Source organism: Drosophila suzukii, chromosome 2L (genome assembly GCF_043229965.1).
Source record: "Drosophila suzukii chromosome 2L, CBGP_Dsuzu_IsoJpt1.0, whole genome shotgun sequence".
In the NCBI taxonomy this organism is placed as follows: Eukaryota; Metazoa; Arthropoda; class Insecta; order Diptera; family Drosophilidae; genus Drosophila; species Drosophila suzukii.
The window spans coordinates 15371092-15439042 of record NC_092080.1 but is presented as its reverse complement, the minus strand read 5'-3'; the positions used below and the strand labels follow the sequence as shown (position 1 = coordinate 15439042).

Below are 67951 nucleotides of genomic sequence, written 5' to 3'. Positions count from 1 at the left end.
ATAATTTAAATTTGTGATTCTTCATTTAAATAATTAGCTCGGATTGTTCGGATGGCCTGGTTCTCGGGTGGCCAGCGGCAGTGATTCATTTGCGTCCGCCGCCAACGGATATTCCCGCCTGCACTCGACCCTCTGGCGATATGGGGTCTCCCCACTCCTCGCATTTGCCTTTGTTTTAAGGACAAACTTTTCACATGTCCCGAAACACACAAATTATTACAACCGTCGCTGCGGTAAGGACAGCGGACAACGGACAGCGGACAACGGACAACGGACGGCGGACAACGGACAACGGACAGAAAAGCGGACGGACACCCACAGCGGAAAACCTATGAACCGTGAAAACGTAATAATACCAGGACGAGGGCTGGTCCCTGGATTGTATGCATATAATATCCCGCAATTATGTGGTCGGTAAATGACCAAAAAATGTGCTGGTGTTGACAAACAGCTTGTTAAGCTCGCCAGCGAGTGAGTCAGTCTGTGTGCTGGCCGGTGACCACTGGATGGTCATTAAGTGGCCAAGGTTAGCCTGGGAGCGGGAAAATTGCAGCCCTAGAAATTGTTACTGGACTGGTGGTGGTGGTTCTGGGATCTCGAAATCCATTCGGAATGTTTGGAAAACAAGTCGGGTCCCTGGTAAGTGAAACCCGCGTTGTTGGTCTACTTTAAGATGGTATGCTCGATTTGAATGGTTTAACTTTCAGTTGAAAAAGACTGAAATTTGTGGATATTGAGTTATGAATATTTCATCTGCTTAAATGCCCCAAAAGCCAGTCCTATGTGCACATCCTGAATGCGTGCACGTGGATGTGTGGAAAGAATACGGTAGACAAGAGGGGAGCCATTGGAAAATCCAAAAAGGTGAGAGCTGTGCCGCTTCCGCCTCGGTTTGTCGTCGACTATTTAACTGCACTCGGTCACGAAAATCATCAGCGACCACCGTCCACAATCCACCCTCCACTTGTTCGAAACTCGAACGTTTCCGTGGCCGATTTCCCGGCTCCTCTGGATTTTCCCTCGCAACCATTTCAAGCGGGTTACAGTGGTATCAGTATTTTCAGGGCCTATAAACAAATTCCTGATCTAATTAAACACTATAAAAGAACAAAACAGTATCACTTTGTAGATCTTAGAAAACCCTAATTCTATTTATGTATATTTTAAAATTATACTTCCTTAAAATATTAGTTTTTTTGGCAAAGATTTTGAAAAGTAAAAAATGGGCTTATGACTAGATTTTATTTATTTTATTTTTATTATTTGTTTTTTTTTTACCAACAGACTGGATTTATTTAAAAAACCTCTAAAGCTTAATTTTGCAAGGATTATAAACTACAAAAAAAAATGGTGACCCTTGACTATGTCCGGATTAATTTTTAATAACATTATTAAGATAGGTTATGGCCGTATGACACTAGCTTAAATTTCCATTAATAGACTGCATTAAAAACCTATAAAGTTTCATTTTGCAAGGATTTTTAAAACAATAAAAAAGTGGTGACCCTTAAATATGTCCGGATTTACTTTTACTAATATTATTAAGTTAGGTTATCGCCATAGCTAGTGTCAGCTTAAGTTTCTATAAACTGACTGGATTTATTTTAAGAGCCTATAGCAACCTATAGCAAATGTTTAAAAATGTATGTTCTGATTAAATGTATAAATTCCCCTATTTTCTGTAGCCTGCATGACATTTTTAAGTAAATCCGTTCATATAGTCGAAACTTAAGTGTCATATTGCCAAAGGGACCTGAATACTTATTTGAAAATGATGCCAATCTCGATTTCTTAGATTGCCAATTTTATTTTTCCTTTTTATTATACTACTTCTGAAATTATATTTCTTTAATTTGGTTGTTAAACTTTTCACTATTCAATGCACTTTGGCCCACTGTACACCGCCCGCTGATTATCCAGTGCAAATACACACAGTTGATTATACTTTTTCGTGTTTGCCGGTGAATGCCGCGCCGACTGCAATGGTGGCTAAAATATTTAGCGCTTTGATTTAGATTTGCCAGCGAGAGGTATTTAGGCAGTTGAGTGGGTTTGGCTGCTATAGGGGGCTACGTCGGAATGGGGGCAAACCCGACCGCAAATGGACAGTCCAAATGTGCCCGGTGAACACTTCATAGGCCGGGAGTATTTCTTACGATGCCTCTCGCCGCTGCGTTGCCGTTTTAATTCAAAATCAACAATTTCTGCGGTTCAGTGGACGGTTAAACATGTTTAAGCACTCGCAATGGAAAGTCGCCTATGGGGAACTCTGTTTGCAGAGTTGCTGGGTCCCCGAGTTCCCGGTTTCCCGGTTTCCTGGTTCTCTGATTCCCTGGGTTCTCGCATATTAGCCGGCGGTACTTAATAAGCCTCGGACTCCCATACTCGGCCAAGTGCTATTCTCTCTTTTTGCGCACGGTAGAAACGTTTTGTTCTGCTTATTTCTTCTTTTTGCATTTAATTTTTTAATATTTCTGTTTCGCGAAATACGGTTCGAACAATGGAAGAGCCAGGCAACCCGGCAACGAGGCGTATGATTGTTTGGCCACCGAAACGTAATGAGCAAAAAATAAACCTCTGGCAATTTGGCCCCCCTTCACCAACTTACCCACAACATCAAGGTAGCCCATTTGGCTTTTCATCGGGTCCGTGTTGATTTGGCACATGTACCTGAAATATTCCCAATTATCATGACGAATCGGTGAATTCACTTAATGTACGTACCATCCTTTGTCCGACTCTTTAATGTCCTTAATGCGCATTGTCCAGGTTTTGTGTTCAGAGTTGGCAATGCCAATGCGTTGATTTTTCGTTATAACATGATTTTGTATAGTGAGGATTGTCTGGGTGTCGACCCGCAGCCACGCTACCTGTTATAAAGAAGATTGGGTAATTTAAGAACTGAAAACTGTTCTCGAAAAGTTATAAGTTGCATCTACAAATACAACATCTCTAATCCAGTGCTTTTCCCTACAGAGTTTTGCTATAAAATAAATGTTTATTGAACACAAAACTTGCTTGTATTCATATCATTTTAATACTATTAATACAAAATAGCTTGATAATTCAAGTTATAAGATTATTATATCAAGTTGATTCTATTAAGTATTGATTTTATATATCCTTTTTGACTCACTTAAGAAAAATAACATATATATTTTTTTAAGAAAAACTAACATTTTTGGGTGTTAAAAATTGAAATGTGAAGATTAAATCGTAATATTAAATTGATATTGATCTTATATTTTGTGTCTGTGTAAAAAATCATTCTTTCGGTAAATTAGTAAATTCATTTTTAAAGTTTGGAGGCTCTTTGAGGCAGATCAGAGCTCATATAAAACATATTATTTCATAATTTTTTAATAAAACATTTCTGTATAATGTCTGTTTATTGAAAAATAAATAACAGAAATTCCCGACTGTTATCACATTCCTGGATTTTCCTCATCATCAGTCCCACTACCAAATTGAACATAACGAGCATGCAACGCTGTTCAATTATACACAAAAAATCTATTCCCAGAACTATTCAAGAAATTTTAGCCCACACGCACACACTGGCCAAACAGTTCCCATGGAGGAGCTCGTAATTGTACAATTACCCAGGTAAATTATTATGCGATAAAGCACGCAGCTTGTAAGCTAAAAAGCTGAAATATTTTGAATATGGGTGAGGAGGTCCAACCCTTTACTCCGTCGACCTTTGCATGTGAAAATGAGGAATCACAACTGGGCCCTTTTCATTCCATTTGACCGACGACGACATGTCAACACGTGAAGCTATTTGACTTATTTGTGAAACCGCATATTTAAGTATGCTCACATAAATAAATAAAATACTGGCTAATATTCAGACGTCTCAATCGAAGGCTAATGAATTATTTTCGTATAAATTGAATTTGGGTTTGTTTTGGGGTCCCAGCAGGCTGTCAGCATAAAGTAAGTAATTACACCCAAGTGCCTGCTCAATTATCTTTGAGCGGAACATTGCTTAATTGTGCACGGCACTGAATTGGGGGGTGTGCAACCCCTCCTATACCATAGCTCTCCCCCCTAACAGACCCGGATCCGGAACTGGGTTTGCCAACCCCGACAAAGCATTTCACTTCAATGGAGATCTACCTGCCGGAGAGCCCTGGATACAAGGATACAGGGATACACAGATACAGATACAGATACACTTGCTCCCCCAACGAGACAAACGAATGCAAATGCAAACACAAATAAAAGCAGAGAATACTGGGGGAAGGACGAGTAGCAGGACTCGCTTAACACGTCCTCATTCATATTTCAATTACTTTTTATGTGATTTTCGCTTTTGTCATCCAGTAAGCCCCGGCATATCCCTATTTATGTTTTTATTTTCACTTTCATTCCGACTGCCATTCAACTCTTGTTGCCCGCTTTTGGGTGTCGAGATTTGGTCTTTGAGATTACACGCCCGTGTCCGGGGATGGTGAAATGTTAATGAATATTAATGCGGCCGGTTTCGGTTTTGTGGCTGCTTATTGAGTGTGTAATTGAGCCCACGGCTGGCAGCGAAGAGGATGTTGGGGTAGATTTGTATGATATGTATGGCGGAAGCACTGCCAAGCTGATTTGCTAATTTAAGTTCGGTTATCAACGGATTGCTGGTCTCCCATCCCCAAACTCACCTTGTAAGGACCCAGATCCTGAACGACGCATGTGAGGAAGGCATCACGTCCCACGGGCGCTGTCATATTCACAATTGGAGAACTAAATTTGGGATCAACTGCAATAAAGTCAAGGGATATATGCGTGGTGAGAGGGTGTGGCCATGCTTGATTGGCAAATAATTGGAATATAATGCAAATTGATAGCTTAAATAGTGATTTGGTAGACCAAACATTTGGGTTGGGTGTTCCATATAACTATTTTCTGGTTATCCCAAAATGTCGGTCAGCGCGGTTTGGTGAAATTAAGCCTTTGTGACTATTCTACGAACAATTATTAGCGAGCTAGTAAATTTGACTAATTTAAAAGGTTTATTTAACATACAATAATGTAAAGTTTCTACATACATTATCTAGTGAAAAATTCAATTAATTTTAAAAACAACTTCACAATTTAATTTAATTTAAATAATGTAAGTAGAAATTTTACATTTTTATAAATAAATCAGTATATTTACAATTTAATTTCCGGCAGTTTACCATGTTACCAAAACTCCTGTTATAATAATTATTATTGTAAATGGCTACCTTTTTTCAAAACACAGAAAAAACAATTTAATAAAAAAATGGTCAACAAATTTATTACGTATAAAACCCTTTGACTTGTTAAGGACATCTTTGAAAAGTCAACGTCTTGAAATGCGATTACTATATCATAAATGTCAAAAATATATTATAAATAAATGGAAATTTATTTTTAATTTAACCGAATTAGGACTTTCTCTTAGGGAATTATCAAAACACAAATATCTCTCCGTTTACACATAAGAAGCTGCTGTTATCGACTATTTTAATATGGCTTGAGTTCCCCAATCGCTCTTCATTCAAGCTCCATTAAATTGACTTACCGATTACTTCAGCTGGCACCTCCACTCTCTGGGGATTGCATTGCTGACTCATCAGGATTAGGAGCAGTATTACATTTATCGCACAGGCTTGGGCACGGTATTGAGTAGAGTTTGTTTGCATTTTGGATATGTTTGTTTCACTTTCTTTGATTGAGTTGGTTAGTGACCGGAAACCATTGAGTTATCTTAAAGGATAATCACTTGTAGAGCTGTTTGTAAGAAAGCAGGTTAAATAGGACCAGAGTTTTCCTAGCAATTTTGCTGGGGCTATCTTTAATAATATAAACTCTGTAGTACAAAGTTTAAACTACGCCTACAGACCAAATATTTAAATATTTAATCAATTATTGATTGATGAAGGGACTTAAATTGTATTTCCATTTATAGTACACTATTGAAGCTTAAGAAATATTAATACTATCTTATTATCTCAGGTAGGGACAACTCATAAAGAACTACGCTTGCGTAAATGAGGTGTAAAAACACCGACAAGGACCCCAATTTCTGCTCTTCCACTTCCAGATAATCCCCATCAGCACCTGTAACCCCTGGAAATTATGGCGATGGGTTGAGTGGGCAATATCCGCGCACCTCGTAATTGGCAGTCATTAGCGCGCCTCTAATGGCATCAACTTCTGACTATTGCCGCTGCTATTTATGCGTGTAAACAGGCAACAGGGCAAAGTTCAACAAAAAGTACTTGAAAACAGAATCAAAACTACGAAACAATGGCAAACAATAATCGCGATGCCGGTCGAAAAATACGCCAAATTAAAAAGTTTCAAGTTTAAAGCATAGAGCCGTAGGGCCAACAGCCTTCCTCTCCGGACATATCCTTCCGTATCCTTCTGTATCCTTGTGTATCCTTCAGTACTTTTTCGGCACTCGAATCGAGGCGAACTCAACATATATTTCCCTTCTCCACGCTCTCGGCTTATTTTGCGTGTTCTGGCTGTGTAAATTCTGCAGGCGAACAGCTGCCAGAAATTAACTACCAAGCGGCAACTATCTTCTGGCAAAAGGTGTTGCATGCTCTGCCTCTCTGCTCATTTCATTTTGGCCCGGCTCACATCGTTTTGTTTCACGGCTTTTAAACGTGGCCGGTGGGCCAAAACTGTTTACGGAACGGAAATGAAATGTTTCGCTGGCAGCCGCATCGCAGTGAGCTCGTAAATAAAGCATCAAATCGGGCATGTGCATCCTTGCGAACCTCTGAAGGGTCCGAAATAGTTGTGTTTTATGCCGGCGTTGAGTTAAGTTCACCTCCTGAGTGACATGGGCGACAAAACTTGTGCGGGCCAAGGCTCGCCAATGCAGTTGTAATCAGCATTTGGCGATCAGGGTTTATTGGGTCATGAATGGCAGGGTTTTTTCCTCAACAAATTTGTCTGGACATTTACTATAATTCTTATTCATTTTTAATGGAACAATATCTATTACCTAGGCAAATAGTCTCTAAAATAAGTTCAATCGAAAGGTGTTTTAATATAGTTGAAGTAAATTCAAACAATTTGCATTCCACTCATTCACATGAAATGACTCGGCTGTTAGTTGGGTTCAATAAAATACATCCATGAATGCAAATAAAATTGCAAAAGAAACTTATTTTTATTTAACCATCACAAATACAATACGATTTACAAATCTACTGGGAACAAACAATTTTTATTAGAATTTATATTTTTAGAATGCTGATCTACTTTCAATTTTGCATCAGTGGCAGACACCATTTAAAAACTGGGCAGTTCAGGAAAAAATGTAGAAAAATGGAGAAGATAAGTTTTATAAATTTCAAATTTTCAGTCTTATTTACTATAATTCTTATAAATTTTTAATATAACAATATTTATTGCCTAGGCAAATAATCTCTAAAATAAGTTCAATCGAAAGGTGTTTTAATATAGTTGAAGTAAATTCAAACAATTTGCATTCCACTCACTCACATGAAATGACTCGGCTGTTAGTTGGGTTCAATAAAATACATCCATGAATGCAAATAAAATTGCAAAAGAAACTTATTTTTATTTAACCATCACAAATACAATACGATTTACAAATCTACTGGGAACAAACAATTTTTATTAGAATTTATATTTTTAGAATGCTGATCTACTTTTTATTTTACAGAATATTGTACTTTATGCAGGCACACCAGTAGCAGACACCATTTAAAAACTGGGCAGTTCAGGAAAAAAATCAGAAAAATGGAGAAGATAAGTTTTTATAAATTCCAAATCTTAAGTCTTCTTTTCATTATTTAAAATAATCCCGTTTTGCTTTATTATTTGTACTTAAATTTTTCTTCTTTTTTTGTATTCTCTTCACAAACTCAATAGTTTTTAGAACTTATATATAGCTGCAGCTATAAATGTACCGATTACAATAAAAATATACTTTTAAGAACTATCTATTTATTTATTTATTTCGCATAAAAAGAAAACTTTCTATGTCGTCAGTTAATATTGATCGACTGATGAACCTAAACTTTGCATACAAACTATTTTTGTATAAAACATAAAACGAGTGCTGGTCCCAAAATAAAAAAGGAGTAAAACTCCGATATCAAAATCGTTCAAATTCCGCCCTTATGATTGGGGAACCTTGATTAACTTTCCAGCTGTCTCGGCCATGAGGCTCTGGCTCTACATGCAAACGAACTTTGGCTTGGAAAAATAAAAGCCTACTTTCTGGCGCCCGCAAACTGACAGGAACCATTTTAAACTGACATTTCATTAAAATTCCTTGTCCCCTCCCTTTGAGTTCGTATTGATTTTTTCATAATTTAGCGCAATTGAAAGCAAAGTTGCCGGCATGTGTGGTATGTGTCCTTTGTCATACATACGGACACACAAAGCCATTTAAATCCGCATTGCATGCCCAGAAAAGTAGACTACAAAAGACAACAGGCAAGCGACAGCACTGCAAATGGTTAAGGGAGGGGGAGGGTTCGGGCCAAGAACGGCGGTAGGCACTAAAAATGTCTAGCAAATGGGCATGGCAATATTATTAATAATTTAGAGCATGCGGGCCACGTCAGGAGTCGGAGTCAGGGGCAGGGGCAGAGATACGGACAGGGATACGGACAAGTATACGGACAGGTGATGGCTGGGCCTTCAGACCCATAGCCTGACCACAAACCGAAGCCATATCGAGGCGAGTGTCGAAAGTCGCTCTTTGCATTGATTATGATCATTACTAGTCAACCATTGATAATTAAAAACGATCATAGGGTAAAGTGCCAACCAAAGTTGAGGGAAGTAAGATTGTTTTTTAAGGGGAGTACATTTATAATAAACCGCAATAATGATAGACTTCATCTGTTTTAATAATAGTTTTTGTTTGTGTAAGGAATAAATCATAAAAATTTCAATCAAATTCCAACCGATGAGATTACTGTGTAACCCCCTATTGAGTGCAATTGTCTCTAATGCAAAATTCAAAAGTTCGTCCTCACTAGCATTTTAAACCTTGCTCAGACTTTCTACATATAACAACAATTTACTTACGTCCAGTTCTTAAAATTTAAAATATTAAAAAAGTGTCGAAACATTTTGTAAAAGCACTTTTTGCTAAAAATCACCATAAAAAAATGTTTAAATATAAAAAAATTTTTTATTTATCTTTGACCAACACATAAAATCTTTTTTACTTTCGATAATTTTTCGACAGATTTAAATGGGCCATTCTTAATGCCCTAAATTTATTAATTTGGCATTTTCCCAAGCTGAATAAAAGTTTTCTTTCTTTTTTCTGTTTACAAACTTGTATATGTTTTAATAGACAAATTTCCAGGCAAACTAATATTAGGGTTACCTAAAACTGCCATGGAGCATTGAATTTCTAATAGCCTGGTAATTAGTTTCTAAAGTTAATTATTACAAATTACATATTTTACCAAAAACATTATGGGCTATTTTAGTAGCATTGTATTTCATCTTTTGGAAAATGTTAAAATTTTTATTATGGCTCAGGCGATTTGTTTTTCTGTTCCTTAAGGTAACACTTGTCAGACAAAAAAGAACTGACGTTTAGTGTTTACTAGACCATTTGTAAAGAAATGTTTATCCGAAAATCTTGCACAGATCGTTTAAGTGCTTAAATTTATAGAAAACTTTATTATGTACTTAAACTCCTACTTGCTTTACATAATCAAAGTCTTCCTAGCTCAACTTTATTTATGACAAATAATAAGAGGTACTCATGGCAACTTTGTGGCGTCCGAGTCATATATTATTTTTATGGTTTCGGTCATGCACAGGGCCCTTCTCCCCCAAGCTCCAATGTGTATAATCAGCTGCTGAATTATAGCAAATTTTCAGCACCCAAACTGCCCCAGCTATTTGTATTGTGTGTCGTAATAGATTTGTTTTATAAAATAACAATGATAAAAAAGTATGACCGTAAAAATTGAAATGCAAGCGCCAAGACTCTTAAGCTATACACTACAGACTTTAAGTTCACTTTCCAAGGCAAATATTAATTAACACGTTTTAATCAGCTGCTGAATAATAGCAAAATTTGATCACCCAAACTACCCCAGCTATTTCTATTGTGTGTTTTTTCTTTAAAGTAACAATGATGAAAAAAGTGTGCCCATATAAAAGTACAACGCATACGCCAAACCTCTTAAGATATACACTATACCAAATATTAAATAATCAGCTGCTGAAATATAACAAGTTTTTGCACCTGATTTGCCGCGGCTTTTTGTTTTATGTAAGGTTTTGTTTTTTCTTTAAAATAACAACGATGAAAAGTGTGCCCATATAAAAGTAAAATGCATACGCTAATCGTCTTAGGCAACACACTAACAACCTAAATTCAATTTCCAAGGCAAATATTAATTAACACGTGATAAATTTCCACCTCTATCGCGATGCCACTTCGACATTTTTCAAACTTATTTGCCGTCTAGCTTACCAGTTTTTAATCCAGCCGAGATGGGGGAAGCCCAGTTAACGGACCCTGCATAAAATTTGCATAACTCAACTGTTCAGCTGACGGCGCCTTGAGGTAAGCAGAATTTCGCCCGGATTTTCAGAATTTTCTCCTCCTTTTTCCAGCACGGAAGTTGATTATTATCGCTTGTTATTAACAACAGCAACAACAATGGCTCCTCACATGCTGCCCATTATGTCAAGCTGACGAGGAAGGGTTTCGCAAACAATTTGGATATCGCTTTGGGGGCAATTGGAATCCCTAAAGAAGAACTATTTTTATGGGCAATTTGCAAGTGATATTTGGGAGGGGGTAGTGTTTTTGGATTAAGGGATTTAAGTCGAGCAGACTTGAGTCAACATGTTTTAATTTCCATAATATATTTTCGACCATCACCTGCACACACCATTTGGTTTTTGGCACACAACTGAAATCACAATCAAGCAGATAACAACTGATCAGAAATTATATGTAAAATGCAAATGATAGAGAAACGCCATAAATCGAAAACAGACCGTCCTGCGGGAAATTACTGGGTGATGGTAGGGGTTGTATTATATATCCGGGGCACGGGCGAAATCGCTGCAACATATTTGCAACAAATGGGCAACAGACAGCGGATTTGCATGGCGTGGCATAAGGGGCATGGGGCAAAAGGACAGGCGTTTGCCCTGGGCTTTATGGATATCAATGAACTTTAAATTACAGCCGGGCAGCCGTGAAACATAAAATATGCAATTGTTTGGCGGGCCTAAAACCGTGCACTCCTGTTCCGACCACTCGAACCCGTAATAAACAGCATGGAGTGCCGGGCCAGACACATTTGTAGGCAAATTTCAGTCTATACATTCGGCAACATCAACCACACGCATTGCAGTTAGCAAAAGCAAAAAGCAAAAGCAGGAAAGCACAAAAGCGGGAAAGCATGGGCAAAAAGCAAATCATGTGACGACCATTGACCGCCGAGGGTGGCTCGATTGTTGTTGCTTCATAAATAACTCGGCTTTTGTTTTTATTTTAAATATAATTACAGTAAACACGCAGCTAACGTCAAATGTCGCCAAAGTCGCGGCTAAATTGCCAACAAGCGGCTAAAAACGCGCGCGACTTGGCACGCGAGCGATTTCAACTTGTTGTTGATCTAACCGAAAATTCTATCAAATTGTTTTTGAATTCCTTTGAAGGATATTATCAAAACGAGAGATTAAAAAAGGATTTAGAAAACTCCTTGTCAAAAACAGATATTAAAATACACTGAGATTTTTTTGATATTTAAACTGATAACCATTGTTTTCTAGATATCTCTACATTAATTTGAAAAGTAATTCTCAGCCCTATACAAAGAATTTTTAGGGTTATTTAGTCTAAAGTAAATTTTCTTAATTTTTTGGAAATCGGCCTAGAGCAATAACCAACTTTTATAGAGAATTTAGTTCAGCACTCAAAACACTCATGTTTTAGCATCATTTTAATTCACTTGCAGCACGAATGCAACACTTGGCGGCAAAACACTCGCGATTCAGTTCAGGTTTCAGGATATTCAGGTTGATTTTTTTCGTCCAGGATCAAAGGACCCAAAGTGAACCGCACGAACCGAAAGTCGTCGAAGTACTGAGGCCACCGAAAACGATGGCGACTAAAGTCGCGTGCGATTGCCGAGCGATTCCGAAGATGCTCCTTTGGCGAATCGTCGTCGTTTTCGGTGGGCGGGGGTGGGCGCCTGTGTGTGTGTGTGTGGGTGGGTGGTTGGTGTTTTTTAGTGGGCGGCCGGGGGGTGGGCTGCGGCCTCGCGAACGAATCAGACAACTGTGATTTTTGTTGTTGCTGGGCCACATTTTATTTTGCTTTTTGTTGGCGGGCGCTTTTCACTTCGTTGTGCTTCTTTTTTTCTAACTTCCACGGCGTGTCTGTGTGTGTGTGGGCTGCCCAATGGGGGGTGTGCTTGGGAAACTCACCACGGTTGAAGCGCTCTCAGCGCTCGGTTGAAAGCGCCGATTGAAACGGATTGAAAGCGATTGAAGCACTGGGAAATTCTCTCTGCATACTTTTGGCATTTATGAATGAATTCTGTGGCGTAGAAAAGGGTCAACTTCATGGGGGGGTAATGAAGGGGTGGGTTAATAGAGGGGGTGGGGCTGTGGGTCGTAATAGTAAGTAAATGCGTGCGTTGGAAAAACGAATTGTCATTGGTCGTGGCCTTCGATTATCGCAGATGGGATAATCACATAGTTTAATCCGATAAAGATTCTTTGAAATGTTTACATTCTTGGTTTCAGGTAAGGGAAAAAGGAGCAGAGGTTAAACAATTATTTTACTCCTAAAAATCTCTTCAAAGCTAATTAAAACTTGCAAGTTAGTTAGCTTTCAAACCTGGAGACCTATGACAAACGATTCGATTTAATTTTTCAGCATAACACAATCATTTTAGATAAAGTTATTTTGACACAAATGTGCATCCTTAGTAAAATAAAATAATATTTGAAAAGACTAACTATTTTCCATTGTCCAAAAACAAACAATGGTTATTATTAACAACCAAAAATTTAATTCTAGAGCTAATTTATATTGAAATGGTTATTATTAACAACAAAACATTTAATTCTAAGCCAATTTTTTTAACAAAATTGGTTCTTATTAATTCCTATTAAATTTAAGATTACAAAAAAATTTAAATTCTGAGATCATAAAAGTTTGATTGAATATTAGGAATACTATTTTTAAAATAATTTGATGTCCAGTTATTAACATTGCTAGAAAAATCGTTTTCATTTTTGAAAACAATTTTGTTTTTAACAAGTTAATTTTATTAATTTAATATAAAAAAGAATTTAAGACCATAATATTAAAGTCCTTATTCACAAGTTAATTTTGAATTTGGATGCCTACTTTCTAAATTCAAAAGCATTTCTTTAAAATTTCGGAATTATAGTCTTTTCTAATTGAAATAAAATTCATACTAAATTAAAGGGAGCGATCGGTTCAAGAGTGCTTCAAAGTTGTTCGTCAAGATCTATCATTTAATTACATTTTGTGCCCCATGCAACTTTTTCTTTGAGATTTCAATTTTGTGAGGCAAGTGCTTCAAGACCGGAAAAACACCCACCCATAGAACGATCCAGTAGACGCACACTCGCCAAGTTTCTTTTCAATAACCGTGCCACATTGTGTCAGGCACTGATTTGAACTGGCCACCTCCCGGCAACTCCAGATTGCTCATATATATCAGTGGCTTTTCGGGAGCTAATCAACCCCTGTCCCCTCCCTTCATGTCTATATAATAGGCATATAATTTCGCAAAACACACGCACACGACCAATAAATAATAGCGGAGGCAAGAGGCTAGTCATACCAATAACATATTTTATGCAGTATAAAAAGGATTTTTACTAACCGTCCGGACGAAGCCCAGAGCTCTATCTATCCCCTTGCTTTTCCTCATCAGAAACTTTTCATTGCGTGCCAATGCACTGGAGCCACAAATCATTTTCACAAAAAGGGTTAGGGATACACTTTGGATATAAAATATTAGAAATACTGTTTAGGCATTTGAAATAAATAACCCATTTATAAAAATATATAAGCTTACATGAAAAGTACATCTTGGGTTAATTTAGGTATAACTTGGAGTTAAAAAATTCCTTTTTTAACAAACTGTTGAGTACAGGAATTATGATTACCAATTTAAACTAATTGAAGTAGGTTAGCTAATTTTAAAAAGTTAAGGATTTACTGGGGATTTTGAAATGAACGGCTAATTAATTAAGTATTAACCGAAATTATTAAAAATAGATAGTGTATTGCTTATAATTACGATAATATAAAAAAGCAATGTGATTTACTGTTAAATATTCGATTATTTCTACCGTGAAATATTAAAATAAAATTAAGAATAAACAAAAATAAATGAAAACATAATTTATTTTGTGTTCTGTAATTTTTGCCATGTATCAGGACTCATAGGGCTCCCGATATGTTTTCAAGTGAAATAAAAGGTCAGCTAATAATTTTATAAAAATAGTTGGTGTATTGTCTACAATAATATAAAAATGTAATGTGAACTGCTTTTAAATATTGCATATTTATACCGTCAAACTTTAAAATAAATTTAGAAAAAATTAAAATAAATATTAACATATTTATTTTGTGTTCTGTAATTTTTTTCGGTGTATCAGGACTCGTAGGGCTCCCAACTTGTTTTCAAGTTTCTTGTTTTGTTTTTTCTTTTTTACTTCGCTTCCTTGCCGGTATCCTTTTTCCAGCTTGGGACTCCCTAATATAAATTTTGACACCTGATAATTGCTTTTCACTCGCTTCCGCGTTTTGTGCTGGATGCGACGACGACAGCTGCAGTTCTTTCACCTGCCACCCCAACCGACGAATCACCTTTCCCCCCTGAACCCACCACCTCATGGGGTTCCCTACACCCCCTCCCCCGCATCCCCGATGATGGTGGCTGAACATGCAAAGGTCCTGGAGTATCTAAGGGATAAGGGGAGTATCTGCAGGATAGTTTGTTAGCTGCTTAACTGCCATAAATTATGACTATATTTTCGCTTTTACGGCGCCGTTTAACAGACAAAAGTTCTGGCTGAGTTATAGACGGAGCGTCAAGGTTGCCAGCCTGCTTAGGAAATTGCCAATTAAAAGTCCATAAAAGGCTATAATTATATGGAAATAGTTGATAGGATTTGTTCTGATGGTGTGCCTAAAATTAGGACATTAAAAGGCGAGGAAGGGAACTCAAAAGTTTCAAAAATATAATATCAGATTAGCAATGTTCCTCTTGAAAGCTTGAGTAATATGTCTGCAATCAAAACTCCATCATCAATTATAATTCTCAGCCATTGCGAAGGTCCTACATATAATCAAAGATTCAGAGTTCGTTGTAAATTTAAAAAGTGTTAAGCAATGAAATAAGAAAAATAAAGCCCAAGTGCAAATACATTTTGTTAATTTAAAAGCAATTGAAAACTAAATCTAGTTTTCATCAAAGTTTTAATATCTTTAGACTTTACGTAGTGACTTTCAAAAATTATTTTAAACCTAAATGGAATCCAAAAAGTCACTATTTTTATAATTTTTCAGTTCTAAATCGTCTATTCAATCAATAAGTTAGATGTTAAAATACCGAGATTTTAAAAATATTTTTCGAGCCATCTTAAAAAAAGTATATACATATTAAACTGAATAGTCTGCATTTTAAGGTGCATGGACATATTTTAAAATTTGATGTTGCATTTGTTATTAATTATTTCTTATAATATATATTATACCTTTGTATTAGGTATATATAAAGCTTTTTATATTATACGTTTTAGAATGGTATCCCTCAAATACTCTTAAATAGATCGGCGGCTCTTTCCACCTTTCCGCATTTCTCTACAATTCTTTCTTACTCTCTTTGTAGCTTTAGGCTGAATCCGCACTCTCTTTTGATTTTATATAATTTGCCATACGCACTTAGATATCTAAAAGTGCTTCTGAAAATCGTCGATTGGATCAGTTCAATTTTTGGACAGTAATTGTCAAGACAGATATTGCCGGTATCGGAACATTATTGCAAATTATAATTTTAACTGGTGAAAAGGGCTGTGATATATAAGTGAAATAAAAATTATATGGAAACAGTTGCAAGGATTTGTTCTTATGGTTTGCCTAAAAATAAGACAAGGCTTTGATATATAAGTGAAATAAAAGTTCGAATAAACTCAGAACTAGTACACAGATAGTTATGCCTTTAAATTCTACTTTTTCGGTGCTAATATAAAGTGAAAAAAATTTTAAAAAGTAAAACCAACGTTTAAAACAGCCTGAGTAAAAAAAATTGTTTGAAGCATTTTACATTTTAAAACATTTATGCCCTGTCCTTGCACCTCAAACTTTTGCTAGATTTATCTGTGTAAATATAACTGCAAAGTGAGAAAGAATCTCTTTTATTATCATGATTTTTGAGGAGAAAATGGTAACAGCTCGAACTTAAAGTGTTAGAACTAAGTTGTTTTTTTGGTATATTGTGCTTAAATCTATGTGCCTGCTTTCACTCATTTTCCATTTATTGATTTATGCTGCTCATTATGCCGGCAGTGGGGCTCCTGCTGGCCCACAACTAATCACCAAAATGGCCAAAATGTTGAGACTCCTGTCCACTGCTGCCACTTGTCACAGTTTCTCCATCTACCCGAGTGTCTCTTGATTGTGTGGGCAGCTCTAGTCATAAATTTAATATGACACCTGCAGGATGCAGCACTACTCCGCCATCATCCAGCCCCCCTGGTCAAATGCATTATTCACACATATTTTGCTAATTAGCAAAATATTGTAAATGTTTGGATTTATGCAGGCAACTCACACACACTCAATGAAGGTGGTGTTTGGGGGGTGTTTTGGGGGTGCTTTGGGGGACTGGCCATTGGAGAAGTGCATCAAACTGAACCGCAATGGCTTTTGGTCGGCTCACATGGCTGCCCAGGTCCCCTCCCAAACCCTCCTGTTTGTCGCCTGTGTTGATTTAATGCCCATGGTGTCGAATTCTGGGATAACTGAGCAGTAGCCTTGGGTGGCGAATGGATGGCATGAGGGAGGGGGGGCTGGGATTTTGCGGCTGCTATAAATTTTGGTTTGGCTTTCAATCGACCGTCGAACGGGGGAATTTAATTGAATATTCTGCTGACGAAAAGCCAGGCAGTAATGTTTATTCCCACACCGAAAGGTGTTTACATTAGGCGCGACTTCAACCGATCGACTTGCAATCGAACACCCTCGCCGGGCAGCAATATCAAGTTCTTCTTGGTGACTTTCAGTTGCTGAGGGGATCCAAGAGGCAAGCTGAAGCGGAAACGAATGAGCAAGGCGATCAGGCCCATCTTCACCTGCATCCGCCCGAACCGCAGACCGATGCAGTTCCTCGGACCATCGCCGAAGCCCAGAAAGGCAGTGGGATGTCGCTCCTGGCAGGCAGCAGGAGCAAACCTCTCCGGTCGAAACTCATTGGGTTCCGGGTAGATCTCGGGATCGTAGTGGATGGCCAGAACTGGAACGTGGACAATGGTGCCCTTCTGCAGGACGATGGGTTCTCCATCGCAGTCGTCGCGGTTGGGAATCTCGTAATCCTCGGAAGCCTGGCGGGTAAGTGAGGCTAAGGCCGGATACTTGCGGAGGGTTTCTGGAGGAGGTGAGTACAAATTGAAAATAAATAATAGTCTTTTAAGGTATTTTAGTTTTTAAATCAATAACATTATGAACATAATGCAACCTTGCCTAGAACTGATTAAAGAAATTTTAAGACAAACAAATGGGTCCTTTAAAAAAAACCCTCAATCAACTAAGTGTTTACCAACGTTTTCTGTTATGTTTAGTTTTACTAAAACACTCACATTTTGTTTGGTTATTAACCTGCTTCCAATTTTAGTTTTCCCATAAAGATAGGTGTTCTTGAGACTTGCACTCAGAGAAAATGATACGCATAGGCTCTAGATTGTATAATTTATGGTAATAGGAACTTCCTAATAAGAACGATCGGAAAATGAATAAAAATGTCTCAAAAGACAAGATAATTTAAACTGTAGATTGTTGTTATAACTGCAAGATTACTATATAAACTTTCAAAGGCCAAACTTACCTTCTGTTTTGATTCAATTTTACTTCTTTAAAAATATTTGGAATCGTTTTTATACACCAAATATTTTTTTAGACCTTAATTTAAATTTTTGACGCCTTAATAGCTTAGCAAATATTTGAGGATTTAATAAAGATGCGATTTATCAATTTTCATGAAATTAATCTGGTTTCTACAACATTCCGAGATCGTCAACTTGTTCAATGTTGTACCCACATTTCATTCACGAGGTCTTATCTCTGACAGAAGAGGCAAGAAAAACAAAAGCCTGGGTAATCTTGTTTCTAAAAGATCACAAACAATGATCACAACTCATACACACCTGTGATTGTTTGGTCCAAGTAGGGCATGTCCAGCATGGCCTCGTAGGTTAGTTCCCCGAGTTTAGCCATCACCTCGCTGATCTCCAGCCTTAGTTTTTCCTGCACAGCCTGGTTTTTGGCCAACTCGAATAGGGCGTAGCTCATGTTACTAGAGCTGGTTTCAAATCCGGCCACAAAGAACACAAAGGCCTGCGCGGCCAGCTGTTCTACGGTTAGTCCTATTCCATTTTCCTGCCTCTTAAGATCGAGCAGGAGGTCCATAAAATCATTCCGACGGATCTGCTCGCGCTCCCTTGAATCCACTGTTTCGCGAACTATACCGATAAAAAATTTGGTGATATCCGGATGAACGACTCGAACCGGAAGACCAAGCTTGGCCAGCGAGCTAAGGTATGTCATTTTGAAGACCCGCCAACGGATGCTCCTATTGTTGTTTTGGAATAGCCGTCGTCCTACCTCCCGGAACTCTGCTTTCGGATTTTTTAGGCTGTTGCACTCGGTCCCAAAGGCACACCTTCCAATCACATCGGTAGTATAGCGGGCCATCAGATCGTGGAGCTCTAAAATGGTCCCCTTTAATCAGAATGTTATTAACTAATCAGTAAAAGCAAGCAATTTTAATTGAAGTAATACTTGTAATAGATGTACATAATAGTTAGAATAGAAGAATATAATTAATAATTATTGAAAAAAATTTCGAAAGAAAACCTGGAAGAAAGCAATTTGTCATATTTTTAAACAGGTTTTTCTTTTCTTCAACACCCAAAAAAAAAATAAGAAAATTAAGATTTAATACCGGTTTTAAAATTATGCGAGAGGCAGTATTGAAATTAAAGTATATATTCAAGACTAAATAATATAAGGAACATACAAACTTTACAGTTCCATTTCGCAATTATTTTTAAACCAATTAATTTCAATTAATTCAATAGTAATCTTATCGACGTCATTTCGATACTTAATAGTGTGGAATCAATATCAATAGTAGCTTTTCTGAACTATTTTTTTTTTGGTGTAATGAAGTGCATAGTTTGATCAACTATAGGACACCTAAATATTCAATCTCCATTTTATTACCAGTTGTAACATTATAACCCAGTTTTTAACATTACCTGAGATCGAACTAGTTCCTCAAAGGTTTCCCCCAGCTGCTGGGCCACCTTGGTGATAGTTCCGAACATGTATTTCATTTTTCCACTTGTAAATATTGGCGATAGTTTGTTCCGCAGAGCACGCCATTCCCCGCCCTGAAGATTGAAGAGATTGGAGGTCAGCACATCGCCGTGGAAGCTTCGACGGTCCACAAACTGTCCAAAGTCCTTAATGATCACCAACTTGACCAGATCCAGGTCCATAATCACGGCAATGGGTCGCCAATAGACGTAGGTCCCTGCCATTTTAGCGGTCCCCTTAAAGGCATCGTAGGTCTCCTGTAGGAGCTCGCTGAGGTGCACCGACTGGATCTTGAAGAAGTTCCCATAGAGAAAGTGCGTCCTCAGCTGCGGAACTCCCCTCAGTTCCCAGTAGTTAAAGCGGTATCGCAGATAGCCCAGCAGAAAACTCAGCAGGGAGGTTAGAAAAACAAGCATGAAGTCCATTGGGGATACAATGAGCAACTGAGGCTACAGCCGCTTTGTGTGGATCTTATAAACATGACACAATCTGGTCTACCACTATCTGCTTTTATTCTTTGTGTGTTTTGTACAACAAGAAAATACATAAGACAACCTCAAACATTTTTGATGGTTCGTCATTAGAGATTATGAAGATAAATTTATCTGTGTTTTGGTGTTATTCATTTAAAATAACAAAGTCTTTTATTTTTAAACCAGTGAAAACTTGTTGGAAATAATTATATTTCCGTCAATATTGAATTAACCTATTTATTACATGCTAAATTAATTTATGAATGCTGTATATTAATTTTTCAACAATGAATATTAATTTATTTCCCTGTTCAAGAAGTATATTTTTCAATCATTCCTATTATATGGGCTTTTAGAAAAAATTTTAGAATATTAAATTAAAAGTGAAATTTTAAAAATTTCGATACGAATACAGTTAAACATAACTTAACATTCTAGGGCAAGCAGATAAATGCGCGATGCCTCAACATAATATGTTTTAAAACATTAATTAGGTTAATCTTTCCCAAACATTGTTTTTGAAAACCACAATTGATTCCTATTGTTTCACCCGGGAAGGGGGTTTAAACCCCTTAATCACCCCGTGGATTCACGCATGTCTATAACATCAGAACAATAACTTCGAACCTACTTTACCTTACTTTACTTTACACGAACCGAGTTCGAAAAAGTTCTTAAGGGATATGACTTCGCTTATCAAAAGCTTTCGGTGGTTGCGGTCTCGGCTAAGAGAAAGTAGCTTTATTTTTCAAAAATATATTAGTAATATTTTTTGTTTTCTCGTTTGTTTTTAATTTACCAAGAAATTAGCGAGAATTTAGCGAGCACTAAGTCGTACTCTTGATAAAAAATATAAAAAACACGTGCAATTGTAATGTTATGTGTATATTTCAACTAAATCTTTTCTCAGCCCAAGATAATATATTATTCGATTGTGGATACAATTTAAATTCATAAGAAATAAGACCATTACACGAACGGGCCATAATATTGTTCAAATTTTGAGAAAAAAAATTGCATGGTTTCTTGTTAACCTTTATAATAACTTCATTTAAAATTTTTGTAAATTAACATTCAAGACCGCATATTAGTTAAATATTAATGTAAGAACTTTTACGCATTAAAAAAAAGTTGAGATCAAAAGTGTGTTCAAGGTATGAACATTGTACATATCAGATGGTCGAATATTAAAATCACGTAAGCCAATTCTGAAAGATTGATTTATGGCCCAGTTTTTCAAATAAGCCTGGTGGAAATTTAACATAATTTCTAAAAATGACCATATTATAATATTTAGCCGAATATTGAATGGGATTTTTGCCATATTCTACAGTTGGGAAACTAAATAGACCCGCCTTATATTTCAAAAGTAAATACTTATTATTTTATTGGAAAACAGTTATCGAGTCCAGCAGTCCATTGTAATTATGGCCTTTCGACAGTTCCAACCAAACAGTTTGCTGGTCAAAGAAAAAAAGATAGAAGGAAAAAGTGAAGAAAAAATCCACTGCATACGAAAAGGGGCAGGACAAAAGGCATAAAGTATCAAAGCGAAAAAAAGGAGAGCCAAGGCCCACAATAGAAGCAGTTGGCTAAGTGAAACAAAAACTGGCTCACTGCTTTTTATTAAAGGTCAGAGTTGGCTTTAACCTGATGAAAGTTTGGCTGCATGCGTTTTCAATGGCTCAATTTAATATGCTGTCAAATATTAATGCGTTAAAATTTATTGCGGCTTCGCGTCATTAAACCGATCAATGTCACGCGTGCGAAAAAGTTTTTTGACAATAGAAATGCTTTCGCAATAACAACGTTCAATTTCTCTGACCATATTCGATTATTGTGCATATTGCAATTATCACTTATATTAATAACATTACGTAAACTTCCCATTCGCACAGCATAAAATATTAAAACGTGATTTATGATGTCTCACGAATAAAAAATATCAATTTGTCTCTGAAGCTAACCGAAAATGATAAAAAAAATAAAAGTGGCAAGCAAAAAGTTTTACAAGCAATTAAAAAATAAAGACAGAAAACAGCTTAACAAACCTGGGGATTTTCTGTTTGAAACTTTTTGATCCGACAATTTTCTTTTGGTCTTTCTTTGAAAAAAGTTAAAAATGAAATTCCACGTTTATATGCTAAAGTTTTGGCAATCGTAATTTCCATCAGTAAATCAAAAATTAAAAAAAAAGACATTTTGGTTAAATGTTTTTATCGGCAGGGAGGAGTAGTTAAGTTTCGGGCTCGTCAAAGTTAAGCAATTCATTTTTTAGTTTTTAAATAAAAAAAAAAATATATAGTAAGAATCTAAATACTTTGTTTACCCATAAAAAAATTATCCAATTTATTTCCAATTTACATCAAACACGCCAATTGGATTTATGAAGCATATAAAAAGAAAGTCAAAATTGTCAAAAAAAGATTTATACATTCATTTTATTTTAAAACAACGAACTTAGTTAAGCCCACCCATTCCAAAGTATGGAAAAAATATTGTAAAGCAAATTAGCCAACTCAATTTGACCGAAATCCCTTCAATTCGTCACTCGCTGATATCCTGAAAAAATCAGATTTTTTAAGCTTTTTAAATCGCTACCAATTTTGATCAAAAACAATGATTGGATTAAAAAGAAATAACTAACAAAAGCAGACCCAAAAAATCATTACACAGAGAAAACTAGCAAAAGTTTTAGATGCAAACATTTTAAAAAGTAAAAGTTTTGTTTTACCCGCATTCACTTTACACTTTTAAATTGTCTTGACCTTATATTGTCACTCAAATCGTCCTATTTTACCTTATCATTATCTCTTTGAACCAAATGTTGTTCTATTTTTTAATATCCATATATTTGTCCACTATAGTTATAACTGTCAGATTTTGATTAGATGTTAAACGTAGTTCTTAAATAAAGTTATTAAGTAAGTAACTGCTACTTCTCCAGCTCCAATGCAATACTTTATTATTAAAACAATAATTTAAAAATAAAACATAATAATTAAGTAAACTGAGACAATGATTTCCTGAGTTTTTTGTAATAAAGAAATAATTGCTAGGCCCCTGAAAACATGATAATAGCGTTTATTGTGATTTATAATGAGAAAACCCAGCGGGAAGCCGCAAATAGCTGTGCATTATAATGGAGCTCATTTCCGGTAATTTTTTAGTCTGTCTGCATATTTCCGATTGCCGTTCCTTGCCTTGGGCTTACCTTCCCCCTGAACCACCATACCACCATACAAACACATAATTTTATTCGTTTTTTTGACACACAGCACATGCTCTGTTAGCTTTATTAACTGGAGCCTTTATTGCGGCAATGGCCAGGAGGCCGAGCCGAAGGGACAGGAACTGCAATCGTTTCACATGCCAATTTTTTGCCATTTACCATGGCGTTGTGTGAAACTCGAGTCAAAATGCCATGGCAGCAATTTGATTTTTTTTTTCGGTTCGGTTTCGGTTTGTGTGTGTGCGCTTTTTTCGACTGGCGCTTAACTCTTCAACTCCTGAGGAAAAAAACTAGCCACGTACCATTATACCCCCCCATGTCTCACACGCCGGCTCCTTTAATTGCCCACTCGACGAAGTTTATGGGGGCAGCAGCAGACATTTAATTTATTTTAATAATTATTTTTTATGTTTTTGCACTTGCAGTTTGCTTCGCTCCACTCGGCCCTTCGCTTTGGGCGCTGCCCTCCGCTTTTCAAATTAAATTATAAAGTCGCGGGCGGTTTTTTGTTGTGCACACTTTTTTAATGAAAATGAAAAATGTTTTCATGTGGGTCGATGGCGCACAAATTCACTGGCAAAGCAAACAATGGCAAACGGGTGGCGGGGCTTCAGTTGTTTGGGCGTAGTACATTTTGCGGTTCAGTAAATATTCCCCTTTGGGGCTATTGTATAATCGGGACTGCATCTCAAACCAATTTTGACTTATTCTTCATAAGCCGAAATATTTATTGGATTGAATCGCAGCTATGCATAATCAATCTATACAGTTGTTACAGTATTAAAAAGTTTGTAAAACAATCGATGGCACTATCGATACTATCGATTGATTTAAAATTTAGAAAACATCGACGCTTGGACTCAATATCGATAGTATCGATCATCAAAATTTGTGATGACTTTGTTGAAATTTAGATGAATTTTTGTTTTCTAATGGCATCAGCTTTCAATCATAAATTTGTAATTAAATTACATTTAAGTATTCTTATTGTTTTGTAAGTTGGCATTTACTTACTCTGATTTTCGATAGTATCCATAATACCCATAGTGGCAACTATCGATTGCTACAACACTACTATGCATAATCAATCTATTTAAACATATATACCATAAGTATTTGTTACAATACAAAACAATTAAAGCCAAACCTTATAAAAATATAACAAAATGCAACAATGAAGAATAATATTTTCTAAGTAGTCAAAATCGGGTTAATATTACCTGCAGATATTCCTTTATCCCTTTAGAGACTGAAAATAAGTACACATCTTTTGGACTGAAGTTTACACGATTTAAGACGGCATTTTTATTTTCTCTTAAACCAATATGAAATTGTTTATGTAATATATATTATACAGCTTGCAGTGCTTGGAAACTAAGCTAGAACAGGACTAATAGTAAAAAATATTTGTATCGACTGACCCCGGTGACTTAGATCTAATCTCGGTTCGAATCTCATTTGGTAGACACGTACAAATGTTGTTTTCGTTGCTTTAAAACTTAATCTTAATAGTTAAATAGTGATAAAATATCGATGATTTGCTGTGGAATTAATATATAACTATGTCTACCATCAATTTTGCCGTTGAAACGTGGTTGGAGTAATGGATTATATTTAAAATATGAATGGTTAGGCCAGAAATATAAATATCAACTGGAGCACTAAGCCCAAAAACATTTCCTCTTGGTTTAAGCCCTTATGTTTTACATTCTAATACTTTGTATTTCCGTTGCGAATCCCAGTTCCCACAAATTTATACTCGCTCCTTCGAAATGCCACTTAAATTTTAGATTTACCTTAAACATCAACAACTTTTTACAGTAAGCAACTTTCCACATAGCACAAAAATAATAGTTTTGTTGACCAACACGATTTATAAGGGTATTGCTTACGAAGTAGTTTATCTTAGTTAGACTAACATTGGATTTCCATCAACTGTTTTGTACACATTTCCACAAATTAGCTTAGCCCGGCCACGCCCCCAAATGGCCAAAGATACCAAGGATCATCGCAAGAGTTAGGATCGGCGATTCGGGAAGTGGGAGGCGATGGGCCCAGCTCTTGAGGTCCTGCATGCGATCCAGATCGTCGGTCAGGGACTTGGCATCGTGCTTTGTGAGGTGCGGACTTTTGCCATCCGACCGATAGGAGGCGCTGTGATCGGATCCTTAGAAAAGAAAGGAGAAGATAAAAATACGAAGTAAGAAAACGATTTCAATGATTGATTGAAATATTTATGGTTCTTTTGTGGACTCTTGGCTTTTACTATCGCCGACTTAATCAACTGACACATGCCACTTTATGGAGCCGCCCTTCATATTGCCGAGGACTCGAATGTCATCAGCCGAATGTCCTTTTTCAATTATGCGCTTGCCACACGCCAACGAGCATAAACAATAGACCCAGGATGCGTTTATGGCCAGCCATTTGTACCAGGCGACAATGCGAAAGAGATAAAACGACCTCCAGTTATATAGGACCAAGGATGGGTTATCCGGGGGGGAATGGGAATGGGAATCGAAGAGGACAGTGAGCTCGGGATACAGGATACACAAACCCAAACTGTTTGTCAACTGGCAGAGCAGAAAGTATTGCATATAAAAGGGACACAACTTTGCCTGCCCCACTTATTTATAACATTCTCACTTATACAGTTCCCATTTCCCATTCCACCCCTCAATTTCTCTTTCTCTTTGGGAAAAAGCGAAAGTCCTTGCTGGTATTTTGTTTCAATTTCACTTGGCAGCATCGAAAATTGTTTCGATTTTTATTGCTTAAGTGCGTTAAACCCTTGCGCCATGCATTCCAAACAGTGGGGCGAAGGATGAGGACTTGTGGGAGGTATATATACGTACATATGTCCTAAAGGACACATTGGTTTTGGGGAACTGGGGATTGGGGAGTGTGTAGGAGGTGCAAGCGGCTGTGTATTGTTTTTGCCATCAATTTATCGTGCAGTTTGTATTTTTTGCCAGTCTTCTTCCTTTTTCGGCTGTTTGTTTGCCCGGAAATCTGGTTCATTGGACATTTGTTTGCCTGTTGGAAGGGGGCGTTTCGAATCGTTCTTTTTTCGCTGTCCCCTCGATTTGGTTTTGTTTGACTTTGACGTAAGGCCATTGGTCATTAGGTGGATTGAAAACAATTGTTTGCGGAATTATTCGAGATCATGTTTGGCCTGACCCTATCAACCCGAAATATATAAACATTCTGAGGGTTTCAGTTAGCTTGTGGTCTTGTAATTGGTTCGTGCATATTCAACTAGACAGCAAATTGTGCAGAATTAAATTTGTTTCGTCAATTACTTGGAATTGAATAAAAAGATAGACAAAAGAAGGAAATATCTAAGAAATTGTAACAGAAACCTTAAGAAATCTACTTTAAAGCTTTAATTTGATAGGCAGTTTTGTTGCCATTAATACAAAAAGTTGGCTTGTTTTGTATATTTCTGAAAAAGACATTTCTTTATTGAGCTTACAAAAATAAACGCTATGCTAACAATAATCATTGTTAAAAATGAATGGTTGAAAACAAATTTCTGACTCTTAGTAAGCCATTTTAACTGAATTGGATTTGAAAATCACATTTTTATGTGTAAAAGTTTTAAGCCGATTATTGAGACGCCTTAATGGTGTATAAAATATTTTCCAAAAATTCTAAAAAAATTATTTATTCTTAAAAATCTAAGAATCTAGTTTAGATCAAATGCAAAAGATGAAGTATATATAATATTCAAGAAAATGACTTATGATCTTCCTATAATTTTCACTCGAATGATACTAAAACTAATACTTTGAGCAATCTGGATGGTATTGATAGACAGACTGTTTCAAAGTTAAGACCTTTTAAATAATAAGAACACTAAAAAATTAAGCTCTTGTGACAAATAAAATGAAGAGGTCACATATGCCTGCAAAGGTAAAATCGGAATCGAATTGAATGCGTTGATTTGACCCCGTTCGATTGCATTGAACGAACTTTATCATAACTATGAAATACGAACCGACGGCTGGTCCTTCACTTTCGGTCCATCCAGGGACTTTCCGAATTGTTTTTAACGAGAACCCTTTCATTTTTATAACGGAAATGCGCAAATTGCTTTGCACCGGGTTGGCCGTGTATTTGTCTGTCGTCGTGGGTGTTGGTGTGTGTCTGGTTTTCTTTTTCCCTTTATTTTCCATAAGCAGCTTTTCCACAAAACTCCTTTGGCACTGCCATTCCTGGGCGGCGTTGCCTTGGTTGTTTTGCTGGCGTCTGCAAACATTTCCATGTGTGAAAGCCGGCAACACCAACACGCATCGAGGTCCTTGTTTGCTTCCTGCGTGTGTCTGTGTGTGTGTGTGTGGGGGGTGGCTGATTTTTATTGACGTTTGAGCATGTGTTTATGGGGAGGTGGCTGGGAAAGTCCCAACGGTGTCTTTAAAGAGCTTAGGCGTAAACGGGGGCGGGCGTGGAAAGCAAGGATTCCTAAGAAAGCCCTGTTTGCCGAAGCAAAACGCTCGAGGACGCTCTTAAAACTACTCCCAACTTTAAGTTATTTTGCATAATTCCTCTGGCGATCCGCGGGGAGCAATTGACCTAATAGAAATCAACTTCGTCTGCATATGGAATAGGGTTCCACAGTGAAATTGATAGGATATGATCATTTGATCATATCTATCTAAGGGCCGTACCATCTGGCTTTTTTCTCCCCATTTCTATTACGCAGAGAATCGAATACTGCTATCTCGCTCTTACCCAGAGTAGAAATTTATTGTGGTTTTTCGATTTGAGAGTATTCTTAAAAAGAGAAAATTTAAGAATATTATATTCAAGCTCACATTATTTATAGGCAATTATTATAGCCAATCAATTGACCTAAGACTAAAACTAAACTGCGTCAGCTTATGCAACCCTACACAGAGAAATTGATATGATGATCATTTTGATGAAATTCAGTATTAAAGCTATTTAGATCGACTGCTATCTCGCTCTAACCTAGAGTAATTAGGGCTCTTTCTCGCTCTTTGCTCTCTTTCTTTAGACTTGAGAGAGAACTTTCAAAGAGAAAATCTAAGAAATACGATTCTCAATATCAAGTTAATATTGTTTTATGTAACCCTACACAGGCAAATTGATAAGATAATCATTTTGATGAATTTTAGTATTAAATCTATCTAGATTGTCTGCTATCTCGCTCTAACCAAGAGTAGTTTAAGACACTATCTGGCTCTTTGCATTTTTTCTCTCTCTTTCGATTTGAGAGAATTTTCAAAGAGAGGAAATCTAAGAAATACGATTCTCAATATCAAGTTAGCATTGTTAAATGGTGAAAGTGATACCTAACTAATTTACCCTGCGAACATCTCTTTTTTTTCTGTGCAGTATCTTAAACCAAAACGCATGAAAACATGGATAGCTTGAACTCCATTTGGGAGCAGCCTTCACACCTCTATTTCCGAGCCTGTTGCACTTAAGCGGAAAAACGCAACTTGCACTCTGCACTTGAGACTCACTTGGGCCCTGGGCCGTGCGTTATATTTATTGTGCAGTTTTTTCCCACTTTGCCATGACCATTTTCCACTTGGTCGAGGAAAAACCCTCTGCTGCATCCATAAAATGCCCGCGGCACGCGATCGCAATTCGGTCACTGTCTGTTGCTTTTCATTTACTTCATCATTTTTCACTTTTCACATAAAGGATGAGGGGGCTGGGTTGTGCAAATTATAGGCAAATTATTGCCAGACACTGAATGCTGAAGTAATCATTCGTCCAAGGTCCGAATACTACGAGTGCCAGTCCGGTCTTCACCATGCGAACTCCCCGGCCGGAGGAGCAGCACAATCTTCTTTTATTGCATTTCCTTGTAATTTGTGCCATATTGTTTGCCTGTTGGTCGCACAAATTAAATATGACAGCCTGGCAACGGAGGAGCACATGGCACTGGTGAGCAGCAGCAGCAGATCCGGATCCGGCTCCTGTGGTTGATTGCAACATTTTAATGACAGTTTAAGTGGCGAGCCGAATGCATCTGCAGCACTTAATGGGGACACCGGTTTTGTGGCCTCGGGCGAACTAAGCGCTGACCAAACGAACGACCAGGATTCGACTCCGTCGATAATTGGAAATTGAATTTAATTGGCAGACGGACAAGTGTTGGCACATCTGGGCCCACGATAAACCCACCCGACTAACTCAGCCATTATAGTTAAATTGGTTAAATGCAAATTGTAGTCAAATATAAATGCCATGGGATTTTTGTTCGTCCAATTATGCCATTACTATTCCTCTTACAGGTGAGTAAATACTGCTGCCTAGTGATCTGTTTGAGGTTTAACTCCAGCTGCCCTGATGTTTTCAAAACACCCGGTATGCGTATGTAATTGGCTCTTATTGAACAACCCAAAGGCCTTAAATGTGCAATAAACAAAATTGATTGCAATGTGATGAAATGTAAACATAATTTTTTAACACAAAAATTGTCAGTTTATTAACGGTTTAAATTAAACTCAATTGAGTACAAATATTTGAGTGTTTATTTTAAGGGTTTAGCCTGAAGACATAGTTAAGCCGTGGCTATTAAATTAAATGCTTCGTTTGCTTAAAATACCTGTTGATTAAAAAATCCTAGCGAAAACATCACTTCCGTTTGTAAGCCTCAATTTTTTGACCATAAAATTGTCAGTTTAACAATGGTTTAAATTAAACTGAGTTAAAAACATACATTTGGGTTTAGCCTTAAGCTAAAATTAAACCGTAGCTGTTAAATGAAATGTTTCGTTAGCCTAAAATACCTGTTGATGGAAAAACCCCTAGGAATAGTATCACTTCCGTTTGTGAACCCCATATTAACAGTGGTTAAAATTAAACTGAGTTAAAAACAAACATTTCAGTTTGTGGCTGTTAAATTAAATGTTTCGCTACCTGTAGAATTAAAAATATTCCTTAATGATAGCATCACTTTTGTTGGGCGCATTTTCATGTTCCCGCAAATAGAGGGGCGTGGTTTGTGAGGGGGGTTTTTGTTGGGATGTAGGGAAATGTAGCTTTGGTCATGAAAGTTTCGCTTGTCGCTGGCTTGTTCCGCCTTAAAGTGTCAGCGGCCGGGCAAAAACAGTCGCGACATATGCAAAACGCGGCAACGATAAGCGAACAAGCCACACCCACTCGAATTCCCAGACCCGTACTCCCACCACCCAGAATATGGGTGGTTATATGTACCATACGATACCATAGTATACCACCTACTGGCACGATATGTGCAACATCTAGCAGGTAATAAATCTAACTGTAAACGCAGCGCTTACGACGTTGCATGCAGCGCTTGAAAGTTGTCGTCATTGTAGCACCCGCATCCAAGGGGCCCATTTACCACCCACCACCTACTCCCCCCTTCTCTGAAAAAGCACCCCATTTACCAACCCCCCTTTCGACGCCCGTTCTCAAATGGATGGCCATCCTGAGAGGGATGCAACATTTTTGCTTGCGTTTGCCAAAAACGGCGGGATAATTTTGGGTGGGGTGGATGGGAGATGGGGCAACTATACCGCCTTGACGCCTTGTGTGCAATTTGTCTGCTATTTTTATATTGCGCTTTTTGGAGCACTCCCCTTACCGCCCCAACACCCTTTTACACCCCCCCCCCCCTCCCATATTCAATTTGTTCGATTTGATTTTGTCGAGTGCATTTTATTTTTAGTCAAGCGCGTATGCAGAAAATTTCCACATCGCAGCAAAGGGCCTGTAAAGTTTTATGCGTTCGTCCTTGCAGAAAGGACGAAAAAAAATAGAGGGGGGGGGGGAACATTGTCGCCAATTGTGTGATCGGAAAATGCAGGAAATCGGAAAGCAAGTGTAAAACTTTATGCTTATCGATTGGCAGCTGTTCTCCAAGGAGACTTGTGACTTGTACTTTAACCCACCAGTTTGATAGTTCCATCGGCACCTAGGGCTACGTTTTTTACTCCCCCTTTGGCCAAGAACAAATGCCCGGGAAGGTCATTATTATTTATTATGATTGTACATTACGATGGTCCGCATTAGCAGCACATTACGGCAGTCACATTGTCAACTCAGCAACTGGGTGAAGATTGGATCCCAGAAACCTTAGCCATTGCATGCTAGAAAGTCATATTTTTCCACCCAACGCCACAAGAAGTATATATACCAATAGATAGGAAGAGGAGAGATACAAAAGAATACTTTCATATGCTCTGCCCAAATATTTTTACACTCTATAGATAGAGGGGTATATGCGACTATCAGATAAGGTTTTAGACCATTTCTGGTATAACTTTAAAAATAGATTTTCTATCTATAATTTATCAAAGTAATTTATTTTTATTCTTTTTTATAATAAATCTCATTAATAAGTGTAGCTTTAAGCATTCCTAACGATTAAACAACTTTTGACCACTTTTATATGAAATATATCAAACTTTATACCATAAGTAAGGTATCCAGCCGTCAATCCTGCCCAGCACATTGCCAAAGTTCTCTGGCAGCTTGAGCCAAAAGTATCTATATCTAACAAGTGGCGACAACGACATGCCAGAGGCCCTTAAGCCAAGCAGCTAAAGTCGTTATGATTTGTTATAAGCATAAAATAAATGGCGAAATATTTATGGTGTGCTACAGGGCCCCCCAGGAGAAGGATTTCCCATCAATTGCTGAACGAGGAGTGGCTTAGATGGCCGATTCCCCATCCCCGGGGATTTGAAAGGGGGGGTGTGACCCAACTTACCATGGTTTTGTTGCTGCTGCTGGTGGTGATCCCTCCCCCTCGAGGAGGTTGAGGACGAGGAGGAGGAGTGGTGATCCTGCGAGTTCCACAGACTCGATGTGGCACCCACGAAGACATTGTTCAGTCCGGAGGAGGATTGATCCAAGCCCTTGTTGTTGGCCTTGCCACGTTGCAACTTGGTGTTCTGCTGCCCGTTTGTGTTGAAGTTGTACGGATTGCTGTTGCTGTTCTGGTTGCTGTTGCTGCCGTACCTTTGTTCTGCGATTTCGGAGATGTGAGTGGGTGTCGGGGCTTAAGAAAACTGTGTCCTCACCTTTGTTGTACTTCACTAGGACCACGGGCACCGTGTTGATCGATACGGTAGGGGCCATTGTCGTCATCGTAGTGGTCTGGGGAATATCTGGGAAGGGAGTTGGGGTTCAGTTAGCCATTCTTCAGATTGAAACCTAATTTTTTCAAAACCTAGAAATCCAATAGAGTATATCGGCTTCTCTTAATATCATATCATGCCATTGCTCATACAGGTGAAGTTAGGTTTTTATTAAATTATACTTTTATAAATTAAACCCTTCAAGCCCGATTACTTACTGTCATGTTAAGTAGGTTTGCTTATAGTATGTTATCTATCAAAGACAGTTATCATGATGCTAAACTTTTTGGAAAGAAAATATTATTTTCTTAATGTGATGTTAATATCTGATGTTAATCTGTTATTACAAGATTCATTCGAAAATATGTTAAGTGCCGATCAAAATGTATCTGTAACATAGCCGCTAGCTAAGAGTTTTCAGTTTAATAAAACCTAAAATGATGTTGTGACACATTATTTTTCCCAAACAGAAATTAAACTTAACTAAAAGAGTTAACATCACATTGGAAAATTGGCCTTAAAAGCTGGTTATACATTTTATCGTTGGAAAATACCCTTAAATACCCTTCGGTATTCGATTGTTACCAAAATGGGTTATTCAATATGAAATATGAGTCCGGAAATACATATTAACATCCATTTCGAATAGTTAGGGTAGGTATATTTCCGAAACTACCTTATGTTGGATTTCCCATACCCAGGTGGGTATAAAGGATTGTGGTCCGGAATGGCCTGCTGCTCGTAAATCAATCACTGGCACTGGGAAAATGGTCACCTTCGAACTCTAGCCGACCCTTTTGTTTGGGGAATTTATCAGGCAACACACACACATTGCTGTCGGCTCACGCAGAGTCATTGACTTAAATTAATTAAAGGCTCCAGTCGGGCAAATAGTTTGCGCCTAATTGCCGGGGGCACTCTGACTTATGGCCATTGTTATTTCGGGCTTATGGTTACCATTACGGTTACGGTTATTGTATTTGCTATTGGCCCTGTTATGGTATTCATGTGCGAGCATATAGTTATTGTTACTTACGCCAATACTTACGGTACAGTTTAATCGCGCCGTCAGTGTCGCCCAGGGAGTTTTTGGCCACACATCGATAGGCCCCAAAGTCCTGGATGTCCACCTCGTATATGGTCAGGCGCATGGTTATTTTATAGCCCGATTCAAAGGTTTCCGGCACAAAGCGCTCACCTGAAAGGGAAACGTTAGGGTGTGAGTGTGTGGGTAAGGGGTTCTCCAACCGCAGTGCACTTTGACCCCTTTTCGAACTGAACTTCAATGAACTGAGCTCCCTTCTTCCGCCTTCTCAGCCTCTCAGCCGCTCAACCTCTTGTCAAAGTAATTTAACTTGCTGAGAAAAGAACTTTTGCATTCACCCCATCTCAGCTCGGAACGGCTTAGCTCAGCTCAAATGAATCCAACTGGAGCAGACCCAAGTTAGTCGTAGTCCTGAGAAGCTGGCTGGATTTTAGGGACCCCTGTCAAATGGTTCGTTTTAATTTATACAAAAACAAGTCTGCTCTTGTTTCGTGGCATTGTTGCTTGGTCCGTTTTTGTTTGTCATGCAGGTTTTGATTTACGTTTGATGTCGGTTAGATTTAGTAGCACTAAGCCGAGCATTACATTTTGTCCAGGTTCGGTAATTGTTATGCATGCCAGTTGGGCGACTGATTACCCCAGCAAAATGCCATTGTGATGGTCTGAGCAGAGATGTAGATTTCGGTCCTAGACTTGATTAGAAATAATTGGGTTTCGGGGGCAGGGAAATCGGGAAATGCTGGCTATAGTATCTATATTTTCTGACTTTCTTGTTAAGATGGGATTGGTCAATTTCACCGGCTAATCAAGAGCCTCTTTAAATGCCCTCCAAGTAGTACCACCACCAACACTTGTCTACTTCCTGTTACTTTTTTTGCGGTTATGACTATCACAAAACTAAAACAGAAAACTCCATTAAAATCCAACGGCCGTCGGACAGTTTCCGGCAACTGCTTCTGACTTGAGGTCATTTTCAATCACTTTTTTCCATTTTCTCCGCTGGCAAAAAACAACTTGAAAATAACTGGAAAAAAGAAGAGCGCACCGACTGCATGTCCGTGACTTTTTCCGCCGGCCTCTATGCCGATGACGATGCCTTTTCCTGTCCAGTCCATCGGCAGTAGGGGGTTAAGTGGTATGAGGTTGGGGGTCCAGTCCCGTCCAGTCGACCACCGCAGTTATTCAGCGACCGCGGATTCGAGTGTTCGGCTGAAATGTTTATTTTTTCCCATCGCTTTTTTACTACAGCACTTTTTGTCATCGTACTCAGTCCATTTCTCAGCGAAGATGAGTGGGAGAGTTGAAGAGGTTAAATGAAGAGATGGACCCGTCCATCGTTAAAGGCCCTTAGAAAATTAAATTGAACGTACTAGGTAGGGACTTGAGCAAAGAGTAACGGGGGACTATTGAAATTGAACTGGGCACAAGACACCATTAGCGGAGATAGTTATTGAGTTAATAGCCTTATTTAAAGATTTCCGTCCAGCACTTTTACGATTGCACTTGGATTGAAATGCTACACTATCTGCAAGTTTTTGTGCTTTTGATCTTTTCATCTGAGTTTAAAGGGCACTCTGAAAGTAGGAAGAATCAATGAATCCGACCACAAAAAGCATCAAATTTGAAGCCTTTTTAGAAGCGCCGATTGAAGTGTTCGGAAATCACAGGGTTTTGAAATCATTGGTAAATGTGTCTAAAAGTATGTTGCAAAAATCGAAATCGTCTGTAGAAGTTAATTCCTTGGTCTTTCGAGATCATTATATTATATTTGCATACTTTTAGACACCCATAAGTTATTTGAAAAACACCTAGCTTACATGGGAACTTTGTTATATCGAGAGTTTTTATAAAAAAAGATATTTCTTTTACCAACACTTCCCGCGCCGATAGGAAATGAAGTAGAATACTTTTTGGTTTTGTACTATCTATATTTTATGTGGCATTCTTTTAGACACCTATAAGTACATTTAAAAACAGAGATTACCTAAGCACCTTTTTAAATCGATCTTTTTTATATTATATACAAAAAACTATTTGCTTTGCCAACAATTCTCACCCCAAAGAAAATAATATATATACTAGATTCCGATATTTTACTATCTGTATATTATGTTCCATAGTTTTAGACATCTAAAAGTAAATTTAAAAGAAGAGATTACCTAAGCATATCTCTATCTTATTTATGTTATATAATAATGGTGTTTCCTCTAACAACATTTCTCACCCCAAAGAAAATGAAAACAATAGTTTCCGATTTGTTACTATCCCTGATAGACTTACCTGGCACTATTATCGTGTCGTTCTTCATCCAATAGTTGATGGACTTGGGATATGCCTCCGACTGGCATTCCAACGTTATGTTCTGTGTAAGGGCAGCGCCGACTAATTGATTTTGTATCCAAATCATGGGGGGAACTGTAAAACAGCAGAGAAATGCCATAGTCAGGCGTCAGAGGCGGAAATAAAAAATAACAGAGCTGATGGGGAAATATGTGGGCCGGAGTTTTGCGTCAGGTGTGGAATGTTTGAGCGATTGCACGGCAAAGTGGTTGTGTGGATGGGGGAAGAAACAAAGAATTCCCATTTATAGAGAAATTCCGTTCGTTATCGTTATTGTTTTTCTAGTGCTTTATGCTACCGCTTGGCCATTCGCTGCGGTTGCCATTTATTGTTTCCAACTAATTGCTTTTTAATTTTATAGCAAAGCCACAAAAAATGCTTTGCAATCGAAATTGAAGCGATACGAACCGAACCGAATTGTGGTTGGCTAACCAAAAGAGGATATTTTTCTCCACAGCAACTTCTCTTTTGGCCCCAAGCCGGCTTAAATATGTGCCATGAACTTACCTAACAAATTGTTGAGCAATTTTAATTTTTATTTAATTAGCGAGAAGGAGCCCGGGCAAAGTGCCCTGAAAATGCTAACTAGCTGGTGGGAAAAAAGGGGTGGCACCCACTTAATTATTTGCTTTATGCTTGGCACCTAAAAGTATACAGCATTTTCCCAGCCACCCCGCAGTGGGAAAATTAAAATGCAGGGCATATTTAGCATGGAAAGATTTCGAGTGCCGCTTTGTGTGTTAGTGTGTGTGTCGCAGTCTGTGACTGTGTCTGCTGTTTGGTGTTTTCCACTGCGGTCTCGTCTGGAGCACCCTGCTTCCAGAACCCCCCCCCTTAAAAAACACCATGCGGTGACTGGGCCTGGTGCAGAACTATAAATATTTAAATATGCTAAAATTGATGGGACCGACCCGCCCCAAAATACTCATACTCACAGTGCACAATGAGCATCACACGCTTGCTGACTGTTGGCGGTATGCCATTGGAGGCGATGCAGAGATAGGCGCCCATGTTCAGCCGGTTCACTTTGGCGATGGTCAGGAAGGATCCGTTGAAGGCGACGGCTGGGGAGGATGCAGATAGTTAGATAGATAGATAGAACTGGATGGAGTGCGATTAATATCGAGAGGAGCCGATTGGCACATCCGCATATATCTCGGCAATTGCTTTTCCCTGCCATATTCCCACATTCAACTTGAATGTCGGAATGTCCTTGCTTACACCCCAGGGAATCACCCCCCACCCCCAGCCCGAGGAAAATCTACATACTCTATACACGAACAAACACACATGGCAGCTAATCATCGCGTTCTCATTGCTTATGCAAGCTGGGAAATCTCGGAGCACTACGAGAAAATGCTGTCTTCAGGGGAATTTAAAAATGACATTACAAATATTTAGTATGCATTAAAGACTGACTCAACAATGAGATACCCGGTTCTTCTACTCATTGCTTCTGTATTGCATTTCCGACTGCATATTTACATGTAGTTTCATATGCATATTTAGATGCTTGAATAGGAATTTGGAACTCATGTACCTACAACTTTTGTTGGTCACAGCGTTTTATGAGAAATCTAGAGAAAATGACTACCCATTCTGTAACGATCCTTAAACCATTTTTTATTTTTTTAATAATGAACCCAAATAACCTATAATTACTAACGTATATTTACTAAATGTTACAGTTAAGCGTTTAAAAAAATAAAAATGCATGAATCTTAAGTGAAACATGGATGGCTATTCTTTATTGATGTTTTTACAAAATAGTTATATTTAGTCACAGTTTGAATGAAATGGAAAGCTTAAGTTATCGGTTTTAATATCTAAAATTTATTAAGGCACTTTTTTATCTTTAATCAAGTAACCTAACATGTTTTAAAATTCTTTCCGTCAGTGCATGTCTTTCATTTTGGCAGGATTCGGCTGAAGCGAAATCCTTCTGACAGCCAAGCTGAAGAGTTCCTATTGCACATATGTAGAGTTCGACATGTTTGCTAGTTTTGCCACCCTGCCTTCTCTCCTTTAATTTCACCCATCTTGTTTGCCATAAATCTTTGATAGTTGGCAATAAATTTCTGAACCCAATATCTGCTGGTCAAAATAAAACCTCAAACCGATTTTATCATACTTTAATTACAAGTCGCTCTGCAACTATTAAGGGCAACCCATTCTTCGCACAAGTGCGAAACAATCAAACCGTTTTACTTTCATCAACCTCAATAGAGCAAATTAAGGAGCTCAGATTTGTTGCTATTTGAGCAGGTGCCGAACCCCCTTATACACAATAGCATACATGGGTTAATTACCTCGGCGGGGAGAGTTACTTTAAAATGTTTTGTAATGAAATTTAATACTGCAGAAGCACGCGACCCAAAACTCACCCTCGGCCCCATTTGGCAGGGGTATCAGTTCGCCACCTTCGCGTCGCCAGGTTATCGTCGGAGTTGGCGATCCCGTCGCGGCGCACTTGAGGGTTACGTTGGAGCCCTCACGTATTACCATATCGGTGCTGGTCGGATAGTCCAGAATGTCGGGGGGAACTGTGGGTGTAATATGTGTGTGCGGAGCCCCAAAACACGTACGCCCACGTAAGCGGAGATACAAAGTTTTAAAGCGGCATATTATTCATACGCAGCGTGGGACGCAGACCGAATTGTTTGGAGATTCAGACAGTTTGCAGGAGTTTCAGTTTCAGTTCCAGTTAGTTGGCGGTATTCAAGTTGTTAGCATGAAAGTGAGAAATGCAATAATCATTGGGTTATTTCAGGTGATAGTGGGGAATATTTTAAAAATGTTGATTTTGTTCAAGTTGTTAGAGTGAAAGTGAGAAATGCAACAATCATTGAGTTATTTTAGATGATAGTGGGGAATATTTTAAAAATTTTAATATTAGCATGAAAGTGAGAAATGCAATAATCATTGGGTTATTTCTAATAGTAGTGAGGAATATTTTAAAAATTTTGATTTTGTTCAAGTTGTTAGCATGAAAGTGTGAAATGCAATAATCATTGGGTTATTTCAGATGATAATAGAGAATATTTTAAAAATTTTGATGTTAGCATGTAAGTTAGAAATGCAAAAATCATTGGGATATTTCAGATAATAGTGGGGATTATTCTAAAAAATTTCATTTTGTTCAAGTTGTTAGCATGAAAGTGAGAAATGCAATAATCATTGGGTTATTTCAAAGGATAGTTGGGTGTATTTAATATATTTTGACGATTCCATAATTAAATAAAATGTTTCATTTCTGTTTTACGCTTGACAGACCAAGAGGTAGAACGACAATTTCGGCATGCCATAGAAAACTGAAGGGCTTTACGTCTGTATGCACCTTTTGAGGTGCATTGCAATTAATTATAATTTTACGCTCGACTATTTTCCACTTGCCGAAAAAAAGAAATATGCGAGAGATAAAGTGGCAGAAAATTAAAAAGGGACACAGCCAGATGATGGAAAAATATAAATTAAATTCTTTTTCACTTAGATTTACCACTAGCGCAGATCATATCCAAAGAAATTCTACCCATATTACATTATTTTCGCCACAATCCAGTTATTTTTGCCTGCACCTTTTCCCTAACAGCACTTGATTTCTCTTTTTATGTCCTGTGCTTTTTTCGCATTTTACAGGAAAGCACCCCAAAGGCCAAGTTATGACTCACACACAATGTGACTTCAAAGCCTTCATGCCAACAATGATGTGCATGTTTTACAAAATGTACTTTGACTTTTCACCCGGCCCACACACACAGCCGCACACGTCATGTCCTACAAATTGAATGTAGGCTCCGCTCCAGCTGCTTTTCCCCGTGTTGTTGACTTTTCCCCTAATAGCCAGGCTACATAGTAGCTCTACTCATGTCACAAAATCCTAAAGCGGCTATATCGGTGGGCGGTGGGGCTGGCAATTTCTTTTCTTCGTCGCCATTATTGTGCGTTGATAAGTTATGAAATCAGGTGAAGTGATGTGTGATTAAATTGACGTTACAGAAATTAATTTCAATTGGATTGAGATGACGGCAAGTGGCAGATAAGAGTTCGATTGATTTGGGGATTATCGATAGAAGCCTAAAGATCGAACGCTTTACTATTCAATTTGAAAATCTTCCCCAAAAGCTGGCTTAGTATATTTTCGGTCACTGCATAAAAGTGCAAAAAATCCAGTCGCATTTGGAAGTATCACCAATCAGCAATTTAATCGGTTTCTCCCCATTTTTAAGCTCTTTTCAAACTCCTCTATTTCTGCAGCCCAAGTGCAACTCGTCGGAAAGTTGCAGTTAGTCAGCCCAAGCCCATTTAACCATAGGCAAAACGCCAGTGAGGGAACATATTGCTTTATATAAATTATTCAATGCCTGGCTGGCTTCCATACATACGGTCGAAAAAAACAAACAATCATCGCCAAAAACAACAAACTAGCCGACAAACAAGGCAAAACAAGTCTAGAAAAGTTCAGCGCCGAAAATGTGAGAAAAATACGGGAAATTTGTACAAAACTTGCTTTTCTAACCATATTTTTCCGACGCTCGTTTCTTTTTCCATTATGCATTTTAGTGAGATTTTTTTGAAAGAGGATTATTTCGGTAGGCAGCCAACACTAGCTGCCGAATAGCCGTGGCTTAATTCCAATATAAATAAATTGTGTTATCGAAGTGAGGTAAAAAAGGAGTTTTGAATTCTTATAAAGAATAAATCGAATGGATGTAAAAAAGAAGTATAGAACTTTGTATCAGACGATTTATTTAGTATTAAAGTATATTTTTAAAGTTCAATTTTAGTTTTATGATGGACAAAAACACTGGTTTACTAACTAAAATTTAGAAAATGATCCAAGAAGGATAATGGTAGTTTCTGGTAGAGTTGTACCCCTAGATCACAAAAAAAGAAGTCCAAACTATTTTTTTTGGACAAATTATTTTTTAAAAACATTTGCTTTGATAACTGTAAGTTTTTAATAAATTCTTGAGTTGCGTTTAACCAATTAAGGTAATTTTTTTATCATTTTACAACTATAATGTCACTTTTTAATTATGCCGAATAAAAAAAGGCTACATTTAGTATATTGTGAGCTACAACTTGGCAAATACGGAATTTGTTAAAATCTCTTGGTTTAAAAATCTGTTAAGCATTGTTGCAATTAGTTCGCGGGGCACTCAAAATGGAATTACTTATTAGAAGTAATTAATAATGCAATGGTTTTACAAATACATTTAGGCCTATAGATTTTTTAAGCCGCTTAAGGTACACATAATTCAATTACTAGCTTATATTTTAGTTCCGATTGAAATATTCTGATTTATGAATCATTTATTAATGGATGATAATAGCTCTTACCTCTTTTAGATAAGGTCACTACTTATTCACCTGCTATCTATTTTTCCGACCTTTGCTAACCAGACCTTATAAACTTGCCCTTTTCCATTTCCCGGTGGCTGGCTTATAAGTTCTGATCACTTTCACGCCGCCGTTTATTTGCTTATTTCGCGGTGTGGAAAACTACTACTGCGATGACAACAATAATAGTTGGATGCCATTGAGTGGGCTGAATGGGTGATGGGTTGGTTGTGGGTGAAAGTGGATGTGGCAGTGAATGTGCGGCTGGGTGGAGCAGTGGGAACGGGCTGAAAATCGAGCACTTTGTCAGTGGCAGCTGGAAAATCCGCGCTGATTTAAAGCGGCTTGCCATTTTGCTTATGGACTTAGTGCGGTTGTGTGTAAATTATTTTGCTGGCAAGCCGCTGTTGTGCTCAGTGTATCGGGATAAGGACGACTGGGACTGCAGACTGCTGGGGTCCTTAATGAATTTCAACATCAATGAAAACACAATCAACCAGAGTGGTTACTTATGCGGATGGTGCGGGCGGTGGTGCAAACCGGAAACGAGACACAAAAACCCCAGCTCCGAAATGGGGCGGCATATACATTTTAAATTCGCCTACAGGGTGGATTTCCCAGCTCTGAGGTTTTTCGGTGCCGCTCCAACGTCTACGCCGTCTGAATAATTAACGCCAGGACATGGACGACCTGGACATGGACAAGGATGCGGATGTGGATGTGGATGTGGATGGGACAGGTGCACGTAGCATGTAAATTGTTTCATTACCTTTCGCTCTCCGCTGTTTGCGGCCCCCAACTAATGTGTTGGTTAAGTGAAAACTTTTTAACGCAAAAAAAAAGAAACGAGAAAAACCTTTGGCACGGAGCTCGGCTTAAGTCGAGTGCGAGCTGCTTCATTTTGCAATTAGAACCAATCGAGAGTACTATTATAGTTGAAAGTTGCAGAACAGCGGTTCCCTAACCCAGTTTTCAATCGCCACTTGGCTGGGCAATTAGTGCAATTTGAAAAACTATCAACAGCAACTTTTTGTTGAGCGTTTCCACCCAGCCACTCTAGGCAAATTACAATTCATTTGAGCTCGCTTCAGAGTTACATATGTGCATGCCTCAATTTCGTTGCACAAACTATGTTCTATTGGGCTAACTGGAATTGGTATTGGGTGGGCTTTAAGCCTAATACTCACCGACAACGTCTAGGTAGCCAACTTGGCTCTTCATGGGATCCGTGTTTATTTGGCACATGTACCTGAAAACGATGCAAATTTTGGGTATTAGATGGTTGTAAATATTGGCCAGCAGCAGGTTGAAGAGTGTTGCAATTAGGGTAGAAGATTTTTCATATTTCAAGGAGCATCGAACATGCAACTCGATAGTGGGGATACATTACCAGCCTTTGTCGGACTCCTTTACATCACGTATACGCAAAATCCAGGCACGTTTCTCGGCGTGAGTTATGCTCATGCGATGATTTTTGGTTATGACGTGATTTTGTATCGTTAAAATGGTCTGTGTATCGACACGTAGCCACGCAATCTAGGAGTACAAAAAAAATACGTACATTTGAGTGAGAGAATCCGTTTATATTTGGGTAGATTTAGAGTTGTAAAACTAAAGCGTTCAGCGATTTCCCCCGTCCCAATGCTAATGCCCCATTGGCGTGGTCGGAGCTCATTTATAACACCTAGGGGAAAATGTCGCCAAGAAGGTGGAAAGCTTTTTGGATAATGCGCCTAACCACCGATGCAAAGTAGTGGAAATTGTGCCAGCCTTTGGGCTTATGTAAAATTAATTTCAATTTTGTTCTATATTCTTAGTACTCGGGTTGATAAAGACCTTTGCTTGGGGCGCCTTTGTCATCGGGGGTATTATGAATTATAGCTCAAAGAAACTGCAACGCGAACGACCGTGAGTTTTGTGCCAGATTCTGAGTATTCCTGATTGCATAGCTTTGAGTTTTGATTGCTATACGGTCTGGGACACTTTTAACATGGTATCAAATCTGAATCAACTGGAGGATAATAATGAGGTAGTAGTGATTTCATAATAAGCAATTCAGGGTCGAGTTCTCTTTGATCACCGGTTACTGAGGTTGTTTTTCGGCTCGTCTTCGTTTTCTGGCGATCAAACAAACTCGACTTAAAACCCAACTTACTCGACGGGGCACTCAAGCTATAAGGTAGAGAAATTGTTGTCTTCCTTTCTATTCAGACATCAATTTCACTAGCTTTCAATTTGCCTGCCCCCATGCATCAGTGATAGTGATAACATAGTTGGACATAACAATTCAGTACAAAGGACTCTAGTAACTTGGCTTGATATTATCAAAACGGACTGACAAAAAGGGATAATATACCATTTGCTATTTTAGTTTCGGCAATTCATTGGGATTTATTCTTCGTTTTGTTTACCTTTTAATGTGTCACGAAATCAAAGTAACGCCCATGGGCTCCGGAACGTGCCTAACAAAAGGGTCAGTTCAACCCAAACAAACGACACGCAAAGGTGGAAAACTAGGCCCCAAAACTTTGCCACGTTTCAGCCGATGAAGTGCAAATGGTTTCAACTGACAGCGCACACTGTGACCCGAAAATCCTATTTTATGTCATATACTTCCAAATAAAACTATAAACTTTACAAATCTAATATATTAGCATTATGAGCATTTCATATCATAGATTTTCAGAACAGATTTTTTTACTTTTTAAATACAACTATGCTAAAAATAAACAGTTCCGTGTTTTTCCGCAGTGAGGAACAGTGTGAATCGAAGAAGAACTTAGCTTTTGTTCAAAACTTACCTTGTAAGTCTGCAAATTATCGACTACGCACTGGAGTATAGCCTCCCGACTCACGGGAACCGTCACGTTCTGCAAGAGCTCTCCGAACTTCGGAAGATCTGCAAGAGAGGAGGGAATACTAAGTACTGACTTGTTCTATATCTAATCTAAAACAAGGTACATATCAGATTGTTTCCTATATTCGAGGGTTGAAACATCTGTATCTACCTTTGTTTCGAATGGACATGAGAGCAACTGCTGAATAGTAAAAAACATGCTCTAGTGGCTACAAACTAATAAAACCGAATGTCAAACTTGTCTTAGAATAGGGGAGCTTAACTTATGTGTGCCATTTTTAAGTTAAGAGCCCTTTTTCTAAGATAATCCGACTATTAAAACAACGAATATTGTATATAATCTTGAAATAATAATTATTATAAGATGGATTAAACAGATTTAGGCGAGTTTTGTGGAACTTGGGTAATAAGAATGTTTGTTCTTAGTGGTGAGTACCTAGCACCCACTGTTTACTTTCCGTATAAAATGCAAATTATACATAGGCTTCTAAAATTTAATGGAAATTAATGAATCCCGCCTTTAATTTGATTCAATTGGAGATCCCTGACTTGGATCAGATACCAGTATCAGTGGAGACCATTCTGTCGTGTTTAGCATAACCCACGTCAACATCAACATCAACAATCGTGGCCTAGACTGGCCTGTCAGCCAGTTCTCAACCAGTCAATCAAAGTCCCAGAGTCCCAGCACCCACCCACCCATCCAACCACCCACCCAAACACACCCACCCACACCCACATTCACGCGATTGCTCAGCGAAGCGTTGGAAAAGCGCGTTGACTTTAAAGGCGCGCCCGCAAGTATGCAACAGATTTGTGGTCGTCCTGCTGGCGGAGCGGAAAAGGGGAAAAGCCGAGCGAGGGGCGGCTTAAAACTTAGCCGCCTCACGCCGCCGCTTTATGTTTGTGTTTGCTCTTGTTTGTCGTCGACATGCTCAGAAACCTCAACCAAGTTTTCGCTTCGCATACGCTCTCGAGTAAAATAATAAAATAAAATAAAAACACATTCAAGGATGGTGGGGAAAAACAAGTTGAACCCAGCCAAAAGGAGGCTTTTTCTCATATGCGGGGCACGCATCGGTTAAGGCAAATCAACACATAACAATCTTGTACTTAAAATGCGTAAACAAGGCGATAAGCAAGGGTGATGGCCAAGAAAGTAGCGGATGGGGTGGTGGCGAATTTTTTGATGTTTATTGATGCGGCCGTAAATCTCAATTGCGGCGGGGAAAATGCTCAACTTTCTGCTTGTCGCTTGTGTGTGTCCCCATTCTGCCGTTTATTGTCGCCTAATCTCTTCCTAAACATCACGTTTCGAGTTGTGAAGGATACCCTTACACAAGTTGGGTAATGACCGGTTAGGAGGCGTTATAATTCCGGACAGCAGTTTCATGGGGAATTTAATATGTGTACATATAAAGCAGGTGTTCAAGGATGCGTAAGCAACACTTATATGGTAAGGACCATCAAGAAATATATCATCGTTAACAACGGGCTGTTTAGGACGGGCCTGTTTTGTCCCAGTTTTTTCACAATCTACACGATGCTTAGGCTAACATCTTTTAAAAAAAATTTTTTAAGATTTTTGAAACAACTAAGATCTTTCTATTAAGAAAAATATGCTTTTACGTCCATTTGAATTAATTTATTTTTAAAAAATGTATTTCTTAATAAAATTTATTCTTATAGAATATTTAAAAAGGGTTCTAACATTTTTAATTATATACAGTATCCACTACAAACCACCTTTTTTGAAATGTGATCGGGTACAAGATTTATACTAATATTTGTAATAATATACAGTACCCACTGCAGACCACATTTTTTCAAAAATGTTCGGGTACAAGATTTAATATAAAGTTTTATTATTAAAAACGTTCTCTCTAAGACCTGTTTATGCTTTAAAGAAAATGTTCCGGAATTTTTCTTAAAACGTGTTATACAGCTGTTGCTAATCTTACCAGCGAATTTACTGGAACATACTCTGCGTATCAAGTGTGAAAGAGCATTTCCAGGCTTTCATTTGGTATCTCTTGCGCGCCCCACTTGATAACAATAATGGAACCGAATCCTTAGTAGCCCCCACTAATAAGCTCGATTACACAGGCTCCGATTCGATTCGTCAAAGCCGAACAGTTGGGTCCTGGCAAACTGTTCTGTCATCGTCTGCCGCCTTTTGCCAACTCATTTGATTTGCCTCCGCTTATTGATACATACGTATACGATCCACACAATAACACACAATAAGGATATGCCTGCGTGAGTGGGGTCCTTTATGACACACTTTCTTCGGGGCGGTCGTGTGTGAATATGGGAAATTTGTTACATATTTTGCGCTTCGTCTTCGGGATTGAAAGTGTGATTGTTTAGTGGATTTATGGGCATATGAAATTAGGATTTAATGGGCATTTGCTTTGTATCTGAAGTGGATAAATGCCGTGGAAAGCCCTGGGATCCCATGACACTGGGTGCTTAGCATAATGTTTATGATGTAAGGAAAGAAATTGCAAATCGCCGCTTAGAGCCTGTTCCTTGGAAGCTTAGGGCCAAGAAAGAAAACAGCTAAAGGGATGTTTCTAACTCAACTCAAAATGTTCGCTACCTTTCTATTCGCTGGGGAGAAGTTTAAGTGCCTAGAACAGTTGCAATTGGAAATTCAGCAAAAATTCACATCTCATTTCTAAACAAGACTGCCATTTGATATTATAAACTACTTTGGCTTAGTTGCCAGTGCCTAATGGACCACTTTCTCAAGCTCACTAGGCACAATTTCCCACTTTCCTTCCGCTGCTTAAAGCCAACTTTATTAAGTCAAGTCGACTTGACTGGCATTTCAACTTAATAAGCGCAACGGCAACATCCAGAGGCAGCAACAACAAGTAAATGGCGCTATTTAAATGCTAAACAACTCTATTAAGTTGCACGACACACTAACACACTCGCACGAGATGTGCTCGAGATATACGCACACATTCGCATGCAGGCCGCCTTACTTTCTCCCATATCCCATATCCCACATACATGCATATACATATTTATATATATATAGTATTCCCCATATCCATGCCAAGGGCAAGCTTGACATTTGTCCGCCGTCTTCTCGGCAGAGAAAACTGAACCTCAGCACGTTTCAAATACAATTTACAATAAATAAAATTTAAAAGCGAGCAAAAAGACTGCTACAAGAGCAAGGCAACTCGTATTCAGAGACACTCGAGGGATGGGGAAAAGCTGGGAAAGCCGGGAAAGCGCGGGGAAAAGCAACTGACTTAATGGCGCCGTTTCGAGGGGGACAGGGGAAGGAGAAAAGTGGAGGGGATTCTGCTGGATTCTGACAAGAACTGAGCACGTGACGACACTGGGGATAAGTTTAAGTGATATAAAAACGGCACGGCTGCAAACTCGGGTGAATGTCACCGTCGGGCTTACAATTAATTACACTTAATATTCATAATTAGGGAATCAATCAGCAGGTGCTTAAAAATTAGGTTATTTTAATTTTAATTGTGTGTTAAAGGCTCTCGGGTTTGGGTATTCACCTCCTAAACTAATCCGAAAAATTTGAGACCTAATTTTTATTCCATAAGTGCATGCGGAAAATATATAAACACTTTTTTGTTATACTCGTATATATGTTGTATCATTAACTATTCATTTAGCGAGGAATAAATTCAGGAATTCAAATTATTCAAAATACATTTTCACATTTTTATTATACATTTTTTGTATCATTAATTTTTAAAAAGCTGGGATATTTGTGTGTAATAAATTCATTAAAGTCACCTAGCTTAATATTTAAACCGCACAACAACATCCATAAAAAGCTACAAAAAAAACTTTTTTGGAAAAAATTATTAGATTATAAATAATATGATGTAAATGTTTACAAAGAGTAAATCTAAAATTACTATTTAAAAACCAAATTCGATAATAAGTGAATAATTAATTTGTGCAATATTAGATTTGGGAACTTTAAAATGGCGGCACAAAATAAATTTGTTTATATAAGTTGAATTGTCACAATGCCAAATCACAAAAACTCTTAATAATTGATTAGTGTCAACCTTGAAATCATGCAATGGCAACAGTCCAGAAAATACATAATGCAATATCTTAAATTAGGTATGGAACTTTATAGTACTGTAGTATAGTGTGCATGGGATGGAAAACCCATCTAAAGACCCCTTTCCTCGCCATGTGTATGGAAATTCAAGTCGTGTGACATGGGCAATCGGTGAAAGGGGATGGGGATGAGCTGAAATTGCAACTGACTCACCTTTCTCGGGAATCGCATTGACGACCGTATCCTCGCGTATGTCCTCAAGTAGCTCATCCTTATTTTGCATTTCCGCTGCGAGATTTCATTGCGAGTGCCATCGAGCCATGAAAATTGTTGAGAGTTGAGTTTATCCAGTGCCAGGGAGATGGAGATGGAACGAAGAGACGGAGAGATAGAGTGTACATTTAGAGAGGTAGTTAATATTGGCTTGGTTATCCTTAGTGTAAATTCAATTTGCGGTGAGGAGTGTGTACGGAATATAAACAGATACCCCGGCTCGTCTGCACTCCCTTGCAATTGGCAAGCTAAAAAACCCCAAAAACCGCACCCAACACGCCCAGAGAATGCCAAGGGTTAAGGGGTGGTAAACTTCTCGTTTCGTGAACTTTTCCAATATTTTAAGGTCGACTTTTCAGCGCCTTTCTTTGCAGACGCTCAGCTTGTAATTTTCACAGCCACAAAATGAAGTTGCAATTTGACTTTTGTGCAGCTGCATCAGTGGCGCAGCCGAAATCGATTGAGGGGGGGGGTTCGCAATGGGGATGGGGGTTCGATTCCCCCGGGTAACAGGTAAAATGCATTTCCCGGCACGCGTCATAAAATATTTAGCAAATGCCAGCAAATGGGTAAATAGATTTACGTTTATGAGGTCGCGCTTCGAATGTGGAAACATGAACCGCAGGGCAGAATGCCTTGGGGAAATTTGGCCACTGTAAATAGAAATCGGATAAGTTAATTAACAAGCCAATGTATTTACAAAATTTACGAAAATTTAAATGAAATATAAACTTTACTGAAATAACCAGTGTCACCTGAGGCTGAAATTTACTGAAGAGCTTTCTGTTCGCAACAGAATTGAGTCGTTTTGGCAAAGGAAAATGATATTTTCCCAAGTTGCCGACTATTATGTTATTGATTTCCATTCCCATTCGGCCCAGCACCTTGGCACACATACTTTTGTATCGTATTTTCCGGTTACTTCGCCAGCGCCATAAAATAATGTCATCTATAACCAGGGTAGACCTTGAACGCGGGTCTCCGTGCGTGCAGACAGACGAGTCAATAGCGCAAATGGATTCCCATTCGCCAGGGATGTGGCAAGGGGAACCAAGCCGAATTGAATGCCAGGGCACAGACGTTGAATTTTCAATTAATTTTCGTGTTGCGACTTCTCGAGTCGCAACCGTTTGCATTTTAATAAACGTATAGCACATGCTAACTGGGCGGGAGGCAACTGTTTTCTAGTATTTCCAGCATTTCCCTTATTTTCCGACTTTTCCCACATCTGTCGCAGCTGGCTGGCAATGCAAATACATTTTGTGGTTGCCGCAAACGCACAAGACTATGCAATAAATTCGATTTCTTGTACGTCTATACGAGAAATTGTTGGAAATTCGGTGGGAAACAAGGACTTTAGAGGGGGAGCAAGCAAAAATCAACTGCTGGACTGCCTGCTGCTGCTTGTAATATTTTGTGTTGCATACTTGCCGGCACCCGTCATTTCCCATTTCTATATCTCCAGAACCGAGCATGCCAGTGAGTTCCTCACTCCTTGTGGCTTTCGGTCGATGTGCATACAAGGAAAACGCATCGAGCGGGGCAACAAATGTTTCTAGGGAACTGCTACGTGCCTCCGCCTGAGACAGCGCACGGAAAAGCCCGAAATACGAAAGAAAGTGCTCCGAAAGTTGCACAAAAAGTTCCCTATTCTGGTCTGCATTTGTTGCTCTTTTTGTGCCCAGTATGACGTGATTTGCAGGCAATACGACGTGACCGTGAAAGATTCACAGAGCGAGACTTAATGAAGGACGGGTATGGGTGAGTCTGGGATTTTGGGGATTGTGTTGCCAGCAACTCTGTAGCGATTTTGACTGTGAAGCAGGGGGGCAATAGAACGTAGGAAGCTTTGATAAGGAATCGAGGTAAGGCGAAAAATATTGTCTGTCATTTTCAGTTAGGGCCTGAAGCCCAGCAACTATCTTGGTAGCTTAGGTTCATATATATAAACCTTCCTTTTTATGGCTGTGGTAAATGATTAATAGTTTTGATGTTTAACACTCTATCTTCGCGTATAGCGAAAGACATTTCTTTATTTGGGCTATCGATAGCTGCGCGATGCTGTTACAAGTTAATTTTGATATTCTCTTAATAAATCACAGAAATAACAAAGCTTTTATAACTGCTAACCTCTTATCTTTAAGTGCTTAACATTTTCCTCAATAATTACTTAACAAGGTTATACAAATCAATACAATACCTCTGAATTACCGAAATGAATTAAATATTAGAGACCCTAAAAGCTTCCATTTCCCTTAAGCTGCGCAAATAAGATGCCCAAAAATAAGTAAATATTATTCCCCCCATTTAAATCCCATATTTTACCTACTCAAAATCTTAAAGCGGCCCCCAATTCATGTCCACTTAGCTGCACACCTCCAGGCATCTCCCATTTTCCTGCTGTCTAACCTCAAAACTTCATTAGCCAAAAAGCACGCGCCGCCAAATTGAAACGACAGAAACAACAAACGCAAAAATATCTTGAAATAAAAAAAAAAAAACGAGGCGAAATAAAAAGATGGCTAGGGAAGAGTGCGTTGAGCGCTATAAATTGCACGGCGGCAGAGAATAAATGTAAAGTAAATGGCGCTAATTCAAAGTAGATTTATTTATTATGCCATTTTTGCCGCGGCCCAGCGCCAAGAAATATGCCTTAAATTTTCCCATCCGAACTTTGTCGCTGGCTGACTGGGCGCGGAAAAAGGGGAGGGGCGGAACCGGAAGAGGAACACGCAGTTACAGGAAACAGGGACAGCCCAAAACACGGCGAAGGCGTAGCCAAAACAGAACTGAAAAAAACAAGGGCAAACAAATGAAAATATATATTTTGCCAGAGCGCCGAAAATTATGCTACAAAAACGCGGACGAAGCTTTGGGCCTTTTTATGTTTTAATACCCATTATTCGTAGAGTAACGGCATGCTGAGACTGTTGCCTATAACCTGCCTAGCACCCACATTTTGTAATATTTTGTAAAAATGTTAATAGGATTTTGTTCTGATTATCAATACCCATCTACATGTCAAGAATTGTAAAAGTCGGACCATTAATTAAAAAGTTATAAGCAAACAAAGTGTGAAATCTTTAAAACAGCTGGTTGACTGCATGCATATCTCCATCTCCCTCGCACTCCATTTAGCTGAGTAACGGGTATCTAATAGTCGATACCCTTGACTATGGAGTTCTTTGTTGTAACAGGCAAATCTCAATATATGCTCCCATTTTATTTGCGGCGGAAGGGAACCTTCGTCGACGTCTGAGAAGCTGAGCACCTGCTGCCAAAGACAGCCGCTGTTGATTTTCCTAACGCACTTAAGCCAATTCTCTTTCACTGTCTGCCGCCGGCGGACCAGATGATTTATTGGCCTGCCAGACAGGAACCGGATTATCATTTTGGGAGGTGTCAACAACTGCCCCGAAATTTTGCGCAAATTTGTCTATGATTCCCCAAGGATTCCCAAGTGTTTGCCTTGGCCCGGCTAATGATTCCAATTAGCCGAGTTTACACAGTAAGCGTGGAGGGAGGAGGACTCGAGACGACGGACCCCCAAATCCAGATGGGTCTTATCTGGCAACACCTTCACGGCCCATTCATCAATCTCCCGCTGGCCAAGTTTCTAAGCCAACTTTGGCAGCGCATCAGTTTGGAGGACGTGGCCAAAGATGTGGCATCCTCGAAAGCGAGAAACCTGATCTCACTTTGTTGCAACTTTCTTGCATTTTCCCACGGCCCACAAAGGGATGAAGTTCTGAGAAAAGAGAATACTGTGCTTTATATTCTGGCTGGCGATTTCAGCGTGGGAAACAAAAACTTTTGACTAATTAAGCTGAGGGGCATTTCTGATGACTGTCGAGATAAGTACAAAACAAGGAAGAACGCTATAGTCGAGTACCTCGACTATCAGATACCCGTTACTCAGCTAAATGGAGATATGCAAGCAGCAAAGCGAGATTAAAATGCGCCACCTACCGGCGGTATACAGATTTAAGCGTTATGGGCGTTAGAGTGGGCGTGGCAAATTTTTTGGATCAATCGATAGATATTGACGAGACCAATACATTTCAGTTAAAATTTTTTATCTAGCATGAAAATTGTGGGCGTCACAGGTTTTTGCGGTTTGTGGGCGTTAAAGTGGGCGTGGCAAACTTTTTTTTGAGTCAATCGATAGGTAATGACAAGACGAATACATTTCAGTTAAAATTTTTTATCTAGCATAAAAATTGTGGGCGTCACAGGTTTTCGCGGTTTGTGGGCGTTAAAGTGGGCGTGGCAAACTTTTTTTAGGTCAATCGATAGGTATTGATGAGAACATTACATTTCAGTTAAAATTTTTATTCTAGCATCAAAACTGTAGGAGCCACAGTTTTGGGCGGTTTGTGGGCGTTAGAGTGGGCGTGGCACTCTACTGAAACAAACTTGCGCTGCGCAGGAATCTCAGGAATCTGCGTGCCTAATCCCAGTATTGTAACTCTCATAGTTTCCGAGATCTCAGCGTTCATACGGACAGACGGACAGACGGACAGACGGACAGACGGACAGACGGACAGACGGACAGACGGACAGACGGACAGACGGACAGACGGACATGGCTAGATCGACTCGGCTAGTGATCCTGATCAAGAATATATATACTTTATGGGGTCGGAAACGCTTCCTTCTGCCTGTTACATACTTTCCGACGAATCTAGTATACCCTTTTACTCTACGAGTAACGGGTATAACTAGGGAGTCCGTTGGGAAAATTAAATTTGACTGAGCCGTCGAAAAAAAGCAGGTACAGAGAAGCCAACAACAAAGGCATCTTCAAACGGGCAGCGGAAATAAAAATTGAAGCTTAAACAAGGAAACGCCAGGGGGCGCCAACCGAAAAAAGCGCAACAGCAAATGGCAAAGAAAAACAACCAGCATAAAACACAAATTACAAGAACTAAGGCAAATAAAGGACTACACACACACATAGCCTCAAAGGCCAACAGTTCCCGTGATTGTTCACCACCCCATTTTGATTACCGCTCCACTCGGCAGCTCATACGCCTGGCTGCAGTCCTGGATGTCCTGCGAGTCCTGTGAGTCCTGGCAGCGCGAAAAACTACTGCATACTTTTTAGTTGCAGCCAGAAAGCGTGTGAAAAAACCAACACGCACACACGTACAGGAATAGACAACTGGAAAATGGCTGCGAATAAAGGGGAATTGACATAGAAGGCACAATGCGCGAAGGGCGACAAATTTTTGCAGTCCGTGGGAATTGTTGAAAAATTGTCAAACAATTGCTGGCACATCAGCGGCAATTTTAGTTGAAAACAAGGAAGAACGCTATAGTCGAGTACCTCGACTATCAGATACCCGTTACTCAAAGGGAAATGGAGATATGCAAGCAGCAAAGCGAGATTAAAATGCGCCACCTACCGGCGGTAGACAGATTTAAGCGTTATGGGCGTTAGAGTGGGCGTGGAAAATTTATTTTTGGATCAATCGATAGGTATTGACGACACCAATACTTTTCAGTTAAAATTTCTTATCTAGCATGCAAATTGTGGGCGTCACAGGTTTTCGCGGTTTGTGGGCGTTTTAGTGGGCGTGGCAAACTTTTTTTTAGGTCAATCGATAGGTATTGTTGAGAACAATACATTTCAGTTAAAATTTTTTATCTAGCATCAAAACTGTAGGAGTTACTGTTTTGGGCGGTTTGTGGGCGTTAGAGTGGGCGTGGCAGTCTACTGAAACAAACTTGCGCTGCGTAAGAAGCTCAGGAATCTGTACGCCAAATCTCAATAGCCTAGCTCTCATAGTTTCCGAGATCTCAGCGTTCATCCGGACAGACAGACGGACAGACGGACAGACGGACAGACGGACAGACGGACATGGCTAGATCGACTCGGCTAGTGATCCTGATCAAGAATATATATACTTTATGGGGTCGGAAACGCTTCCTTCTGCCTGTTACATACTTTCCGACGAATCTAGTATACCCTTTTACTCTACGAGTAACGGGTATAACAACGAGGAGTGCCTCGAGTATCAGATACCCGTTACTCTGTTAACTAATTTCAAAATAGATATGCCTTTATGGATGATTTCCCAAGTTTTTGGCAGAAGCTGTGTAGGGAAAATTCAAAATTAATAGTTAATTAACTTCTGAAACAGTTGACTTAAAAATCGTTGAACGGTCTTAAAATTTTTAAATATACAGCATTTTTCTCTACACCTTTGTTTCTTATAAGTTTTAATATAATAATTAGTATAAAAGTCATTAAATGAATTTTCATGTATAGAGGAAAGTGATTCGGATAGATCACAAAAAAAATTAAATTTAACCAAAATGGAACTTGGCCCAAATATCAAAAGCTTATTGTAGTTTATTGACATCAAACAAATAAAAGAAAACATTTCAGTTAAGCAACCAGACATATGATAGTTATCACTTTAACTTTCGCTTAACTTTCTTCTCAGAAGAAAAAGGAATACAAAACTTAACTATGAAACGACGAAGTGTATATACCCTTGCAGTAAAAAGAAAACGTTTCCGAATGTTTAATATGCCATATATTAATGACAGACATCTGAGAGGTTTTTATACCCGTTACTCGTAGAGTAAAAGGGTATACTAGATTCGTCGGAAAGTATGTAACAGGCAGAAGGAAGCGTTTCCGACCCCATAAAGTATATATATTCTTGATCAGGATCACTAGCCGAGTCGATCTAGCCATGTCCGTCTGTCCGTCTGTCCGTCTGTCCGTCTGTCTGTCCGGATGAACGCTGAGATCTCGGAAACTATGGGAGCTAGGCTATTGAGATTTGGCGTGCAGATTCCTGAGCTTCTTACGCAGCGCAAGTTTGTTTCAGTACAGTGCCACGCCCACTCTAACGCCCACAATCCGCCCAAAACTGTGGCTCCTACAGTTTTGATGCTAGACTAAAAATTTTAACTGAAATGTAATGTTCTTATCAATACCTATCGATTGACCCAAAAAAAGTTTGCCACGCCCACCCTAACGCCCATAAACCGCCCACAAACTTCAAAAAATCGTAATTATGAACGTGGATATCTCGGAAACTATCAAAGATAGAGAATTGGGATTTCAGATTTAGATTCCGTAGCCTTATACGCAGCGCAAGTTTGTTACGCGAATATGCCACGCCCACTCTAACGCCCACAAACCGCGAAAACCTGTGATGCCCACAATTTTTATGCTGAATAAAAAATTTTAACTGAAATGTATTGGTCTCGTCAATACCTATCGATTGGTCCAAAAAAAATTTTCCACGCCCACTCTAACGCCCAAAACGCTTAAATCTGTTTACCGCCGGTAGGTGGCGCATTTTAATCTCGCTTTGCTACTTGCATATCTCTATTTAGCTGAGTAACGGGTATCTGATAGTCGAGGTACTCGACTATAGCGTTCTTCCTTGTTAAACTTGATAATACCATAAAAAACAAGGAAGAACGCTATAGTCGAGTACCTCGACTATCAGATACCCGTTACTCAAAGGGAAATGGAGATATGCAAGCAGCAAAGCGAGATTAAAATGCGCCACCTACCGGCGGTAGACAGATTTAAGCGTTAAGGGCGTTAGAGTGGGCGTGGAAAATTTATTTTTGGATCAATCGATAGGTATTGACGACACCAATACATTTCAGTTAAAATTTTTTATCTAGCATGCAAATTGTGGGCGTCACAGGTTTTCGCGGTTTGTGGGCGTTTAAGTGGGCGTGGCAAATTTTTTTTTAGGTCAATCGATAGGTATTGATGAGAACAATACATTTCAGTTAAAATTTTCTATCTAGCATCAAAACTGTAGGAGTTACAGTTTTGGGCGGTTTGTGGGCGTTAGTGTGGGCGTGGCAGTCTACTGAAACAAACTTGCGCTGCGTAAGAAGCTCAGGAATCTGTACGCCAAATCTCAATAGCCTAGCTCTCATAGTTTCCGAGATCTCAGCGTTCATCCGGACGGACAGACAGACGGACAGACGGACAGACGGACAGACGGTCAGACGGACAGACGGACAGACGGACAGACGGACAGACGGACAGACGGACAGACGGACATGGCTAGATCGACTTGGCTAGTGATCCTGATCAAGAATATATATACTTTATGGGGTCGGAAACGCTTCCTTCTGCCTGTTACATACTTTCCGACGAATCTAGTATACCCTTTTACTCTACGAGTAACGGGTATAATGATATATTGCAAGCTCGCTTAGTAATGTTAAAATGATTTCTACACAATATTTACACTACTCCTAAGAACAAGTCCACCAACAAAGCTCATAACAAACCCACATGCAAATCCCCGACAGCCCAAGGAAACTCACTTCGCCAAAAAACCCTTTTCGAAAAATTCATGGGTCACAGAACGGCATAGTTGGTCATCATGTCGAGTCATAAACCCAGAAACTGACGACCCAAAGTGCCATCAATCACAATGTCAATCACTTTTTGTCATAAGTAGACACTGGCACACACACATTCGCCGAGGAAGAGAATATATTTTCAGAGGTTGAACATTGTGTGCAATGTCAACGTTTGTCCACTTGTTGAGCCGTCCTGGCAGAAGGACTGCGATGGGTGGATTTGGGATGCGAAGGCGCAGGATTCGGCTTGTTGCCCACAAGCTGTAGACAAAGGAAACTTAAGTGGTCACTTGTGCGAGTGTGTGTATGTGTTGTGGGGGGTGTGTGTGGTGTGTGTGCCTGGGCTGCAGATGCCAAAAGACGAGGAGTGAGCCGGAATACGCATACGCCATGTGTGCCCCTTAATTATGCTGTGGGCTCTGGGCGGACAATGACAACTTAAACAGCCACTAAAGCTAACCAAGCACGTGCTTTTGGCCCTTTCCACCCCGCAGCGTTTATCCGTTCTTAGTGTACTAGCCCCCTGCTACCATTTTCCCTACCCCCAATATGTGCCCAATGAGCCAAGCTGTTTTTTGGGCCCGGTCAGACTGCCAGTCACATAATTCACTTGAAATGACATCCAGATAGCTTTGGCGTGGGTGCAGAGTTTAAGCCACTCAAAACTTTTTGTTAGCACTTGGCAAAGGCGTCAAAGTTGACCTTGTGACCGGCCAGCCAAAGCTTATGAAAATTGCCAGAGCCGGGTTCGATTACACTGGCCGGAGGTATTGCAGAATTTCGAGAATGATAAATCTATTTGATAAGGTTTCTGTAGATATTGTAACGAGGAAATTTATTATAGTGACACAATGAACATAATCGACGCCAATGGCACTGAAGTTCGGAGTAAATATTGTCAGTCACCATGAATAAAACCCAAAAGTGAACTAAAAACAGTACATTTACTTTAAAAAATAATCGCGATGATCATTGAATTGACCATGCAAGTTCTTAAAAATGCGCAACCCTTTAAAATAGTCAGTCAACACTCAAAAAAGGAATCGACCTGAATTTTAGAATATGAAGTCTTTGCCATTTTTCTGTTAATTTAAATATGTGAGCCCCTAAAACTACTGGTCAAATCCAGTAAAATTACTAAATAAAAGGAATTGTTTCCTAAATTAAGAGAAATAAACTTACTAAATAATAGATATTGATTTTTTAATAAAAATAGATATAAGGAAGTTGTCGTTTCCATAAATATTTAAATTTAAGGGCGAACATTTTCTTAAAGAAAATAAACATAGAAATTTCATCATTGATAAATGCCTTGATTACCAAAAAAATATAATCCTTGGACTTACTTTGTTTTTCTTATCAGTGTACCAATTGAATACTGCCAAAATAAATTTCGCTGAGACTAATATTTGTGGAGGTTCCTAAAAGCATAAGCAATATTTTTTCTAAAGAGCCAGCGATTTCCCTTTTTCCGAACCTGCTTAAAATTGATTAAATAGGGCATGACGATATGCCAGAACTTAGACTTGTAAAATCAAATTAGGTAAATCTCCAGTACTCTAATTAATTAGTTATAAGCGTATATCCCGATTGTGTGCGCTCCTTCAGACCGTGTTCCTATGATTTAATAGAGTAGTTACTTACCCAAATGGTGGGCGATATGATCGTGCTCCTCGGACTCGCCGATGATGAAGTCCTGGTGCTGGTGGTGCATCTGCTCCAGGTGGTGCAGCTCCCCCTCGTCGTCGGTCTCCTGGGCGGCGACCATGGAGGCGGATTGCAAGAGCGAGAGGGACAGGCAGATAATCGAGGCAACGGCGGTGGCAGTGGCAACAATTAGCCGTGAGGATATTTCCGGCATTTCTCGCTTCCGCTGCAGTTTCCCCGCGTTTCCACGCCGCCGCTGCTCGCGACGCGCGGCAATTGTCGCTGCATCCGCTGTCAGCGGAAATATTTTAATTTCCATTTTTTATTTGCTAACGCCGGTCCGGGCTTTTCCTCTACGCTCCGTTCTCGTCCTCGTCTTCCTACGTAATTGTGTTTTCCTCGCCGCTCTGATTGCCTTGGCACTTGCTTCTGCTGTTCTGCTAGGATCCTGGCTCTTCACTTTCGATTTTCCGTAATTATCAAATATTTATGCACATCGTGTTGCTCAGCTCTGGGCCGAGAAGTTGGAAAACATTCCCAATGCATTACTGCAGACGTTAAAGCACAAATTGTAGCCCCTGCGGATGTAGTGCACTATAAAAAAGGTAAAAAAAAGAGAAAAACAATATTCAATGTGTGTTAACCATGCACCAGATATGCTATTAATGTTTTAACGCATTTATTATACTTCGTTTTGTGCGCCAGTAATTGTTTATCATTTTATTATTAAATAATTATTCCATTATAAATGCACACACTCAGACCCTTAAACTCTGCGGGCTGCCATAGTTTTTGTCTTCATACATTATGCAGAACTGTGTGTTAGGCGAAATGTGGGTGGCAAAGCTGTTAACAGCGAACAAACTGTGCTGAAAGGTTAAAGAGTCGCGAATTGACAATTAAAACTTATACAAATACAATTATAAAATCAATATTTTGTGAGAGCATCAAAAACAAGAAAGGAAGATACACAACAGTATATTAATAGTTTATAAAGCCACAATGGCTTATTTCTTGTATCCTTTTAAATGTTTTAAATATGTATACCCCATTGCACAAGTAAACATATCTCCTTTTAATACGTATAATAAGTCAAACTAGCTAAGCTGATTAGCGGCAATACTGGTATAGACCAATATTCATTGGTTCTTTTTGCTCTGAAGAATTCGCGATCTCATTGTGTTGAAGAATAATTTTACATAAGCACAAATTGCAACAATACGTTTTTTAAATAGAAATTCCAACCGAATTTTAGAAGACGTTTCTATAACACTCTAGTTGGCAACATATATTTTAAAGTTATTATTTGATTATTAAAGAATAATAATTTATTACCTTTTACAGATCTAGCCTTTGAATAACAGTTGTTTTATCAATTGAAAATAAAATGATTTTTTTTTTATTTTTAGAAAAACCTGTTGGATTTCAGAAAATATCAATAATTTTTGGATCTTATGTACTTTTTTTTAAAGGTCTAAAAATAATATTTTTGTTTGTGGAAATCAAAAGAGTACAACAAACAGTTTTTCATTTTTTCTCTCTTTCTTTCTGTTATTGTATGATTTTTTCGAGAAAATAAGTTTAGATCCTTGGTGATTACTTAGGACATTTTTTAAATTCTTTCCCAAAATTCCTAGCCGGTCACGTATAAATCTTTTCTTTTGTTGAAATGTTAACGTCTTGACTCTCTGCTTTGCCGACCCAGGGTCGCAGGAGTCAAGGAGGCCCTTGAAAAAGCAAATGGTTTATTCAATTCAAGCCAGCCAACGAGGCGTATGGGTAACTTGACGTGCTTCATTTGCCACCACATAAGCAGAATGCAACATTTTCCAACCGCAAGTCGTTTTCGGTTACGTACATCGTACGTACTTGCCACCCTCTCTTCGGGACCTTTTCCTCCTGTCCTCTCTACTATATGTATCATTTTATAAATTTTGTATGCTGAGGCCGGAGCTTTCTTTAATTGCTGGGTGCGGCCATATTAGAGAACTCAAGCGGAGCTGCAGCCCAACTTGGGGATGGGGGGGAAAAGTCGGTTGAAAGGAGGAGACAAGACTCAACCAGGCCAATGGGGAATCTGAGGGAAACTTGAAAACAAAAGTCAAGCGCAACGCAATGGAAAGCGGCAGAAAGGCATTTAAACTTTTGGACAAGTTTAATTTCCCGTCGAGTGTGGCCCATGGTAAGTGCCAGAGATGGTTAAGGACAGATACCGAGCAGGAGTTGGGAGTGCTCTCGCTTATGGAATTGAAAGCACTTTCCATCTTTGAAGAAATTGAGTGCTGGCAATCAACTAATTGCGGTCAGATCCCTGGTCATGATTTTCCGCCCTGACGTTTTATCGATGGGTCGGAAAGGGAAAAGGGTCTGCCATTTCCGTTATTAATATTGCCGGTATCAGCTTTATTCTGCCACCGTTGATTATCCTTGTCCGCGGACCATTTGGCTGTTTTATAATCAGTTGACCAGGTGAAAATATATAACAAAACAAAATATTGCCGGGTTGAATTCTTCTATTGTTATTCTTTTGTCAGAATTTTGTCACCTTCGTGTGGCCTTTGGCCATTAATGGCATTGTTCGACGGGATTGCCTGGTTTTTTTATATTTCTACGTTCGCTGGAGAAATCATAAAGATAGCGGTCACAAAGAGCGGCGAAAAAGGGTGAAAGTATAAAGAGAACGGACTGAATGGAAGAGATAACGCGAGTGTGCTGAAAACTTGAACGAAATGTGACAAATGACGTCTTCTTTAATAAATTGGCTTAAATGGTTGACATGCTGCATAACAACCGAACCCCGCTGGGATTGCCCAGGATGGGGTTACGTTTACGTAGATGACAGGTGGCCAGTGTTTTGACTTGACATTTATGGGCGTAAGCGAGTGAAAACCAGAAAAAGATGAGGGACAAGAAAATCTAGTGATTAACTTTGAGGCTTTTTTGTAAGGGAGTTATACGTTTCAAAATATTTAGTTCTAACTAAAATTGAATGCACAAAAAAGTTTATGTCTATGTGAACTATAAGCTTCAGGAACTGAAGCATTTTGTTATTAAATCAATAAATCTTGTATATAAAATAATAACATTCAATTTATTGCATTTGTATTAAAAATCAAAAATATTTGATAAGTTTCTAGATTCAATAGGCATTTAAAGCAAAATCATTTACACAGTTTAAAATGGGTATAATACTGTATTAGAAGGTACATTGCATGAATATTTAAAAACTGAATCTTTGTATTTAAATCTTTGTATTTATTTAAAAATACTCCTTATCATAGCTTTAAAGTATCGTCAATTTTTACATTTTCTTTTTATGCTAGCTGGGCAGCATTTTTTTCGCTTGCTTGGCAGCATTTTAATGCTAACTGGTCAGCATTTGAAATAACTTCATGCAAATAATGAGTGATATTCCCCTTTAAAGAAGATTCCCAAGTGAGTGCACTCAAGCCGGGATTTAGCTTCCCATTATGTCTGGCCATTGTTCCGTTCATCGGTTCGTTATCTCTGGTAAACAGCTTAGAGACCCGGGACCCATCTGCTGCTCCCAAGGCAAATCAGCCCGACCAAGTCCGGCAATGTCATAATGATAAATAGCCTGGCCAAGAAGGACACAAAATGCCCCGGCAAACTGGGCAATCTTGGCCAAGTATAAAGTCAAGGTAACAAGGCAATTGACACCTTCTCAATGTGGGCCTGGTTGTGCCATTAGCATTTCTATTTGATGGCTGGGTGCTGTTCTACCTTCGACTATTTTCATTTCGCCTGTTGTGGGGCAGCCTTTGTTTTGGCCAGGTCTCCGCGCCGGTTCATTTTGTTTCATTCTGTTTATCGCCAGCTGTCAATCGTTAAATGACAAACAAAGAAATGCGGCCAGCAATTTGCAGCCAGCCAAATGGCGTCTATGATTTCCAACTGTCAATGACAGTTGCTAATCCACGGAATTTCTGCTTTCTCGGGCTTTTACGCTGTCTTGCTTCGGAAATGAAATAACAAATGATATCTCCCTGTGGACCCGGCATTTTTGTACCCGTTAGTCGGGGAGTGATGGGGAATATTATAATCTAATAAGCAAATGTATCTATCTGTCGCCTTATGCAAAAAAGGTATTTGAAAAAGAATAACATTATTAGTTAAGTAGACTTAGATACATTCTTGTATTTTGAGCTCTATCACCTTTAATATTATAAATAATTCAATTAAAAAATTGTTTCAAGTTTCGATGAAATTATACGAATCTCAGTCATATTTCAATGTATCAATGTATATTTGACCATCAAATATCCTTGCATCTATCTATCCATACCCAACATTTCGAAGGTAGTTTATAGTCTGGACACTCAGGAATAGAAGTTGTTCGTGCTTAATATACTTATACACCTAGCTTTTCCCTCTTTTCACTCCGCATCCATATTTTCCACTCTTCTTTCGCCTGTGCATTCTCCTCTTATCCGCATTCTTCCCCGTTTTTTATTTGACATTCTCTTTTGGAAGCGTTTTGCAACACTCGCGTGTCAAAAACTGCAGCAGAATGCCAAATAAAGAGCTTGTTTGTGTCACCTGGAATGGTGGGGGTTTTTCTTCTTGTTGGTTTCCTCCTGGAGTTCCGGAACTGTCGCTGGTAATATGCAGAAAATGGCATTAAATTAAGCTTAATCCCAACTACCATTTTTTGCCAATGAAAATATGCTCGGATTGCAGCTGAACTAGAATATTTATCTTTCTGACGCTTTCTTCGTCGAGTCATCCGTTTATGCTTAATTTCTGTCAATAAAATCAACCATTTTTAAGACCATCACTCGTATGGTGAAAGGGTATGATAAATGTGTTGAAAGGTATGTAACAGAAGAATTTGTGAACCGGATCCCTAGTCAAGTCTATCTAGTCACGTCCGATTTTCCCTGTAAACGTCGAGATCTCCAAAATTAAAAAATATATAGAGAGTTGAAATTTATAATAAATAATGCTGGCGCGGCTCTTATAATGTTAAAGTTGAAGTGCTATTAAATAATCTTTAATTTGGTTTACCCCAACTTTTTCAAACAAGCGCTTATTTAAGAACTTACTTATAACTTGAGGTTTGAAGGTTATCTGAAAAAAATGATCCTTAGGGTTTCAAAAAAACCTCTGGTTATTAAGAACATAATCTCACACAGAGATAAATATTAAAGTACATTGTTCTTGAATTGAGAACATTCGTTCTAAAAAACCGTGTGAGTACATTTTGGTATCAATGTTCTCAATATAAGAACGAAATGGTGAGAAGAGAAATGTAAAATGGATTTAATTAAGCAACTTTTTTATAAGTACTGGCTGGACTAATAGTTTAGTTGTTGAGTTATATATGGTAAATTCAACATGATTCAAACACAATTAAAACATTTTCAACTCCAAAAATTTCGTTTTACTTCTAAGAACATTTTAAACTCAGATGAAAACGTCAGAATTCTCTCTGTGTACAAATCTCCCGAGTTCGCAATCCATTACGAAATTGTGATGTAGCATCAATTCATTAAGTAAGTTTTAGTTCTCTATTGCAACATAACGTTTCGAATAACAAGTAAGCATGCACAATTTTTCAGTGCTAGAGGAGAAAATGAGTGCTTTTAACAAGCATTTAACACATTTGCTGTTTCTTGGTCCTCAGTTTAATTAGAGCCTGCGTTTACATCATTTGCAATAATTCATCTGTCCACTGAGTGCCAGATGCTATTGTGCATCGCTCGGAATAAAAATCAAATCACAGCCCCGTCCATCTTGGCTGTCAGTTGCCATGACGCCTCCTTGTTTTTCCCCGCCCTCTCTCTCCCCGGCTGGGAAATTTCTTCTTTTAATATAACAAGCCATGCGAAATGCGTATACAAAAAGATGGCAAAATGTTTGCTCCAACGCCCGCTCGCACTAACTGGCCGAAAGCATCGTGTTCCCACTGCCATGCAGCTTGTGCATTTTCCTCGTCTTGCATTTGATTAACCTACAAAATGGCGTTTGCTCGTGGGCAACAGCTCGCCGAGGGGGCGTGGTCGGTTGTTGGTGTGGTCTCTGCGCTTTTCTTAACGGGCAGCTTTAATAAAAAATGGGGGGAAGGAAAAAAAGGGGCAGTGGGCGAGCTGCAGCGGGGAGGAAAATGCATAAATGCATAAAAAATTGGCCAGCTTACAAGCCGCTTTACATATGCAATACGGTCGCCTGCTGTGAGGGTGTGTGTGTGTGTGAGTGAGTGTAAGTGTATTGACACACATACAAACAAACAATGTTGCAAGCACCCGCTCTTCCGACACGTGTTTGCTTTCCTCTACTTCCGTTTCCGGCGCAGCCATTGATGTGACTTTCCGTTATTTTAACAAATAACTAGCCGTTTTCGGAGCTCTTGAAATTCTCCAAAAGATTTAATTAATATTCCCGAAATTATTTGCCCAAAAAAGCACTATCAAAATCACCTGAGGACTAAGTACTTGCTTTTCTGATGGAAGTGCAAAAGTTCGGTGAAACATTTTTGCACCAGCCAGAAAGTATGCAGCAACCTGACAGCTTTTGTGCATCTGTGTGCGTTTGCGTGTGCGTGTGGCTGAGAGTTTGCGCTCGTTTGTGTTATGTGGGTTGGCCATGCATTTCCGGTTTTAATGATTATAACACAATCAAGTGCATATTGCCTAATTAGCGATCCCCAGCAGCCAGCGGCGTCCTGGCCGCATAAAGTGCATAAAATATTCCCCGCACTCACTGCGGGCATTTCATCCGCATGTGCATGTATTGGTGTTGGTGCTAGTGTTGGTTGACGTGCGCCAGTGTGTGTGCCCTCGCATATTTTATGTCTCTTATTGGAAGGCATTCCGCCACGAACTATACATGTATGTATGTATTTTATGGTATGCCCATAATGTACATGCTTTCACCAGCCAAAATTTCTTGTTCATGTTGTTTATCCTGCTTCCGTTTTGGGTGTGTGTGTGTGTGTGCGAAAATATTGTGTGTAATTGTGTGGTACGCTACCCGTTTTATTTGATAATTTCGCTCAAAACTCGCCACCTATTCATTAGCACTGACGAGCAGCGCTCCACGAAATTTGTAGACACAATAAAAGCCAAATGTTATTCCAATCCCTCCTTTGTAATGTTCTGACAATTGACGTGGGCGCCCATTAATTTAGTTAAAGCTCGGTTGTTGGTCGTCCTACACTTAAGATGCGATCAAACTGTTTCCGACCCACAAACGAACAAAAGTTATCAAAAAGTTAACTGAAACCATGGTATTCGGTATTTTTGCCTAGAAAGCCATAAACAAAGTTAGGTTTAGGTAACCTAGTGGCAAATCATACTTTTGTTAATTAATTACACATTAGTTAGTTACCCCAATTATAAAGTATATTCAAAAGTACTTCTTTTACTTTGTCTTCTTACCCATCTAAAATATTTCAAATTTTGGGCGCAACAAATGTCTTGCAACAATTTTATTTCAAAATTAACAAATTTATTTTATTTACAGTGTGAGGTGCAACGATGTCGAAGTTACCATAAATAGACACACGATATGCACACACACGATATGCAAGCCAATTTGAATTTATCTAATGTGTATGTAGATTTTGGTTTTTCTTAAAACATAAGCAATTTTCGTTTGCCAAGGCAAAAGTTTGAGTGCCTAGACAAGCAGATATCCACTACTCTGTTGTCCAACTTAAAAATAATTATGCTTCATTTTCAAGTATCGTGTATCACCAAGTATAAGTATGTATTGGCAAAAAAATAAACTTTACTTAAATGTATTAAAAATGTGAGTGCCAGATAGTCTATCGCTTCATGGGCGTTTGTAAGTGCTAGCAAAATCACCAGAATCTACTTGTTAAATCTCAACTCTGTAACTTTTAAGGCTTACGCGTTCTTGACAGACAGACATGGCTAGATAGACTCTGCTAGTAATCCTGATCAAGAACATGTGTACTTTATGGGTCTGAAATGCTTCCTATTACATACTTTGCATCGAATAGGATACTCTACGAGTAAAGGGTATATAAATAGGTATCAGGTATATAATCGTACCAAAAATTCCTCAAATTAAATTTTGAGACAAAGTATGTTTAAGTATCGGTATATAAAAAACGAAAACTAAACTAAAACGACTCGTCTTTTCTTAGCGACACGAACAATAAACTAATTTCCAAAAAGGGTTTTTTTAGCATTTCTTATATGCGTTAAGTTGGCGAAACTCTAGGTGGCTAATATATTCAGCAAAATTGATTGCTTCAATCAATTAATTCAACAGTTACAAGCTTATATTTATTCAGCTTACTACCATTTTAAGTCCATTTTAGCAAAATTAGCAGGTAAGAGTGTAAAATTGCATAGAAAAAACACCTAGGTACTTATCACTTAACGAAATGTTTCTCATTTGTAATTTTGTTTGTTAACCTTTTTTTATATATGTAACCAAATTAGAGCTTATAAAGTAGCATTTTTTATGCTATTGCTTTCCTGTGTTATTTTGCCATTTCATAACTAGTTAAGGGGTCTATTACATGTTTTTGTTTGTTTTACTCTTTGCCCTGTTAAGATGGGTTTAATTTCGAACCACAGTTTTAATGTGACACGGCTTTACGTTGTCAACCACTTTCAAAAGTAATTACATTTTTTTCCAACCAAATTTCATAATTCCGTTTCGAACTGTGTGATAATAATCCTGCCCGTTTTATATCCTCTGAAACGCTTTTTATATTGATGCTGCTCTTTGCAGGCCACTTTTAATTGCAATAATTAAATGTCAAATTAAATCCTAAATTCCTCGGTGGAATTAATTCAATTGGCGTGACAGTCAAAGAGAAATTACGAATAAAATACCGCAATTTCACTTGGCCCCTAGGGCTAGGGCTCTTCTATAAATGCCATTTGCAGGCTCTAAAAGCCGAGAGGAATGCTGTGATTGTTTTCCCGCAAGTCGGTCTAGCAGTCTACTCTCATTTTTTCATTTTTTTTTTGCAGCCAGCCATTTAATGAGCCACGCTCGACTTGCCACCAAGAATGCAATCAGCAGGGGAGGGGAAATCAGGATGCAAGGGTAAACAGCCAGGACCAGCCCAGGATGCCCAGCAAGGAGCCAGGACCGGCACAATTTGCGTTAAGCGGGCTGTGAAAAATGAAGTACGAAATTGGAGTTGGCAGCCAGCGTCTCGAGTCGTGTCTTCTTGCACTTATTTATTTATTTATTTAACTCTGGCTATTTCTTCCGCTTACGTTCGGTAATGGGCTATTGTCCTATGATGATTGCGGAAACACGCTCTCGTGGAATTCAATTCAAGCGTCCTCTCAGTCGAGTGACGAAACGCGAACGCACGGACTTTCGGCACTAGCGAGTAGAGTAGAGCTGCGAACCAGCGCGACCGTCAGCGTTGCGCACTAAAACCATACTAAACTAATTTGCTTAGCAGGACGCACTGATTACACAAAGTCCTCGAAGGGCGATAATCGCTGCCATTCGTCAGGAGTGCCGAGTGCCGAATGAACTTCGTCCTGCATCGGCAAGGACTCGTGCGGCTGCCGATCTGAGCCGAAGGCCAATGGCAAAGAGAGCCATTTCCTGTTGGAGAGCAACAGAGGTAGAGCTCTGTTATCCAGTTAACAGAGCGTTGACAGGATAAGAAATCATTGCC

The 67951-nt window shown here is 38.8% G+C and overlaps 3 protein-coding genes across 4 annotated transcripts in view; all 3 read right to left on the bottom strand.

Moving 5' to 3' along the window:
• The window catches only part of DIP-eta (Dpr-interacting protein eta), a 22007-nt gene extending 9926 nt beyond the window's left edge, over positions 1–12081 (bottom strand). Inside the window, exons 1-5 of the mRNA XM_070996670.1 lie at positions 11897–12081; positions 5543–5751; positions 4656–4753; positions 2725–2870; positions 2609–2670 (exon numbers count right to left, since the gene is read on the bottom strand). Coding sequence (XP_070852771.1) covers positions 2609–2670; positions 2725–2870; positions 4656–4753; positions 5543–5663 — 427 coding nt within the window. The 5' untranslated portion in view covers positions 5664–5751; positions 11897–12081. The remainder of the gene's footprint in view (positions 1–2608; positions 2671–2724; positions 2871–4655; positions 4754–5542; positions 5752–11896) is intronic.
• Positions 12082–16307: 4226 nt separating this feature from the next.
• On the bottom strand, positions 16308–20028 carry Cyp6a16 (Cytochrome P450 6a16). The gene is made up of 3 exons (XM_070996665.1): positions 19531–20028; positions 18418–18991; positions 16308–17642 (listed from the first exon to the last, which is right to left on the bottom strand). Exons 1-3 carry the CDS (start codon positions 20014–20016, stop codon positions 17194–17196), a joined length of 1509 nt encoding a protein of 502 aa, XP_070852766.1. The 5' UTR covers positions 20017–20028; the 3' UTR covers positions 16308–17193.
• A 4754-nt stretch (positions 20029–24782) lies between these two features.
• Positions 24783–67703, bottom strand: DIP-theta (Dpr-interacting protein theta). 2 transcript variants are annotated; one of them, XM_017090495.4, is made up of 13 exons: positions 67536–67702; positions 58306–58902; positions 48244–48318; positions 43912–44009; positions 42501–42646; positions 42298–42359; positions 38155–38313; positions 36706–36834; positions 35711–35845; positions 33434–33583; positions 32329–32415; positions 32016–32273; positions 24783–25463 (listed from the first exon to the last, which is right to left on the bottom strand). In XM_017090495.4, exons 2-13 carry the CDS (start codon positions 58625–58627, stop codon positions 25261–25263), a joined length of 1824 nt encoding a protein of 607 aa, XP_016945984.3. In that variant the 5' UTR covers positions 58628–58902; positions 67536–67702; the 3' UTR covers positions 24783–25260. The 2 variants fall into 2 exon arrangements, with proteins under 2 accessions (XP_016945984.3, XP_016945985.3); XM_017090496.4 differs by lacking the exon at positions 48244–48318 and having other exon boundaries at positions 67536–67703.
• Positions 67704–67951: the final 248 nt, after the last annotated feature.

What these genes read in the sequence shown, in the direction of transcription:
- Cyp6a16 (XM_070996665.1), bottom strand. Translation starts at nt 20,016, where the DNA reads ATGGACTTCATGCTTGTTTTTCTAACCTCCCTGCTGAGTTTTCTGCTG. An exon ending in AGGAACTAGTTCGATCTCAG is followed by an intron (nt 18,992 to 19,530) that starts GTAATGTTAAAA and finishes TTCTGATTAAAG; the next exon opens with GGGACCATTTTAGAGCTCCA. An exon ending in CTTGGACCAAACAATCACAG is followed by an intron (nt 17,643 to 18,417) that starts GTGTGTATGAGT and finishes CACCTCCTCCAG; the next exon opens with AAACCCTCCGCAAGTATCCG.
- DIP-theta (XM_017090495.4), bottom strand. Translation starts at nt 58,627, where the DNA reads ATGGAAATTAAAATATTTCCGCTGACAGCGGATGCAGCGACAATTGCC. An exon ending in TCATATCGCCCACCATTTGG is followed by an intron (nt 48,319 to 58,305) that starts GTAAGTAACTAC and finishes GAAATCTCGCAG; the next exon opens with CGGAAATGCAAAATAAGGAT. An exon ending in TGGCTACCTAGACGTTGTCG is followed by an intron (nt 38,314 to 42,297) that starts GTGAGTATTAGG and finishes TTACACCCACAG; the next exon opens with TTCCCCCCGACATTCTGGAC.